At 41.7% G+C, this 51,214-nt stretch overlaps 1 protein-coding gene, 1 long non-coding RNA gene and 1 pseudogene across 4 annotated transcripts; all 3 read left to right on the top strand.

Moving 5' to 3' along the window:
• Positions 1–4,048: 4,048 nt before the first annotated feature.
• LOC147377589 (uncharacterized) lies at positions 4,049–5,334 on the top strand. Its single transcript, XR_015139477.1, has 3 exons — positions 4,049–4,125; positions 4,529–4,576; positions 5,075–5,334. It is a non-coding gene; the product is annotated as an uncharacterized LOC147377589 (long non-coding RNA).
• Positions 5,335–15,196: 9,862 nt separating this feature from the next.
• On the top strand, positions 15,197–43,537 carry PTP4A2 (protein tyrosine phosphatase 4A2). 2 transcript variants are annotated; one of them, XM_086333792.1, is made up of 7 exons: positions 15,197–15,577; positions 31,662–32,358; positions 34,551–34,643; positions 38,522–38,652; positions 39,977–40,051; positions 40,386–40,477; positions 41,026–43,537. In XM_086333792.1, the coding sequence occupies exons 2-6, from the start codon at positions 32,263–32,265 to the stop codon at positions 40,429–40,431; spliced, it is 441 nt and encodes a 146-aa protein (XP_086189918.1). In that variant the 5' UTR covers positions 15,197–15,577; positions 31,662–32,262; the 3' UTR covers positions 40,432–40,477; positions 41,026–43,537. The 2 variants fall into 2 exon arrangements, with proteins under 2 accessions (XP_086189918.1, XP_086189909.1); XM_086333783.1 differs by lacking the exon at positions 40,386–40,477.
• LOC147377588 (tubulin alpha-1C chain pseudogene) lies at positions 24,966–26,546 on the top strand (annotated as a pseudogene). The gene has a single exon (XR_015139463.1). The product of XR_015139463.1 is annotated as a tubulin alpha-1C chain pseudogene (transcript).
• Positions 43,538–51,214: the final 7,677 nt, after the last annotated feature.

Genomic DNA, 51,214 nt, shown 5'->3' with positions numbered 1-51,214 from the left:
AAACAATGGGAATGGAGGAGAAAGGAGGCGATCGATGAGATGCTAAGGGTATGGTGATTTGTGGGCAGGGCAGGAAGATGGCAAAGACAATGTTTGAGCCTCTGGCTTGGGTAAAGGGTAAAAGGTGGTGTCATTCGTCAAGATGGGGAACCCAGGAGGAGGAGCAGGTTAGGGAGGAAGTAAAAAGTTGGGTTTAGGGTGTGTTGAGCCTGCTGTGCCTGGGGTCATGCAAATAGAGCTGCTTGGTGGCATTTGGTAGAAGATCTAGGCTGGAGATATGATCTGGGAAGGTGTTAGTTGCTCAGTCGTGTCCGACTCTTTGGGACCCCATGGACTGTAGCCTGCCAGGCTTCTCTGTCCATGGACTTTTCCAGGCAAGAATACTGGAGTGGGTTGCCATTTCCTTCTCCAGGGTATCTTCCTGACCCACGGATCGAACCCTGGTCTTCCACATTGCAGGCAGATTCTTTACCATGTGAGCCACCAGGGAAGTGACCAGCGAAGAGGTGGAAGTTAAAGACCTGGGAACAGATTAAACCTGGGAAGGGGCTTGAAGATAAGGAAGGGAAGACAGCTAAGAGCAGAGTCATGAGGACAGGGAGAGCAGCCAGTACCCAGAGTGCTGGTCTCAGGGGGAGGAGAACCAGGGGGCTGTGGTCTGACAGAAGCCCCAGGAGGGAGAGTTTAAAGAAGGGGGTCGTCAGAGTGTTTGAATGTTTGCAGAGGGCAAGAAGGAATGGCCTGGAGACAGTGTTTGGGATTTGGCAACTAAGAAGCCACTGATGACTGTGATGGCCGTGGAGTGGTTGGGCCGAAGGCAAGGTGCAGGGGCTGAGAAATGATCGGGCAGGGAGGATGGGAGGCAGGGTGTCAACTCTCCCTGGGACTGGGGCGTGGCAGCAAGGAAGAGAGTTTGTCCCACAGCGAAGAGTTTGTGTAAAACAAGATTTCATGGGAAGGCCTGGCGGCAGGCTAGAGACCCAGGTGTAGCTCATGTCTTATTCTGAGAGCAGAAGGGAATGGAAAGGTCTCAGATGCCCCGTGCTGTCTTGTTTATGGAGCCTGAATGAAAGCCCCTCCTAGGGGCCAGCAGAGGGAAGTTGCCCTGAGAGGAGGCCCTGGTTTTGAGGTTGGGTTTTGCTGGGTTTCCCCCATTCTGCATCTAGTTTCCTTGATCCACTGATTATCTCGGGCCGGTTTTGCTGAATGACTCAGGAGTTTAAGCAAGCTTTGCTTACTCGGTTTCACAGTTCTGGGGGAGGGGCAGTCGGATGCTTTCCTGATAACTGGGAAACAGTCATTAGATACTGAAAGGAGGACAATTAGGCCTCAGCTTCAGGGGCACAGAGAGAGAGGGAGGGAGAAGAGGGCAGGGGAGAGGAAAAGAAAAAAAAAGGGGAAGGCTCTCTAAGCAGGAAAGAATTTCAGTGCCTGGACCTGGAAGCAAACAGCTGATTTTGGGCTCCATTGCCTCTCTGCCTCCTGCTGTGTCTTAATAAAAATAACAATATGCAACAGGTAGTGAGCGCTTTCGCCCTCACCAGACTCTGTTCTAAGGGCCTAGGGGCTTTATCTCTGAAGTCTATTACTCTGATGATTCTGTTTGACACGAGGAAGTTGAGAGTTAGGGAGGTGAAGTCACTTGCCTGGGGCACCCAGCCAGTAACTGGAAGTTCTGCGACATGACTGCCAAAAACCTGTGTTCTCTACCCCGTGTGACTCCGCACTTCTGAGGTTGTGGCTAGGTGACCCACAAGGTGGTGGGCTTGGCCAGGGGCCTCCGCGATGAAGCTCTCAGCAAATGCCTGGAAACAAGCTTCTCTCCGGCTCGGGTTTCTACTGGGAAGGAAGGGACAGGATCCTCTCAGCTTCTTCTGAGGCTCCTTGTCACCTGAGACACCCTTCCAGAGCTCCCTCCCCCGAGCGTCTAAGCCCAGGAATAAAGGGCCTATTCACTGGGCCTCTCCTAGCTGGTCTGGAAGTGGCCAGGCAGCAGCCTGCGGTCAGTCCCCCTCCTCCAGCCTGGCCCCTCCTCTGGACTCGACACCTGGTATCTCTTTCTTGTGTCCCTGAGCCCAGGGCACCTGAGGCCCACACGCGGTATCGCTTTTTTGTCTAAACTGTCCCCCAAGAAGACACAGTTTTGTGTGCTGCCTGCCCTCGTCAGTGCTCTGTTCCAAGGGTTCCTGTGGAATCCAGGCTCCGGTAAACACCCAAAGAGGAGGAAGTGGGCCAAGCCATGAGCCTGCGATTGCATCAGGACTGACGCACTCCCTGCCTTTTCCCCCACCTCGGTCTCCAGAGGAGCCCTTGGGGCTCAGCCCAGGCCCTTTCCACCTTCATTCAGCCCAGGAGAGAGGCTCAGGCCAAGGTGAAGAAGGGGTTGCTGGGGAGGGATGCAGCTTAAACTGCCCTCTCCTTAGCTTGGGAGAGAAACAGCCAACACATATGAAAGATAGAGGCGATGCAAAGGTGAAGTGGTCAGAGGACAGGGTCCAAAGAGGCTGGGAAAGTAACGTCTACGGAGTTTCTACTGAGTGCCACATAATAATGACAACAGTAATATCTGACTTAGGGACACATCAGGCACTAGATCAGGGGATTCTGTAATAAGTAACTAGCACGTTTTGTCTGGGGCTGCTATATGGTTCACCTGTCTCATCCCATCTAATTCTCACATCACTGTGTGTTGTATGATTATCATTATACATTCTTTTTTTTTTTTAATAGGAGGATAATTGCTTTTCTATGTTGTGTTGGTTTCTGCTATACAACAACGTGAATCAGCTAGAAGTATAAATACGTCCCCTCCCTCTTGAGCCTCCCTGAAACCCACCCCATCCCATCCCTCTAGGTCATCGCAAAGCACCCAGCTGAGCTCCCTGTGTTATACAGCAACTTCCCACTAATTATCTGTTTTACACATGGTAGTGTCAGAGAAGGCAGTGGTACCCCACTCCAGTGTTCTTGCCTGGAGAATCCCAGGGATGGGGGAGCCTGGTGGGCTGCCGTCTCTGGGGTCGCACAGAGTCGAACACGACTGACGCGACTCAGCAGCAGCAGCAGCAGCAGCAGTGTATATCTATGTCTGTGCTACTCTCTCAATTTGTCCCATGTTCTCCTCCCCCACTGTGTTCACAGGTCCGTTCTCTATGTCTGCGTCTCGATTCCTGCCCTGCAAGTAAGTTCATTGGCACCATTTTTCTAGATTCCATATATATGTGTTAATATACAATATTTTTCTCTTTTTGACTTACTTCACTCTGTATTTCAGAGTCTAGATTCATAGGATGATTCTTTTACATGTGAGGGAAGTGAGACTCAGAGGGTTTAAAGTCCAGAATTACGTCACAGTTGGGCACTGGAGCAACAGGCTTTGGATCCGGTTCTGTCTGTTCTTTGAATCATCATTCTATAGTAATTAATGTAATTTTTGTCAGCAGGAGTAGGGCAGTTAATGTTAGCTTTGGTTTATAGATGGTGAAACTGAGGCTCAGATAAGTGAGTTGACATGTCTGAGATCCACAGTGCAAATCTCAACTCTTGTCACCCTTAATTTCGGGCCCTCATGCTGAGTTCTTTGGGCCCAAGAAGAAGGAACTCTTGCTAGAGTGTTTCCAAGAGTCCTTGTCAATGCAGTGTGAGCTTGTTTCTCCCCTCCCTACAAGGTCACCTCTCTGGGCAGGGATAGAATCGACACCTGCCTTGGTGAAGTCACTTGTCACGCTGGCTTGTGGTCATCTGCTGACCCAACTTTCCCTCTGGACTGTCAGCTCTCTGAGGGCCAATTCTGGCTATTCAGTCATCTCTCTGCACTGCTAGTGCCTGGCCCAGAGGAGGGTTTGTTGGCATGAATAAATGGATTCAGTTGAGGAGCTGAGATTTGAACCTAGGTCTTTTGGGCTCTGGCAGAGCCATTCCCACGCTCTCAACCCACTGCAGGCCCCCCTCAGCAGTGAGGCCTAGTTACACAAGCCGAAAAGCAAACAGCCAAGGCAGGAGGTCAGCTGATTTAGAATCCTTTCCCTCTCCTCCCCTTTCCTTTTTCCAGAAGTCAAGGAGAAACATGAAAAACTCCAATGTGCCCTGAACCAGTCTCAACCCCCCAAGTCAAGGAATGTAAAGGTGAGGAGTTGCCATGGTAACAGCAGAGCCAGGTGTGCTGGTGAATACTCAGTTCCTGCAGGGAAGTCATGCCCGGTGCTTGTCTGAGGATTTTATGATTTCTGGTTATAGGGGAGCCGCATTTCATTTGTTTCTCTTAATGGGACCTTACAGGAGACTTTTGCTTTTCATTGCTTCCATTTGCTTCTAAGTGGAAAGGGAGAGGAAAAAAAAAAATCCCCTCCCCACCTGCACAGAGAAATGCCAAAAAACACCAGCAGTGCCATTAGAGGCTCTGCCACTGCTGGTCATAAAACCCCATCGTCACTTAAATCGCTCTATTTTAAAGGTTTGTGAAAACTGCACCAAATTGATTTTTCCCATATCACTTCTATCTGTTATTTCTGTGGTTTCTCTTCTTCAGTGCTGCATTTCCTGGGAGCAAGAGAGCAAGTCTACATGGAAACTTGAGGTACTCTGATGTGGTTTGGGAACCAAAAAATAATTGTTTAAGAGGTTACCAAATTGTTTTTTTTCCCCCCTTTTACTTACTGACGTACTTATTATTATTATTTTTTAACCTTGGGTCTGTTGCAATGGGCTTTGGCTCACAGAGTGCAAACTTAACTTAGCTTCAGGTCATGATCATTGTTGAGCAGAGATCTTATAAACACAATGATGGAAAGAGCCTTAAAAGTCACCTGGCTCAGAGGTCCCAGAAGTTTAAAAAGTGGGGAAGGGGATCCAGATATGGTTGCTAGCTTTTAGTTTGGCCAAACAACAACATTAAAGAAAAACAACTATCATTTACTACAACCACTACTTCATGAAAGGAAGGATATTTTATTTTATTTTTTTTAGCAACTGAACTTTAATATCTTTCCCCAAAATTCCCAATTTATAAATTACTCTGCATTTGTGTATATATTTACACAAATATACATCATAAATTCCCTCATCTTAAATTCAGCCTTTCACAGGAGCAGGGTTCTGGGAATCTGAGACAACTGCTAGTCCGAGCTGGTACTCTAAGGAGCCCCTTGGTCTTAACACCGGCTGCTGTGTGCGCATCACAAGGGTCCACCCTGTAGCACCACAGATGCACAGCAAAGGTGCCAGGTCCGTTGCAGTCCAGAGAAGGATATTTTAATACCAAAAAAGGTAGGAAGAGTATACTGTCAGAATGAAAGCCTGTTCCTTAAACTGAATAAATTTCGCATATGAAATGTACCTTTTTTGTTTTTGAAATTTACCTTTTTATCCTTACTTTTCTGCTGTCTCCATCCACAAGCACCAGTCTTCGCATAGACATTTGAGAAACCACTGGTTTGGTTTACTGTTTCTACCAGTAGTTCTTGGAGATGGTGTCGGGCTCTGCTTAGTTACTTCTAGTGGCTGGAGTGCTCATTACTTCCCTTTTTGATAATTGAACCTGTTTCTTCTTTTTCCTCTCCCCTCTCTTGCCTGCCCTTCTTCAGGTTGGTTATTGTCTCTCTTATATTCTCCCTTATCTCTCCTGCAGTTACCACTTTTGTAGCATTTATCCTACACTATTGTACTCCCTGGGTGATACATTCATGGACAACTAGACCGTTGGTTTCTTGGGGGCAGGGTGTACATCAGTTTGCTATTGGATCCTCTGGCTCATCACTGGTAGAAGCTCATTACTAATTGTTGACTGAAGAAATGAACTTCTACCTACCAGACTAATGATATCATGAAATAATTGTAATAATAATCATGAAAATAACACATTAGTTGGGACTTCCCTGATGGTCCAGGGGTTAAGACCTGATCCTCCCAATGCAGGGGGGCCAGTTCGATCCCTGGTCAAGGAACTGGATCCCACATGCCACAACTAAGAGTTTGCATGATGCAACTAAAGACCCAGTGCAGCCAAGTAAATAAATGGTGGGTATGTGTTTGCATGCTCATCTGTGTCTGATTCTGTGACCACATGGATTGTAGCCCGCCAGGCTCCTCTGTCCATTGAATTTTCCAGGCAAGAACACTGGAGTGGGTTGCCATTTCCTATTCCAGGAAATAAATATTTTAAATAAATATTTTTTAAAAGTGTACTATAGCCTAAGCACTTTGTGTAATTTACATCAGGGTCAGCCTTTTATCTTAGGGTATTTGGAATAAGATGAAAATGATAATCTATGCAGCATGGTGCTTTAAAAGGAACAGTTTCTCTGGGAATTTATCCTACAGAATTCCTCTAAAAGGAATCCAAGATGTATGTGCAGAAATGTCCATTCCAGTACTGCTTGTGTTAGCAAAAAATGGAAACAATCCAAGTATCTATCATTAAGGAACCTGTTAAATTATAGTTTAGCCATACTACATAGGCAGCCTTTAAAAGAATAATGTAGATCTAAATGCAACTGACATGGGAAAGTGTCCAAGGCATATTGCTAAGAGAAACAATCCCATTTCTATTAAACATGCACACATGTGCGTGCATATAGGAATACATCAAAAAATATGAATGTACAGAGAAAGATAGGGAAGAACAATATAATACAAACTGTTAATGGTTTTCTTTCTTTAGGTATGATTACAGGGGACTTTTACTTTGTTAAGCATTCATCTCTATAATTAAAAATTTTTTTATAAGAAGCATATATTATTTTTTAACAGCCTTATTATTATTATTGACCATACCACTAAGCTTTTAGGATCTTAGTTTCCTGATCAGAGATTGAACCCGGGCCCTGGCCATGAATGCACTGCCTCCTAACCACTGGACTGCCAGGCAAGTCCCTTAGCAGCCTTAAAGTAGAATTTACATATTATAAAAGGTGCATATAATTTTTAAGGCTGGGGCTGGGAGTTAGAACAAAGCTAGAAAGGAAAGGCTTCTGACACTGAGGCTAATCTAATCTTCAGTTCTTTTGTTTGTCCTGTTCCCTTCCCCACAGTGGGTCTTCCCACCCTCCTCAGGCCCTCTGGTGGCTCAGTGGTAAAGAATCCGCCTACAATGCAGGAGACTTGGGTTCAGTCCCAATCCCTGGGTCGGGAAGATTCCCTGGCAACCCACTCCAGTATTCTCACCTGGGAAATTTCATGGATAGAGGAGCCCAATGGGCTCCAGACCATGGGGTAACAAAGAGTCTGAAACGACCTACCGACTAAACAACAACCCCCCTCAGGCCCTCAATATCTTTAAATGGCCTGGGAAATTTGTTTTCTTTATCTGGGCCTATGAGAGGCTACACTAGATGACTTCTGAAGTTCTTTCCAACATTAACTCTGGTAAGTTTGTAGCCCTTCTGCTCTTTCTCTCTCCTACCAAAATTGATTTTTAGGGAGGGGCTGATAATCCCAGTCTCATTATTTAATACATGCAAATGGCTGGTAAGACCCAGTTTTCCCCTCTTGTGATATTTGCATTGTAATAAAAGATAAGCTATAGTTTTGGCTTTCAGCCAAGAAGAAACCTTCAATTGTGTAGTTTATATGTACGCAAGTTGAGGACACAGTAGGTGATATGTTGATGGAAGCAGGGCAGAAAGCCACTGTGAGGGCAAAAAGTCAAGATTCTGGCCATGGCACCTGACGGAACCAAGACCTGCACCATCGAGGAAGGAGTCCTCTGTTTCACAATGTGACTTTGGGGGCTGTGGTGGTTTAGTCACTAAGTCGTGTCCCACTGTTGCAACCCCATGAACTGTAGCTAGCCAGGCTCCTCTGCCCATGGGATTCCCCAGGCAAGAATACTGGAGTGGGTTGCCATTTCCTTCTCCATATGTGACCTTGATTGCCCCATTTAACCTGGTACTTTGAAGTCTTAGTGTGTCAGAGACTTAATATATGGTCAGAGAGCATATATTAAACATTTATACACAGGCTTCCCTGATAGCTCAGTTGATAAAGAATACAGCTGCAGTGCAGGAGACCCCGGTTCAATTCCTCGATTGGGAAGATTCCCTGGAGAAAGGATAGGCTACCCACTTCAGTATTCTTGGGCTTCCCTTGTGGCTCAGCTGGTAAAGAATCCGCCTGCAATGTGGGAGACCCGGATTCAATCCCTGGGTTGGAAAGATCTCCTGGAGAAGGGAAAGGCTACCCACTCCAGTATTCTGGCCTGGAGAATTCCATGGACTGTATAGTCCATGGGGTCACAAAGAGTAGGACACGACTGAGCGACTTTCACTTTCACAGACAATCTAAGTCACTCTGAAAGAAGTTGCCATAAGAAAAGTTTACACCGTTAAACCAACATCCCTCATGGAGGTAGATCATAACCACAATTGATATCATTTGAGAAGCAGATGGTGCAGAGGTGTAGATGGTGTTGAGGGTATGGGGCTCAGGACAGATACTCTTCGGTTCAAATCCCTCTGGGTGTGACTTTGGTCAAGTGGCCTCTCTGTTATTCACCTTGGATAACAATTTCCACCTTCTAGTACTGTTGTGAAATTGAACTCCTAATACCTATAAGCCTTCCCCGGTGGCTCAGTGGTAAAGAATCCGCCTGCCAATGCAGATGCCGCAGGAGACCCCGGTTGGATCCCTGGGTGGGGAAGATCCCCTAGAGTAGGCAAACCCACTCCAGTATTCTTGCCTGAGAAATCCCATGGAGGTGCCTGGTGGGCTCGCAAAGAGTCGGACACGACTTAGCGATTGAGGACGCAATACCTATAAAGTGAAGTCACTCAGTTGTGTCCGACTCTGTGCAACCCCATGGACTATAGTCTACCAGGCTCCTCCGTCCATAGGATTTTCCAGGTAAGAGTACTGGAGTGGGTTGCCATTTCCTTCTCCAGGGGATCTTCCAGACCCAGGGATCTAACCCGGGTCTTCCGTGGTGCAGGCAGACGCTTTACCCTCTGAGCCACCAGGGAAGCCCATAAGAGCTTACTACAATGGTGCCTCGCACAGAGTAAGTCTCAGTAAGTGTTAGCTGTGAGCATCATTACTTCCCAATCACTGCGTTCGCTGTGTAGGGAAATTTGCTACACTACTTCCAACAGCACTTTTTCACTTCTTAATAAATTCTTTGGTATTTTCCAACTGCCCAACAGGGAAACTCAAGGTTATCAGGGAACGCTGTGAACTGAATCGAGCAGTCAGGGCAGCGCCAAACTTAAAGTGCTGGCTCGGAGTCCTCCCCTGACTCTCAGCACCACTTTCCCGGGGCCTCAGTTGCCCTAAGATAAAATAAGGAGGTTGAGCCATGTTTCTAAACTTTCCCCTCTTCCTCGCTGCCAGTTCCTGAAGTCCTTTTCTTTCTGGATTTCTGACTGAAATCCAGTAACACCTGACGGCGGTTGAGAGGGGGATCCTGACAGCTGATGGGCCGGATCCAGGAGGAGGCTGGGCCCTTGCAGAGCACCCAGGCTCAGCCTTGATTCAGCGGCAGCTTTCCCGCTCCTACCTGCACCGGGGGAGGGAATTTCTGACCCGCGAACCCATCCCGGGAGCCAGCCTGGACGTCTCCCGGAATTCACAGCTTCTCTCCCTCCACACCCGGCTCCCCCTAGCAGCACGCGCCGAGGCTCTTCGGTTAGGAGCGCCCGAAGGCCGACTGCAGTCCGAGGGCGGACCGCCAGGGTCTGCGCTACTCGCCGAGGCTTCCCGCAGAAGCTGATTGACAAGGGCAGGGGCGGGGTAGTAGGTGCCCGCAGCCCGCAGTAACCCGGGCCCTGCCCCCTGGGCCTCCGCCCCTGTAAAGAGGGCTGTAAAATTCCGGAAGAGAGATTAGAGGCAGGGGATGGGTGGGGCGGTGAATCAGTACATTCTTTCCTCCTCCTGCCTCCCCCTCCCCCGTTATCACTTTGGAGAGGGTTGAGTCCTCTCTTGGCCTTCTCCTGACCGGTCCACTGGCAGGGTCCAGACGCGCTAAGCAGTGCTGGGCAGGGACCTCCCAAGCTCAGCTGAATTTTCTGGAGCCCGGACCGCTCATTTTGCAGCTCGTGACCCCGTTTGGTTTCGGGTTGGGGAATTGGTCGTTGCTTCCCATTGGGTCCTTTCCATAGAGAAGTCCACCGGCCTGTCTGTGCATTTGTCAGTAGCTCGCATGTATTATTAGGTAAGCCCCGGCTCTGTCTTTTCTCCCTAAAACTTCGCAGTGTAGGCATACTTTATCTCCTGATAGCTAGGCAGAGAGGTTCGGTAACCTGCCCAAAGTCACACAGTGGCAGAGTCAAGAATAATCCCAGCTCCGTTGATTCCCTAGATTTCCTACCAAACCCTGCAGCTTTCTTAACTTGAAGATTTTGAAAGGCAGCATCCATTAGGGGATAGGGAAGAAACATGTATGGACTACCTCCTACCATGCTGGGTACTTTAAATATGTCTTTAAAGACTGAAAGCCATACAGTCCATGGAATTCTTCAGGCCAGAATACTGGAGTGGGTAGCTATTCCTTCTCCAGGGGATCTTCCCAACTCAGGGATCAAACCCAGGTCTCCCACATTGGAGGCAGATTCTTTACCAGCTGAACTATCAGGGAAGACTTTAAGGATTTATTTTCACAGCAACCCCCTGAGATAGATATGATCATCAATGCCCTATTACACAGCAGGCAACTTTAAGTTTTGTGGTTTTTTGTTTTTTTGATATGGATCACTTTAAAAGTCTTTATTGAATTTGTTACAATACTGATTCTGTTTTATGTTTTGGGGTTTTGTCCAGGAGGCATGTGAGATCTTAGCACCTGCACCCCCTGCATTGGAAGGTGGGGTCTTAACCACTGAACCACCAGGGAAGCAACTTTAGAAGTTGGGAATTTGTGGGGCTGAGCTGGGATTCCTGTAGAGTAATAGTATAAAACTACAGTTAATGTCTCTGTAGTGCTTGGCAGTTTACAGAGCACTTTCAAGATCGTCATTTCAGAGCTATCCCATTTCACAGATGAGGACAGAGGTTCATTCCTGAAGTTAAGTCATCTGTCCAAGATCACAAAACTGCAGAGCCTGCAGTTTTGAAATAAACTCTATAGAGTCAGTAGTAGCAAAGTTCATGCCCTTTACTCATCCCACAGTTCCATGTACCACTCTAACGATTGTAATAATATCTAACGTTTATTGAACACTTACTATGTGTCCAGTATGGTGTTACCTGAATTATATACACTAGTCCTGTAAAGCTCAAAACTATGTCATGAGGTAAGTACTGTTTCCTTTTCCATTTTACAGATGGAGAAATTGAGACTAGGTGAAGTAACTTCCCAAAGTTACAAAGCAATAAAATGGCAATGCAAGGATGCCTGATGAAACAGTCTAGGGTCTCACAGTGGGAACCAGGCACCTGCGTTGTGCACCCACTTCTATGTAAAACCACTTCCCTAAGGGTCTTGGTTTCTTCGCCACACTACCGTTATTTCTTTCTCTAACCCCCGTGTGTGGCAGGCCCACACAGCTCCTGCTCTCAAGGAGCTAATGCTTCATAAAATCATTTGAGAAGACCGCCAAATTTGCCTCACAGGGGCGCTGGAAGGATTAATAAGCTAATGGCACTTGGAATGCTTGAGCAAAGGTGCTGGATGAACTCAGAGCACTTATTATGTGTAAAACTCACTGCCAAGGGTGGTTCACACCGTAATAAGGGGCCTGCAGCCCAGTTCGTGATCTGTTTGACGTGTGCAACTTTCCTTGGGAAACCGTTTGCATAAGGTCATTCATGCATAAGGACAGCATTTCCCTGCTGTCCTGGGAGTGTGGGGAGTTGGTGGTGCCCTGGTCTCAGGCCTTTTGCTCCCAGAGGAGGGTGTCGCCAACATCTTAGAAGGGATTCCGGCTTAATTTGACACACACGTTATTGACTGGAGTCGGAGGCTAACCTCATGCTTGTGTAGGCTTCAGAAGCAGACACGGGCTGAATCCTGCTTCTGTCACTTTGTCTCTCTGAGCCTCCAGTCTCTTTTTATTATTTGGCTGCGCCACGTACCTTGCAGGACCTTTGTTCAATCTGACCGGGGATTGAAGCCCTTGGTAGTGAAAGCGTGGAGTCCTAACCACTGTACTGCCAGGGAATTCCGTCCAATTCCTTTGAAAATGAGGAATTCCTTTCCACTTCCTCACAGGGTTATTTTGAAGAGTAAACTTGATAATATATTTTAAAACACCTTGTGCAGGTTCAGAATAGAGTAGATGCTTAATAAATAGTACCTGTTATGATGGCTATTAATATCTTTATGTTGTTATTACATTATTAACTGACATTTTAGGGCTGGACTGAGAGCTAGACGGGGGAAGAGTCATTCGTTTACTCAACAGTCTGCTACACTGCCTCAAGTAACACAGTCTAAATATGGGAGAACATGAAACTAGGCATTTATAATACACGTGATACAGGCTATGATAGGGGATTGCATAAGGTGTTTTGGGACTTCAGCAGAAGAATCAATAACCAGGAGACTCAACAAAAGTTTTGCAGAGCAGGTAGTTCTCTGTTTCAAACCTGTGCTTTGAGGAAGTAGAAAATGCTGTCTGCTGGAGCCAAGTAGAATGTGAGAGCTGAGCCTGTGTTCTTCACCCAAAGGGCCTGGATTCTGATCTGCAGCCCCTCTTGCTTCAAGGCCTCTCAACTCCCACACAGCCCACCAGCCGGCTTTGCCCTGGAATACCTATCTCCTCCTTCCCTGGTCGCTCAGACTAAAACCCAGGAGACCTGGGTTTGATACCTGGGTCGGGAAGATCCCCTGGAGAAGGAAATGGCAACCCACTCCAGTATTTTTGCCTGGAAAATCCTATGGATGGAGGAGCCTGGTAGGCTACAGTCCAGTGAGGTCAGGTCGCAAAGAGTCAGACACGACTGAGTGACTTCAGTTTCACTTTTCCTGGGCTACCTACTGGTGGTGAACATCCTGGGATCTGTGCTGTGGTGAGGTGGCTGAGTCATAACACCTTTCCTTTTACTGCTAAACTGTAATGAATGCCTTCTTGTCAAGAGCAAAGCCCCAGGTTGACCTTGTGGGGAAGGTGTACTGACCATTGCTTCTCCCCACAGGGCCAAGTGAATATGTGTGTTGGGGTGAGGAGGTTGGGGAGAGGCAGCCCAAGGGGCAGGAGTACCTTCTAGATAGGTGTCTGACTGACTCACAAGCTGGAATCAAGATTTCCAGGAGAAATATGGGCTTCCCTGGTTGCTCAGTGGTAAAGAGTCTGCCTGCAATGTGGGAGACACAGGTTCAATCCCTGGGTTGGGAAGTTCCCCTGGAGAAGGAAATAGCAACCCACTCCAGTATTCTTGCCTGGGAAATCCTATGGACAGAGGAGCCTGGTGGGCTACAGACCATGGGGTCACAAAGAGCTGGACATGACTGAGTGACTAACACTTGCTTCTTATGGGAGAAATATCAACAACCTCAGATATGCAGATGATACCACTCTAATGGCAGAAAGCAAAGAGGAACTAAAGAGCCTCTTGATGAGGGTGAAAGAGGACAGTGAAAAAGCTGGCTTAAAACTCAATATTCCAAAAACTAAGATCATGGCATCCAGTCCCATCACTTCATGGCAAATAGATGGGGAAAAAAGTGAAAAACAGTGACATTTTCTTGGTCTCCAAAATCACTGAGGACAGTGACTGTAGCCACAAAATTAAAAGATGCTTGCTCTTTAGAAGAAAAGCTATGACAAACCGGCACAGCATTTTAAAAAGCAGAGACATCACTTTGCCAACAAAGGTCCATATAGTCAATGGTATTGTTTTTCCAGTACAGATGTGAGAATTGGACCATAAAGAAGGCTGAGCACCAAAGAATGCTTTCAAATTACGGTGCTGGAGAAGAGTCTTGAGAGTCCCTTTGACTGCAAGGTGATCAAACCAGCCAATCCTAAAGGAAATCAACCCTGAATATTCATTGGAAGGACAGGTGGTGAAGCTGAAGCTCCAATACTTTGGCCACCTGATGTGAAGAGGGGACTCATTGTAAAAGACCCTGATGCTAGGAAAGACTGAAGACAAAAAGAGAAGGGGACCACAGAGGATGAGATAATTGGAGGGCATCACTGACTCAATGGACATGAGTTTGAGCAGACTCAGGGAGATGGTGAAGGACGGGGAAGCCTGGCATATTGCAGTTCATGGGGTTGCAAAGAGTAGGCCACTACTTAGCATCTGAATGACAATTCTGAGAAGATGAGGCTTCCCAGGGTGAAGGAGGAAGACAGAGCCCCTTGCCCCTTTTCCCCAGCTCTCAAGGGTAAGCCTCCAGTGCTGCTTTCCTGCTGCCATCTGGCAATGGCCCAGACCAATCTCCCAAGTCACTGGTGACCACATCTTCCAAACCAAAACTCCTAATTCATGGTCCGACAAAGAATTTCTGCCCCCCTTCTAAATGCAAGAGAGAATACTGAGAGCTCTAGAATAATCCGTGTCTTTAAATTCAGGGCCTTCTCTTTATCACGCATTTTTCATACGTAATGAAAAGAGCCCCACGAGGTAGCTGATAATCATTTTTATTTAATAGTTGAAAATACGAAGATAGGAAGTAACTTGCCCAAGATGCTATCTCCCGGAAGTTTGAATTTTGATCTCCTCGGATTCCTAGGTTTGCGCGCGCGCGTGTATGTGTCGCGGGCGGGGAGCGAGGGTAGGGGCACGCAAAAATATCCTGAGCAATTGCAGACGCACACGCCATTTATTTGGGGCCTCGAGAAAGGGCAGCCAAGAACTGAGCTGCCCCGGTTCTCACTTCTGGGTTGGAAATCCCCGAGCAAAGGGCTCGGTCTCCGCCTCGTCCCATCAGGGTCTGGCGTCAGGCCTCAGGGCCCTGTCGCGGGAAAACACCCTTCGACCTTGAGGGTCACCCTGCGGCCTCCGGCCCTTGCTCAGCCCAGGTGCGGATGGGCGGGCCACGGCGTGGGCTAATGACTCCCCCGATCAGGTTCTGCACCCCCCCGCCTTCCCTGTCACATGGACGCGCCTTCCGCAGCCAGAAGTGCTGATCGGAACGAACCACGAGGAGGAGCGGGGGAGGCACCCAGGGCAGTGGGTCAGCGCCCCGCGGGGCAGGTGGGCGGGCCCCACCGCCTCGAGCCGGCCCGCCAGCCAGTCAGCGGGCGCGGAAGGCGGGCCGGCGGGCGCGCGCGCCGCGCCCCGCAGCGCCCCCTGAGGGGCGGCGGCGAGAGCTGGTTCCGGCTGCGCGCGCAGCGGTGGTGGTGGCGGCGGCGCGATCGGCCGGGGCTGTAACCGTCGTCCGTCCGGTAGCGGCTGGAGCGGCAGCGGCGGCCGGTCACGGCGCGAGGCGAGGCCACAGGGCAGCGGCGGCAGCGAGGACAGCGGCAGCAGCCGGAGACGCAGCGGCGGCCGTAGCAGCAGCAGCAGCAGCAAGACGGACTCGTGGACACGCGCCGTCGCCGCCGCCGGGCCGGGCCGGGTGTCGCGCGCCGAGGCTGGGGGGGAGTCGTCGCCGCCACCGCTACCGCCGCCGCCGCCGCCGCCGAGGTGACTGAGGAGAGAGGCGCCTCCTCGCTCCCGCCGCCGCCAGACTTCAATGCCCAGTCCCCAGCTCGCCAGCGTGAGTTGCGCGGCTCCCGGGCGGCCCCCCGCGCCGCCTCCCGGGGGCCTCGGGGCAGGGGAGGGCGGGAGGCGCCGCAGCCATTAGTGCAGGCCCGAGACACGTCCCCGGAAGGAGGGCCGGGCCGGGGCCGGGGGCGGGGGGAGCGCGGCCGGGAAGCGTGGAGAGCGAGGGTGGGGGTGGGGGGGATCGCGCGTGTGGGAGGGGAGAGGAGCGAGTGCTGTGTGCAAGAATGTGGAGTGTGTGTGGGGGGGGAATGTGCGTGCGTGAAGGCGAGAGTGAGTTGGGGAACAGGGCTGAGTGTGCATGTGGGGAGAGCGTGGCGGGGGAGAAAGTGCAGATGGGGGAGTTGGGGGGCTATGTGTATGTGTGTGCGCGCGCGCGCTCGCTTGCAGAGGAGAGTGAGGGGAAGTGTGAGTTGGGGGCGGTAGCGGGTACAGTGTCAGGAGGGTGGGAGGTGAGTGTAGGGGAGAGGGAGCTGGGAGCCATGTGGGAACGAGTGAGTGAGGGGAGAATGCTTGTGCGTGGGAGAGTGGGGTAAATGGGGAGCGTGAGTAAGTGGGGGAGGGAGAGTTTGCGTGCTAGGGGTAGAGTGATGGGCGGGACAACGTGAGAGCAGCGTGAGAGCGAGCTGGGGAGAAGGTGAAGGGCAGGCGGATGAGGGAGCGTGGAAGTGTCTGCCTGTGATTGTCCAGTCTGTGAGCAGGCATCCTTGGGGGCCATCCTTGATCGTTTTCTAGGGCCGTAGTGAACCTGGGTGTCCTGGGTTAAGGAGTTCTTTCCAGGAGCATCTTGTTCCTGGGTCCTTGGGTTCAAGTATGAGCAAAGGGTACAGAAGTCTATTCCAGTGGCAATCATTTTCTGGCCCTGTGCCTCCCCCCGCCACCCCCCCCCCCCAATATTTCAGAACATGGACATCAATTTCCAAATTTGTCGAGCACATGATTGGTTGGCATCCCACCCTAGTCTGGGTTCTGAAAGCTAACTAAAACAAGTTTGAGTATTGCCTGGGATCCTAAACTCTTGCCTTTTGAATGTTCAGATAGACACTTGTAAAGTACTGCTAGTTTTTCAGGTGAGAGGTGTTTTATTGTTAGGTAAATATATAAGAAATGTGTTTTAGATTTTAGCTCTTTGCTACCCTTCTGGAGAGAAGCTTTTAAGAAATAGTAATGGTGTAGCATGTTGATGATGAAGCTCAATCATAGGGTAGTTTATTATTTTCTAGAATTTTTCAAGAAATGTATAAAATAGCAGTTCTAGCATCATTGTATGCATTCAGCAAATGGTTTTCTGTGTGGAGTCACCAAGTTGTAGCTGCTGCTGGATTAAATCTGGTAGTTACTGGCTGCCTTGCTCTGTGTTACAGAGTCGTTCAGACAGGAAGTCAGTGAGGTTATTATGCCTTATTCCACATGCAAAAGGAAATTAAGGCTTCATCATCACTTGCCAGCATAATCATTGTGTTGGTGAAGATGATGAAAAGTTGCTTGCTGGTATTCATTTTAAAAGTAGTTTCATGTTGTATTGTGAATGGATTAATCATTGCCATGGGCTTTTCCAGATTCTTGTGTTGTAGAAGGAAGAAGGGGTTCTTGATGAAGAGTGCCTTATACGGATTTTATACTGAAATGATGAGAAGTCTCTTAGAAGTTGGAAGTCTTTTCAGTTCATGCAAAGAGTAGTGTGGTCCTTTTGGTATTAAATGTGATAGAACTACAAGCAAAAGCATTCGTGTGTAATTAGAAGTCAGAAATTATAAATTTCTTACAGTGTCCTTGATCATTAGCATGCTCTCTACTTTGAGAAACAGTGAGTAGTATTGTTATCATTCGGTGGGTGACTGGATTAATTAGTATTAAGTGCCTACTGTGTACCAGGTGCTTTTTATACTCTTGTTTAGTTCTCACAGCTACTATTAAAAGGTGGTAGGTGTTCTCATTTGCATTCATTTGACACATATGGTTTCTATTTGCCAGACTTTAGGGGTACAGTGATGAGCCCTCATTGACTTACAGTGATGAAATGAGGCAGTATGGAGACTCAAAGAGGTTAATTAACTTGTCCCAGGTCAGAACGTAAAAGAATGGGAGCTAGATTAAAAACCCAGGTCAGTCTGACTCCACAGTCTTTGATTTCTCCACTATACCATTAATTTCCCTCACGCTAGGTTGTCTGTCTTTGAAGTTTCTCGTCCACACAGTGACCTAGCAGCTTGTACAGGTAAGAGGTGTTGAGGTTAATGCACAAGACTGACTGGCTGGAGGCGAGTAGATCTTTAAGGACATGCTAACTTGAGGCTCTCTGGGGCCTAAGTTAGGATAGGCTTTTATGTGGGTGGAGATTCTGCCTTGGAACTCACTTGGGGCCTTAGGGTGTATGCTTTGAGACAGAGTTTTTATGAGGCACCTGGGATATGTCTGGGAGAGAAAAGTCTGATTAAAGAAACCCAATAGACTTTTGTGTTTTTTATTTTTGGGGAAAGAAAAAGAGTGTATTAATTGGGTCTAAGAGTCACAGAAGTTGTCTTTTGTAAAAATCTTCAGCTTTGTGATATATTTACTTCAGGAGACTGTGAGATTGTGAAGAAAATATATATGAAAATACTTCATTATTTATAAATTGGACTACAGATTCAAAGTGTTATAATCACTAAGACTTTACTACTGAGGTAACAGTTTGTTATATTTAGTAGCTGGAAAAGGCTGCTAGCATTGTAGACCACCTTACAAATGAAAAATTGTTTAGAACTGCTGAACCGGGTATATTCTGACTCAGAACAGCAAAAGTCAAACCACTCCCTCAATGAGTCAGGCAACTAATATTTAATTTGAGCGAACCAAATTTATAGACAGAAACCATTTACAACATCATTGAACTTTGGTGGCACTAGGGAAGAGTAAATGTTTGAATGCTTTTGCACATACTTTTAAAAAAATCTGAAAGCTTCATATTTATGTTTTACTTGAAAAGACCCTTGTATGAACAAGGAAAAACATTTATTTTTATTCACTTTGTCTTTAAAGACAGTATTTCTATATGAAGTAGTTCCAGAACACTTTATAGTTTTGAGACACAAAGTTGAAATTTAATGGAGATTTATTTTAGAGGGTTTGACTGTACTTTTGTTGTTGTCGGAATATGGGATTGGTAACCAGTGAAGCCTCTGGAAAAAGCATTTACAAATAAGATGCAGAGGAACAATATATACATTTTTAGCTGTTGCTCTTGAGTGAAACTTTAGAGGGAAGCCCAAGTTAGGTTGATTTCTTCAAGTGCTGTCGCTTCAGCTCTGCTACTTAGAGAAGTTAGTGATCTTTAAAAATTTTAAGCAACTGGAAATCAGGACCGGTAGTTCTGACATACCAGACTTAGTTATGTTTATTGAATTAGGGTGGTGGCTTGAGATTTTGAAGTCTTGGAATACTTGTGAAGTCCAGCATGCTTTAGGTTTCAACATAATCGTCTCAAGAATCTTCTTTGTGCTGAAACACAAATGATATCATTTTAAATTCATAATAACCCTGGGAGTAAGTAATGGCAGCCTTCCAGTTTTGTAGATGAGAAAATTGGTTTAGAGATCAATTGTTGAATCCTAGTTAAAGAGTATCAGTAAATAGATGGCGGCAGTGGATTAAAAAAAATTTTTCCCCTTGGGGCTTAAAGTACTTAAGTCTCTTTCTAACTCTCCCCCCACCCTCCTCAGTTAACTCTAGTCATTTACATGAGTTGTGTAGGAATTAGTAGACTTTAAGGAAATTACCTTTTTCTTTGCTTGAAATTTAGTATTTAGTTCTTTTTTTTTTTTTTTTAATTAAGGATACTTCAGTTACTTTTTTTGCTCTTTGGGGCATGTTTGAGATTTTTCTCAAGATACTAGTTGGATTATGTAGAAACTAATGATTATTCTCTTAAGTTTATAAAGCAAGAGTCCTTGATGTTACAGTTCAGGTAATTTTGTATCTTGGGTTTGTTAAATAAACAGATGCCACCAACTAAAATTACTTGGGAAATGGTGATTTGAATCTGTTACTTTGGAATATTATCCATTTTCAGTTTCAGAACTAGTGTATATATATAGAGGTGTCTGGTTGCTTTCTCTGGTTAGCCTTCGTTTTATTGACTGAAACACGTTCTCTGGCTCCTTTGACCTCGGCTTGAAGCCTTACAGGACTGCTTGATACAAGGCTCAAGTGGATACTGTATCAGAAATCTCTCCCTCCTTGGAGTAGTAGAGGTTTAAGCTAAACCAGAAACTGTCTCTATGACGCCTTCACAGGAGAAGCTGCACAGCACCGCAGGCTCTGTCCACTGCCAGTCGTTCCCCTCTGGGGCTCCTGGAGCCTGTGTGAGGATGGAGCCCATCTCTTGCACACGCTGAGGTGGTTTTTCCTGCCCTGTTTGTTTAGTCAGTGTAGATTTACAGTGCATAAACTCTCTGCCAAAAAAATGGCTGAGGGGTTGACAGATTATAGCAACAGCTTTATGTGACTTGAATACAGATACGTTTTGCTTGCCTGCGCTGATTTTTTACCCGTAGATTCTGTAACACAGCATCCACTCCATTTTAAGTGGCATAGAAACTAAATTTCATCATTTAAATATAAAATTACATTACATAACATTCCTTTTTAAACTGTAGAGAATTTTAAGATTAAGCTTTTCTGTGACCCTTTCCTTGCTAGTTGAGCCTGTTTTAAAAAAATATTTTGACCATTAGAACAGTCTTTACCTTTTAGAAAATTAGTGTATTTAATTTTCTTCATAGTATTTCTGGGTTGAAATTTCATTCTTCTCAGAAAATGTTAATTCTTTTGGCATAAAATGCACACATGATATATTTGCTTTAGCAGATCAGATAAATTACTTTATATTTTTATTTCTGCAGTGGTCAAAAATGTTGGCTCTTAACTAATGTATTGTTTGACGAGAATTCAAATTCACAGTCAAGGCTGCTTTCTTCCAGTTGTCTTTAAGTTTTGAGATTTGAGCGTAACTCTTTTTGCAGTCTTTCACTGAAAACATTCACCGTGTTGTACCACCGTAGTCTTTGTAGATTGGATTTATATACACATACTGATATTTACTGTTTTTAATAGAAAATTGGTGAGTTTCCTTCTTTCCATTATCAGTGAAAGCCTATCATGAGGGAACAGAGTGACTGGTTGGTTAGTGCAGAAGGATATGAGTCATCAGCAGGATTTGTCAGCAAATTGAGAAGGATATGATGGAAAAACAATAGATTCTAGTGGCATTCTTCATTCCACACATGTGGTTACAAACAGGTTTCCTCTTGGTAATTGGTTTAAATCATTCAAATAATTTAGATCTTTCTGGATGAAGAGCACATCAAATTTAAGCCATAGCCTTAACTCTGAACTGTTTTTCTAGTGAGATGAGATATTCATTTAGAGATCATCAACAAGTAGAATTTAGTTAAATTTGTATCTGTTTACTAAGAAAAGAATTCAACTGTCAGGTAGATTTTAGTAAGCTGAGAGGCTATTTTTGTGAAGCTTGCTGGTAATTACGGAGCAGCTTAGTAGATCAGGAGATGCCCACCAATACGGCAATATTTGTTTTCTCTCAGTGAGCAAAGAGTTACTACTACTCTGCTTTTAAAATCCCTGAGAGCTTTTATTGCGTTTGAATCAGTGTGAAATTCTCAGCATGGTCAAGGCCTCCTGAGAGTTATTTAACCCAAGACTTAGTTCCTTTCTCAAGTCGTGCTACCATGGCCTGTCACTATTTCTGCCAGTCTTGTCATAAAAGTTTTATCTTTCCTAAGTCTTAATCCCACTCCATTCTACTCATGCTTATTTTGTGTCTTCAAAGTATGTAGCATTAATAATGAAATTGTAATACCCACCATCAAATATTTTTCACCCACATGTATTCTCTAGGATCCTGATTAATATGGTATGCACACAGAGCCCCACAAATGCTTTTGTTGTAAGAGTAAATGACTGCGTTTTAGTATCATTCCGAACTGGTGTATTCTCTCTCACTTCAGTAAGCATTTGGAGGAAGAGGACATGAAAGATGAAATTTTGCATTCTTTAAGTGAGAAGAGAGGGAAGGTGAATCCATGTTGAACTAAGCTGGTGAGCAAAGAATAATAATCCCTTGGCATTATAGAGGTGTTTCACCCTTTTTACTTCACATTTACATGTAATGTGAAACAGCTGCCTTCACTGTATGGTTTCTGAAGATTTTTGAACGTTGCATTTTATGAAAATAAACATCAAGTCATTATTGGGCAATTAGTGGATAGACAGTATGTTTTAAAAGGCCACCAGCAGATCCAAATTGAATGATTTGGGTTCTTGTCTGTTTATCTTGTACTATACTCAGTGCACAGAGAGATGGCTGAGAAGTATAATGTGATTTATAAGAAGTTTAGGAGAGGAAGTGAAGTGTAACTGACTTAGGGGAAACTTGGACCAAAATGCCCTAACAGCAGAAAAGTTTCTGGGGCTCAAACAAAACTTATGCTGACAAGATGTAATTTGGAATGTTTTTATTCCATATCCTGTACATAGAGAGCTTCCTTCCCCGCTTCTAGTGGTGGATACTTGAAGAGGACCTTTAAATATGCTCAATAGGTTAGACAGAATGGGGAAATGAAAGAGTTAAGCTGACCCATAAACTGCTAAGCTCTGAAACATATATTTTAAATAATGCTAACAATAGCCTGGAAGTTTTTGCTTTGCATGCTGCTCCTGTGCTGTAGGTTATTTTGAAAGGTGATTCAAATAACCTTTTCCCAAGTATCTATTTTGCAACCTCAGGGAACTTGCAGCTGTTATAGTCGTTCTAACTGTCCTGATATAGCTCAGAAAACATTTCAAAGTGGTGTTGACAGGGTGAATTCAGGTGCCCTTTTGGATTTTTACTTCTGAGTTTGCTTTATTACAATTGAAGTTCAGACTCTCAAATACATTTCTTTATTAATGAAGTAATTCAGTGGTTCTTGGGTTAATGTATATATAGTGATAAACTAAAGTAAAATGATTAGGACTTAAATTGTTCTCCAGGAAAATTATTTAGCCTTTTGAGATTAAAGAAATAAAGATGGAAGGAAAGAAGAAAACAAATATTAATATTTAATTTTATGGGAATGCAGCTGAATTTGAAATATTTCCCTATTCCATATAGGAAAGTACTACAGTTTTTTAGAAAAAGAAGGTGCTTAAATTTTGTAATAAAGAGGCTTGGGAGTCTTGTACATAAACTGAAGTCTTTAAACATAAAGCCCATGGAGAGTATAGTCGTGATACCTTTGCCTGGAAATGGAAGAGAATGAATAGAATCAATTTAATAGAGCTATTTAACTTAATCTTTAAAAGAGTCACTGAAAAAAATAAGCTTATGTCCAATACTAGAATGATGTTTTAGGATGTTAATGTTTTTGCTGGTATTCAAATAATTTTTTTTTTAAAGTGAAAATTGGCCATAGTGCTGTTATCTCCATTTAAATTTTATTTCTGGAAGGAAAAATATTTAACGTGTTTGGGCAAAGAGATTCAGCTAGAGAATTGCTAATCTTTAGAGGAACAATGAAGTCCAAAGTTGAAAAGTAAATATTTTCAAGTGTGGCATGAAAATAATTTAATGCAATTTTGGTATTACAGTTGTTTGTAGAGGTAGGAATTACCAGAAAAGGACAACTGCTTCTAATCACCAGAGAACATACAAATTTAAAAACCACTCCCTTTTCATTTGAGTGGAAACAGCCCACAGGACTCAAGAAAAGAACTGGCGCTGTCCTCAGAAGCGGGTGTGATTGCTAGTTAATTGCTTTCCTTTCCTTTCTGAGTGGCAGGCCATGTATGTCCTGCTGGTTCTGAAATGTTAAGATATTTTCCCACCAACAAGGTCATAATTTCTTTTTATAGAACTGATTATTGATTTGTGTACTGGAACTTGATTCTCAAGTTCCCTCCTTAAATGAGGAAGTAGAGAAGTGGGAATAACCAAGGGAGTGACTACAAAACTTTTTTTTTTTTTAATCAGTAAGAAGCATGTTGCTATTTTTAGCTTGTTTACAGATATTTTGGATCCTAATTGGTGTAGAATTTAATGATACCTCTTTATCAATTCCCCAGGACTGTAGTCAGTAAGGGAAGAGAACTAACATTAATTTGAATCGCCTTAAGTTTAGGTTGCCAAATGGCATCTGCTTTTCGTTTGATAAATGCAACAATAGAGGAAAGAACAAATATTAGTAGTACAGAGAGTAGAACTTTGTTTCTGCGGGGCTCTGATGAGTTGGGTAGGTTATGAAAGATGAGTAAAAAGTTCCAGTTTGAGACCAGTTACCCAGAAGATGAGGTTTTTTTTCCTACTTGACGTTTAGTTGGTACAGTATGTGTTTCAGGTGTATAATGTAGTGATTGGACGTTTAAATATATTATGAAATGATCACCTCTGTGAGTCTAGTAACCATCTGTCACCATAAAAAGTTATTATAGTATTATCGACTATATCCCTTATGCTGTATATGACTGACTTAATTTATAACTGGAAGTTTGTGCCTCTAAATCTCCTTCACCTACTTCTCCCAGGCTGTATATGACTGACTTAATTTATAACTGGAAGTTTGTGCCTCTAAATCCCCTTCACCTACTTCTCCCAGGCCCCTGCCCAGAAAATGAGAGTTTAATTAGCAGAGTTGAGTCTTCTTTAGTTTACAAGTCTTAAGATACTTTTTATCTCAAAAGGTCAAAATGCCGTAGATTCAGGAGTTCTTTACAGAGGCATTTCTCTGCTTTTCTTCCTTGATGGTTTTGAAGATTTTATGGTCTGTTGTCTGAATAGTCAGCTATCTGAGAGTTCTTAAGTTACTCAAGGCCTTGACTTTTCCCCCCAAGATCCCATGTCTAATCTTTGGACAAGTCTTTTGGAGTTCTGCTTTAAGGTATATCTTGAAACTGATTCATATTCTCTCTCCTGCTGCTGTTTTGGCTCAGGCTACCATTATCTAGCTCCTGGATTGTAGCATCAAGTTCCTCCCAGATCTCACTGCTTTTCACCCTTACTGCTCTTACATTCTGCCTCCAGGTAGCATCTAGAATGATCCTTTTAAATATAAGTTGTCACTCTTGCTTGAAACCTCTTATTTTCTCTGAATAAAAGTCACATACCTCTGTTGGCCTACAAGGCCCTCTCCGTTTCTCTGACCCTCTTCGTTCCCCTGCCTGGCCTGTCCCAGTAGCACTAGTCCCCTTGCTGTTCCTCGAGCACTGCAAGCGTGGCTCCACCTCATAACCTTTGCAGGAGCTAATCCCTCTGCCTAGAGTGCTCCCTCAAATGTCTTTTTGGCTCATAGGTCTAGGATAAAATGTCACTTTTTTCATTGAGGCGTTTTCTGCTAGCCTTATTTAAAAGTGGAATCCCACTACTTCTCCCCTGGACTCCTTAGTAGTCTGTCAGTGGGAGATCTTCGCGGCCGTCCCCTCCCCTGTTCCAGCCCCGCAGAACCGTACAAGTCTCCGTTATGCGTGAGTGCATCTCCATCCACGTTGGCCAGGCTGGTGTCCAGATCGGCAATGCCTGCTGGGAGCTCTACTGCCTGGAACACGGCATTCAGCCCGATGGCCAGATGCCAAGTGACAAGACTATTGGGGGAGGAGACGACTCCTTCAACACCTTCTTCAGTGAGATGGGTGCTGGCAAGCATGTGCCCAGGGGCAGTGTTTGTAGACCTGGAACCCACAGTCATTGACGAGGTGCGCACTGGCACCTACCGCCAGCTCTTCCACCCTGAGCAACTTATCTCAGGCAAAGAAGATGCCGCCAATAACTATGCCCGAGATCACTACACCATTGGCAAGGAGATCATTGACCTCGTCTTGGATCGAGTTCGGAAACTGGCTGACCAGTGCACAGGTCTTCAGGGCTTCTTGGTTTTCCACAGCTTTGGTGGGGGAACTGGTTCTGGGTTCACCTCCCTGCTGATGGAACGCCTCTCTGTCGATTATGGCAAGAAGTCCAAGCTGGAGTTCTCCATTTACCCAGCCCCCCAGGTTTCCACAGCTGTCGTTGAGCCCTACAACTCCATCCTCACCACCCACACCACCCTGGAGCACTCTGATTGTGCCTTCATGGTAGACAATGAGGCCATCTATGACATCTGCCGTAGAAACCTCGACATTGAGCGCCCAACCTACACAAATCTTAACCGCCTCATGAGCCAGATAGTGTCCTCCATCACTGCTTCCCTGAGGTTTGATGGCGCCCTGAATGTGGATCTGACAGAGTTCCAGACCAACCTGGTGCCCTATCCCCGCATCCACTTCCCTCTGGCCACATACGCCCCTGTCATCTCTGCTGAGAAAGCCTACCATGAACAGCTTTCTGTAGCAGAGATCACCAATGCTTGCTTTGAGCCAGCCAACCAGATGGTGAAATGTGACCCTCGCCATGGGAAATACATGGCCTGCTGCCTGTTGTACCGTGGTGACGTGGTTCCCAAAGATGTCAATACTGCCATTGCCACCATCAAGACCAAGCGTACCATCCAGTTTGTGGACTGGTGCCCCACTGGCTTCAAGGTTGGCATTAACTACCAGCCTCCCACTGTGGTACCTGGCGGAGACCTGGCCAAAGTACAGCGAGCTGTGTGCATGCTGAGCAACACCACAGCTGTTGCTGAGGCCTGGGCGCTCCTGGACCACAAGTTTGACCTGATGTATGCCAAGCGTGCCTTTGTTCACTGGTACGTGGGTGAGGGCATGGAGGAAGGAGAGTTTTCTGAGGCCCGTGAGGACATGGCTGCCCTTGAGAAGGATTATGAGGAGGTTGGAGCCGACAGTGCAGAGGGAGATGATGAGGGTGACGAGTATTAGCATGTCTGCTGCAGTTTCATCTTGGGACTGTATTATTTGTGTTCCGTGGAGCTGCACACTGTGGCCCTGTCTTATCAATAAAGGTGATATTTCCACTTCCAAAAAAAAAATAAATAAAAGTGGAATCCCCTCTCCCTTCTGACATTGCAGGCTCACTTGCTTTGCATTTTTCTTCATAGCAAAGGCACGTTTTATTTGTCTTTTTCTGTCTACTAAAATATAAGGTCCATCTTGGCAGGAATTTTTGTTTTGCTTACTGCTCTTGCTGTACCTATAAGAATATATGATACACATTGTGTCCAATAAATACTTGAATTTATGAATTCTTAACTAGCTAAATTGCAGGAAAAATGTCTGATCTTTAGTGAGAATGAATTTCTTTTGATAGATTATTCATACTTATTTTAAGGCCAATGCAGATGTCTTCAATGAAGTGAAATGAATTTGTTTTAGGAAAAAATTGTTGCAAGGTTTTAGTCTTGTATGGGGCTTCCCTGGTTGCTCACACAGTAGAGAATCTGCCCGCAATGCAGGAGACCTGGGTTTGATCCCTAGGTTGGAAAGATCCCCTGGAGAAAGGAATGCTACCTACTCCAGTATTCTTGAATGGAGAATTATATACCATAAAACTTACCTGGAGTCTTATACACTGTATTATGCTTTCATGTTGTCTGCTGTAGAAACAAGCTGACTCAAATTTGCATGACTTCCTGTAGAATTTCTGGTAAGAAGAGTAAACAGTAAATGTATATTTGTTCTTTAGACCTTTGTTTTTAGATTTTATTTTCTAAGATCTAGAGTTCTTTATTGTATATTTACTTATAACCTGCAGTTTTAATTTGGTGAACACTGGCATAACCTATCAAATGGTTATTGTATCATTTACTTTAATTTAAGAATAGAGGTGATTCTCAGTGGAAAGCTTGGTGTGAGTGGTTTGACAGGATTTTTAAAAGGTAAATGCCCAGTAAGTTTGTTGTTTTTTCACTGAATCATGTCCGACTCTTCTGTGACTCGATGGACTGTAGCCTTCCAGGCCTCTCTGTCCATGGGATTTTCCAGGCAAGAATACTGTTGTGGGTTGCCATTTCCTTCTCTAGGGGATCTTCCTGACCCAGGGATTCAACCTGTGTCTCTTGCATTGGCAGGTGGGTTCTTTACCACTGAGCCACTAAGGAAGCCCCTCAGTAAGTTTGGGTTACATTAAGTGGGGCTGATTTTGTAAAGTTTCTCATGCACTTGAATTCTCTATATTTGAACTTAGAATTAACAGTTGCCAAAGCAGGATCTGAATTTTACTCAGTAGTATCTTTGACAAAGAAGAAAGCTGTCTTTCTGGAAATATGTGGGTACAGACTTGGTGGGGACAGAGGGACTAGCCCCCTTTTGAGGCTCTTTGTAATCCAGTGACCATAGCAGTTAAGGTTGTAGTGGAATTGTAAATCATTGTAGAGTTCTTTATCACCCTAGAATTAAAAAGTAAAAGGACTTGCCTGGTGGTCCAGTGGTTAAGATTCCACAGGTTTGACCCTGATTCACATGCCCTGCATGGCGCAGCTAACAGGAAAAAAAAAAGATAAGATATTAAAATTAAGGTAAAAACCCAGAAACTGTTCAGAAGGCATATATTGTAAATCATGCTCCTTCAGCTTCAGTCGCCTCCACCCTGAGGCAATCACTGTTAGCCTCCTCTCTTTGTTACTTTCCAGATAGTCTGTAGGAATGAAAATACATTCAGTACTCACAAATATTTCTTTATATATTGTTCATATTGTAAGCACCTTACTCTTTTCACTTGTTATTGTCTCTTAGCCATCTTTCCATACCAGTTTACGTTGATCTTTTGTTTTTTTTAACCTCTCTGTGGTTTTTTATTTTAACATTGTGCCATAATTAGATGATAAATTGTATTATTTCATGCATTTTGACTTTGGAGTCTCATCTGGGTAGATGTTGCCGCTGCCAGCTGCCAAGTCGCTTCAGTCGTGTCCGACTCTGTGCAACCCCATGGACTACAGCCTACCAGGCTTCTCTGTCCATGGGATTCTCCAGGCAAGAACACTGGAGTGGGTTGCCATTTCCTTGAGTATTGACACTGGATATTTAAACTTGTGACATACGCTCTTCAGAGTTTTAAGTGGTCTCTGTTGTGTTACTGATTTAGTCTTACTGGCAGTGCACAATTCTAGCTTGGTAGGCCTCTGCTTACTTGCTCTTTAGCCCCCTCTTTCTACATTCTTCTTTCTCTTGCCCCCTTCTCTCCCTCTATAATTTAAATGGGTTTCTCTGTCACAGACCATCCTTTCCAATTCTTCAGTGAAGTTACATTCTTTTCTTCAAAATGGAAATACTGGTTGGGAAATGGAAATATCCCAAATTCAACATTTTAAAAGTTAGAGTTGATAACAGATAAAGGGTGAAGGAACTATTTGGATGTGTATTTGAATTTGATCACTGTCAAGTAAACAAGCCTCTTCTACCATTTGGTAAATTAAAACAACAAAATCAATTTTTACTTAAGTAGGTAGAGCAGAATCAATGTTAGAAAACTTGAGAAAGTTTTCCAGTAAAGTCTGCAGGTGCTGAGTTTATGCTAAAATTTACAGCTTTGTAACTTCTGAGTACTTTCCAGCTGTGGTGGGTTGTTTATGATTTTTTTTTTTTAAACAGACTGTTTGCTTTTCATTCTTAAGGGTGTCACAGAAACTAACATTAGTTTATCTGAATTGACAGGTGCAAGAGCTTTTAACAGTTGATGTGTAGTTGAACTTGTGGGGGAGGGGAAGCAACAGAAACTTGGCTTTTATCATGTATCTGTTAACTTTGATAGACCATATTGTTTCATTTGGCAGAAATTCCTTTGCTGGGGATCTCAGTATGGTATTAAGAATTTAAAATCTGGGAATTCCCTGATGGACCAGTGATTAGGACTCAGCGCTTTCACTACTACAGTCTGGGTTTGATTCCTGGTTAGGTTACTGAGACTAAACTTGTGCGGCCAAAAAAGAAAAAAAAAGAATTGAAACTAATAATAAATTATCCTTATCCCTGGAAGTGGTCCTTTCAAAATGAGCTTGGAGGAATAAGATGGGATAAAGGTTGTTCTGTTTGCTGAGCAGACAAACACTGACTCGGTAGAAAGCTTAATGCTAGAGCTGTAACCTTTTAAGCCTGGCCATCACTACAATGCTGGTCTTTCAGTGTCTTTCTCAGCTGACACACACATTCGCTATGATAACATTAAATGAAGGGATTCTAACAGGTTAGAATTTCACTGTGTTTCACTCTGAGCTGCTCACAAACCATTGTTCTTTGAGTAGTTACTTAATAATCTTTTCTCCCCTTATTAAAAGGTCAAAGAATTGCAGATGAACATCCAAGTAAATATCTGAAGAGCAGTTACATTGTCATGAATAAGACTATGACTTAAAAAATAAGTGGTTACCTTCATTAGTCAAAATTGAAGGAAAAATAAGACTTGGCTTCTTGTCCTTGATCTGCTACTAATTAGCAGTATGGTCTTAGTTAAATCTTTTTAATCTCTCTGAATCCCAAACAGCATCTTTTTTCTTTCTTTTTTTTTTTTTTAAGGTCAGTGTATTTGATCTCTTTAAGTTTTGCTAGCTTTAAAATTCCTTGACTGTGCAAGGAATCCTCTGTGAAATGTATAATCTAAAGTGGCTGTGTTTTAGGGTTACCAAATGGAATTATGAATGAGAGTGATGGTGTGTATTATGTTTTTCTTAGTTTGAAGGCAGAAGTTTTGTTTTCACGAGTAGTGGATAACTCAGTTTGCTGGGGTATTGAAGTTTTTAAGATTCCTTTTTTGAGTATCTTATATCTTTCATATTTTAGGAATGTTTTAGTTTCGTGCTTGTTTCTGTGGTAATATGATCAGAAGTATATAATTTACAAAATAAAATGTTATAGAATATTATAAAAAGGAGACTGGAAGATAGAAGGTTAGGCTTGAAAGCTTGAGGCTTAGGTTCATTCTTATCTGTTTAAATTTCTCCCTTCAAGTGCCTCTGTCATCATCTTTCATCTGGTCACAGTGATCTTTATTAGAGTTCTAAGTAAGCATTTACTGGTGGCTTAGGGAAGAGGCAGGTAAAAGAACTTAGACCTTGTTCCTGTTTCCAGAGGAGTTTATGATTATGTTGATACACTGACTGAGCCAGCTATACAGATGACTGTTTTGAAAATTCTGTCACTTCTCTTCTTGCCTTGTTTTTAGTAGGAATTAATATTCGGACAGAAGACTGCTGTGTGAATCAACCTTTAGATGCCTTTGTACTCTTGAGTCAGTGATATGTGAAATAGTAAAAATATAAATAGAACTAGAAATGAGAAAATAGAGGAGTTGTTCATTGGTTGAGTCAGCTGGCATTGTGGTACCTTTGGAAAAATATAGGACTTAACAGAAGACTTGAGTTTGAATTTGGGCTCAACTAATTCATTCACCTTAGGCAAGTCAATTCACTTTTCTGAACCTCTTACGTCATTCTTCATAGGTAGTTAAAAACTACTCAGAGTTGTGAGGAAAAGAAGATAATTTCTTGAAAGTACTTTTTGAACTGATATCATATTGGGGCCAGTGCATATATTTTGTATAGAAAGAATTAAATCCTCATATGGAATTTTGGTAAATATCCTTTATCCATTTATAGATACAGTTTTAATCAGAAATCGTTAACATCACAGCAGAAAAACAAGATCATTGTGAACTTTTTAATGAAAGAGGTTTAATGAAAGAGAGGTTTTAAGTTAAAATCTTTTAATTATTTAGAAATGATTTTTTAAAAACTCAATCATAATCATTTTAAAATGACTTGAGTTAGAAATCTTATTAGTACAGAACTTTATTGAACCTCATTTTGTAAAAAGAAAAGCATACTTTTTTGTGTATGTGTGTACCACATGGCAAGCATGATCCTAGTTCCCTGACCAGGAATTGAACCTGTGTCCCTTGCAGTGAAAGGGGAGTGAAAGTGTGGAGTCTTAACCATTGGACCGCCAGGGAAGTCCTTGGCATACTTAACTTTTGAATCCTCTGATTTTTAAAAAAGCCTTGGTATATACACTTTTATCCTTTTATTGATAGATGGCAATAGTTTCAAAGCAGCACCATTTCAGATGTCTTGAGCTCATAAAAAATATATTCTTGACTTTGGGCATTGTGTTTACTATGCTGTCAACCTCCAGTTCATTTTACTTATGCTTTTCTCCTCCAGGTTTTTCGTTGGAATATACGTTGCACATTTATGGCGATTCTGAGCGTGAGGGCAGACTTCTGCCAGGCTCAGCACAGCGTTTCCGCTGACAAGTGAGCTTGGAGGTTCATGTGCCATAATTAACATTGCCTTGAAGACTCTGGACACCGAGATTGGCCTCAGAAATAGTTGGCTTCTTTTTTTTTTTTTTTTTTTAATTGCAAGCATATTTCTTTTAATGACTCCAGTAAAATTAAGCATCAAGTAAACAAAAGTGGAAAGCGACCTATACTTTTAACTTGTCTCACTAGTGCCTAAATGTAGTAAAGGCTGCTTAAGTTTTGTATGTAGCTGGAATTTTTTTGTAGTCTGAAGGTATCCATCAACAGACATTGAGGCCCAAGTTGAATTTGGATTCAAGTGGATTCTAAATACTTCTGCTTATCTTGAAGAGAGAAGTTTCTGAAAGAATAAACAAGTTGAATAGAGAGAACACTGATTTAGGCATTTTAGTGGTCTTTTTAATGTTTTCTGCTGTGAAACATTTCAAGATTTATTGATTTTTTTTTTCATTTTCCCCATCACACTCACACACGCACGCTCACACTTTTTATTTGCCATAATGAACCGTCCAGCCCCTGTGGAGATCTCTTATGAGAACATGCGTTTTTTGATAACCCACAACCCTACCAATGCTACCCTCAACAAGTTCACAGAGGTAAGATTGTAGCATGGTCTACCTTTTGGTATATAATCCACCTTTGATTTATAGGTAAAGTCACGTTAAAAATTAACACCGTTGTAAAGAAATCTTTTACCACAAAGCCATTTATTTCTGTGGTTGAAGTATGGATGGTCTTTGTTTGAATTGAGCTGAATTAGTTAAAACAGATTTTTAAAAGAACATTTATGGAATTTGGGGATATCTTAGAGATATATCTAGTACTGTGTTTTTTTACTGTATCCTTTCAACATTGTTAACAGTTCTTTTGTTACACATTCAATAATAAAGGTAATTAACATTTATTGAATACTTAGTATGTACCCAGCACTACAATAAGCAGTTCTATACACTGTATCATTTATTCCTTACAATAACTCTGTGAGGTATAGGTACCATTGTTTCCCTCTTATAGATGAAGAAACTGAGGTTCAGAGTGATTTAGTAATTTAGCAATTTGTCTGAATGCACCCAAGTATGTGGTGGAATTATCTCTGACACTAAAACCCATTTCTGCCTCAAATGTTCTGACCACTTTTGATGAAAAGCTACTGTCAAACAACTTAGGAATAGTAACCATCGTATACATGTGTCCAGAAATTTGGGGGAGGGAAAGGTATTAGAGGCAGCATTTTTATGTCAGATCCTGCATTTTTTTCTGTTGGTAGTAGTAGAGAAACTTTTTGTACTTTATTCAACAGACATTTGAATGTAAGCTTTTAAATCATTCTCAGATTGTTCAATTCCAGTGTGATTTCTGTTGATATGTTTATAAAGTAGACTTGGAGAGCTAGATGAATGGCCAAGGATCCTAAATCTACCTCTGTCACTTTACAGATGGCAAAACTGAGTTCAGAAGAGGTCTTTTGACTTGCTGAAGGTCACGAATATTTACCATAAAAAATTTGTACTGGAACCTTTCAATGAACAGCTACTGTAGAGTTCATTTTAATGGGATTTTATTTGTGTTTTGAAATTTTTTAAAATTCCTGACTCAATATATAGCACAACTTCCCTGAGTCTGTTTTATAAAGAGGCCTTTCTGTGAAAAATAAAGTCTTTTACCAATTAAAATAACTTTTCTCTTTAGATAACCAGATGATTGACACTTGTAGGATATCACTGTTCCTGCTTATTTATATTTTAATTCTCTGAGCTTCTTAATCTTGTGTACACAGTGTCCAAGTTGATTCCAAGCCTGTATGCCCTCAGGTTGTTCAGTCACCTTTAAGCCTGGCTGAATTACATGATACTATTTTCAGCCTGTGGATTCCTTGGTCATAGACTCCTGCAACTATAAAAAGATATTGGTGGCATTACTGTAGGGAAACTTTTACATTGTTTTTTGGCCACACTGTGCAACATGTGGGATCTTAGTTCTCTGACCAGGGATCAAACCTGTGTCCCCTGCATTGGAAGGAGGAGTCTTAATCACTGGACCACCAGGGAAGGCCCTATAGGAAAACTTTTAAAGAAGCAAGAATTCTGGATATAATTATTTGTGTTCTTGACTTTGTAATATAAACCACTTTCTAAATTTAATTTCAAAATTACTATTTCTTTAAATTACAAAAAGCAAAAAGCACTTACTACATAAAAAATCAGAAGATACAAATAAGCAAAAGACAATTTAAAAATACTTAACTATTGCTGCCTGCTATCTAGACATTTTTCTCTGTATTTATGTGTATATTTATAAATATACATATAGATAGGATTACACTGTGTATTTAAAACAAAATTTCCCCCAACCTCCTTAATATAGCTGTGACAGTATTCTGTATGAATGCGCTATACTTTCTTAAACCGTTTGCCTGTTTTTGGACTATTAATATTTCTAGCTTTTTACTGTCTCAAACAGCATGTGCTGAACATGCTAGTACCTAAATCTTTGTGTATATCTTTAATTATCTCATTAGTATAAATTTCCATAAGTAGAATTTCTAGGCCAAAGTTTATGTGTGTTTTTAAAGTTTTTGTGTTATGCTACTAAATTGCCCTGTACAAAAGTGAGTCTTATTGATGTTTCCGCTGTGAATACAAGAGTGTCCATTGTCTATGTTGTTATAAGAAGAATGATTTTGATCTTTGTTTAAGAATGAAGTCTCATTTCAATTTATATGCATATGTTTTTAAAGCTTTAATTGCAGATTCTAAAAACATTTCTTTATATTTGTTTTCCTTTAAAGGAACTTAAGAAGTATGGAGTGACAACTTTGGTTCGAGTTTGTGATGCTACATATGATAAAGCACCAGTTGAAAAAGAAGGAATCCACGTTCTAGTGAGTGTGTAGTGTTCTAATTTTTCACTACAAACAAGTTGTACCTTTCAAACATAGATATTTTTAAAACTTGGCGCCCGTAGTTTGTTTTTTAAACTTACAGGAGATACAACAATCATAGCAATCTAGTAAAATTCCTTTGGGTTGGCAATTTTGTTCATTTGTACCCTTAAAATCTACAGATGCAGAGTATTTTCAACAAATAAAAGGCAAAATTTAGCGTACACTTATTTTAAGAATCGGAAATTTCATTTTTCTCTAGGCAATTAACGTGATATTTAGCTTTTGTTTCTAGGCTACTGGTTTGAATCTAACTTTTCCATTAGACATTCTTAAATCACGTGGAAATATTCTCTCTCACTTTGCAAGTACAGATTGGTTACTTAATATTTTATATTGTAGGAGTCCAGTTTATATCGGACACAGGATAACTTGTAGGAGACAAAAAGGTGGGAGAAAGGAAAAGAAGGGAAAGGGAGAAGCCATCTAGCTTGAGAATAATTAACATACTCTATGATATTTTGGGGTAGGTTTCTAACAAGCTTTTGTATGATTTGATTTCTTTCATAGTTCAGTTTGAATATAGTGATTGGAATTATTTTAAATTAAGTTTCTCCTTGCCCCCTAAATATTCTATTAGTGGAAATAGGAACCTCACATTAGGTGAAATTTTATACTTTATTCTCTAAAAAGTTGTCTATATTAGAGTAGCACATATTTGATTGACCCTGTAGTCTTGGTGTCTTAGAGCTGTTTGACATAGTTGTGGGAAGGCATTGTAGTGCAAAGACAACTAGAGATTTTTGAAATGATTGGATAGGAAGAAAGTACTAAGCAAGGTAATGGTACAAGGTTATGTTCCTGTTTTTTGATTGCATTGGTTACTAGTTGAGAAGGCAGTTGATGCAAAGAAAATGAATGTCCTGTTGGTAAGGCAGTTGTCTCATACCTGATCCGTAAAGTTTCCTCACCTCCACTTTGGTGAAAACATAAAATCTAAAAAACCAAACATTATGGTTTATTAAGAAAATGTATTTTAATAGTATGACATGGTAATAATACTTTGCTTGCATTCCTATTTCCGAATGGCTTTAAGGTCCTCTGGCTGGATCACTGGGAATAAGTATAAACATGGGTAAATGTAGCCCTATGTTTAAAAAAAACAAAAACAGAATTTTAACTTCTGAAATTAAACCAAAATACAAGTTCTTTTCCTGTATTGTAAGTATGTTCTTTAGTGGGTAGATGAGAAATCAGTTTGTTTTGACAGTTGGCAGGGTGAGAAAATGAACTGCAGAGTGACCGTAGTCTGTTTGAATCAGTAATGTTGGTAAACACCTTTATAAAATAGAACTAAAGAACTTGAAGTAGTTTGTAGAAGATAATGGTAGATCTGAGATTTATTCCAAGCCTTTAAATCTAGCCTTTTGTTTTGAAGAGCTGTGATCAGGTAAAATTAAAGGTCTAACTAAAGCTTGAAAAAAAAGGGACATTTAGAATTAAGCTTGGAATTTCTTTTTTTTCCTAGGCAGAAATTTTAATTTAAGTGTAATCAATAATTTACCTTTGCTAGGTGAAGATATCCAACTTGAGACCTTTCAACACTTTGACCAGTGTTCTTGTAAATCAGAGGCTTATTAGAAAAGACTGATGGTTTCAACCATCAGTTTGAAGTTCAGTTCAGTCGCTCAGTCATGTCCGACTCTTTGCGACCCCATGAATTGCAGATGCCAGGCCTCCCTGTCCATCACCAACTCCCAGAGTTCACCCAGACTCACGTCCATCGAGTCAGCGATGCCATCCAGCCATCTCATCCTCTGTCGTCCCCTTCTCCTCCTGCCCCCAATCCCTCCCAGCATCAGAGTTTTTTCCAATGAGTCAACTCTTCGCATGAGGTGGCCAAAGTACTGGAGTTTCAAGCTTTAGCATCATTCCTTCCAAAGAAATCCCAGGGCTGATCTCCTTCAGAATGGACTGGTTGGATCTCCTTGTAGTCCAAGGGACTCTCAAGAGTCTTCTCAAACACCACAGTTCAAAGGCATCAATTCTTCAGCACTCAGCCTTCTTCACAGTCCAACTCTCACATCCATACATGACCACAGGAAAACCCATAGCCTTGACTAGATGAACCTTTGTTGGCAAAGTAATGTCTCTGCTTTTGAACATGCTATCTAGGTTGGTCATAACTTTCCTTCCAAGCAGTAAGCGTCTTTTAATTTCATGGCTGCAGTCACCGTCTGCAGTGATTTTTGGAGCCTCCCAAAATAAAGTCTGACACTGTTTCCACTGTTTCCCCATCTATTTCCCATGAAGTGATGGGACCGGATGCCATGATCTTCGTTTTCTGAATGTTGAGCTTTAAGCCAACTTTTTCACTCTCCACTTTCACTTTCATCAAGAGGCTTTTTGGTTCCTCTTCACTTTCTGCCATAAGGGTGGTGTCATCTGCATATCTGAGGTTATTGATATTTCTCCCGGCAATCTTGATTCCAGCTTGTGCTTCTTCCAATCCACCGTTTCTCATGATGTACTCTGCATATAAGTTAAATAAGCAGGGTGACAATATACAGCCTTGACGTACTCCTTTACTACTTTAGTGGATTTTTGATAGAAACTGCTCGTATGAGTCAGTAAAGGCATGTTTCATACTGTTTCTTAACCAGATGCATTTCAGAGTTTTAGAGGAAGTAAGCTCTTAACTAAGATACTGGTTTTACTGGTATTTACAGTTAAACTCTAGCAACATTTATGATAACAACACTGACAGCTCTTTAATTATGGGGTATAGTTGACAAACGTAATGTGCTGTCGTGGCTAATGGCTACATGAAGTGCTCTAGTGGTGCCCAGAGTAAGGGCAGGATCAGTTTAGTGTTCTGTCACTTTTCTCTTTTTCCTTCTCTAGTATCTTAAAGTGTCCTTATGCAGTCTCACTAGAATAGTATTAAAAAATATTTCCAGTGTCTTTGCATTTCTGTCCTTGAAGCTAGATGGGAGAGAGGGTATGTAACTCGTGAATCTCCCTTCTCTCCTTTCTTCAAAGGTGACTTATGTTGATTTCTCAGAACCTTGTGTTTTGGTAACAAGGAAGATAAACTCCTGCCTGTATTGTGAACTCACATGGGGTTGGTCTTAATTGAAAAACAACCGAGATCAATGAATATTAAAGGAGAAAGGAATACTTGAGAAAATGGTATTTTTTTCTCAGGATTGTATCATGTGGCACTGTGCTTATAAAATGGGATATGTATAATTTAGGCAGAGCTTTAAAAATATTTGCTGCTTGACTTTTACCAAATACATATGTAAGCACAAAGATCGTAGTCTGTTTCTGTTATGGTCTGCTGTTGGAAATTACTTATCAGAGAGTTTTGCTCTAAAGAAAAGATACTTGTAACTTAGAGCTACTTAGAGGGTAATCTTCAAAATTACTTTTGTTTGTAGAGAACAATGAGATACTAGTTGGTACACTTCTTTGCCAGACTGGACTTAAATCTTATTGACAGGTGTCGTGTCCTCTCTTACTTTGTCTCAGTTTTAATTTTAATTTTCTCTATTATGTCTAATTATTGCTCTATTCAGATAAGATGTTTGAAGAATGCTAGCCTCTTGTCACTATGATAAGAGTTATTTCCAAAGATAAAGTTCGATGCTTTTGATGCTGGCTGTGCTTCATTGAGAAGGCTGAGTTGTTTGGCATGCTTGAATTTTGATCTTGATCATTTTTCAGAAGTGATCAGAATTGTGTGATTAAGAACAGGTACATGTTAGTACAGTTAGTGCAGGTAGGCCTCTCGTGTGTATGGTGTAGCTGTTGTGCATTAGGATGTTCATCCTAGAGAAAGTATCAATTTAATTTCAAAGATCTTTTCCTCCTAGGATTGGCCTTTTGACGATGGAGCGCCACCCCCTAATCAGATAGTAGATGATTGGCTAAACCTACTAAAAACCAAATTTCGTGAAGAACCAGGTTGCTGTGTTGCAGTGCATTGTGTTGCAGGATTGGGAAGGTAAGCTCTTCTCCTTTTGTCTGTGAATTCATTATCAAAACTTTTACTTTGGTAGAGATGTGTATTTGTTACACTAAATACTAAATTGCCTGAAAGGAAATGAGAGTAAAAGCTGGTGTCATGATTTCTCAAAGTAACTTAGGTTTCATTGTTTGTCTGAGTCTGATACTATACTAGATTTAGTGGGTGATGGTTCTCAAGTTGTTTTGAAACTGTTTTAATGTAATTTTCTTATCTTTGAGCCAAAAATACAGCTTTAATTCAATATGTTAGTTTTTTCTCCCCATTTCCAGTAATCAAAGGTTTAGGTCTTTTAAATTGACAACAATGGTAAAATATCTTTAGATTTGAAGAATTTGTACATGGTTCATTTTGGTCTGAGATGAATAGGAAATTAATAGATAAAGAGCAGATGGTTGAACCTTAAACTCTTCTAAGGAAATGTATGGAGAATGAAAATTGACTTTGATTTTAAAAACTTTTCCCTTGAGCATTTCATGAAATGGTGTTGCAACACTCAACAACAGTAGATTGTCAATTTATGATCTGCACTTTGACTCAAAACATTAATGAAGGCTGCTGTTGCCTCATGGTGGTGGTGACTCAGGCTGTTACCTCTGCTCAACCCTTTTGTTGTTTTCCTTTTTGCAGTTTAGTACAGTTTCTTCTTCAGTGTCAAGAAGTTTCAGTTCTTTTCCTGACGTGGGGACATTTTTTAAACTAATAGCTGTCTTAGTTAGGTAGCCAGTCCAAAGTTAGTGCTCTGTAATGGACTTTTTAAAAACATTGTTTCGTTTGTTATATTAAAAAAGAAAAAAAAAATACATATATGTGTTGATATAGAAAGCAAATCCTAATTACCAGTTCTCTGACAGTCCCCTAGCTCATAGAAACGATTTTGTTGAGGAAATCTAGCACTGTTTTCATATTTGGTAAAGAAATGATAATAAATTGATTTGTAATGAAAATTCTGAGACACTCAGGTTAATACATCTGGTCATTTACTATGATAATGCTTAAAGATCAGTGGATTTTTGGTGATATAAAATGATGGGAAATTTAAGATACAACGTGATAATATTTTAAAGAGTAAAGATCTCTAAATAAAGGATTAAATTTTTGTGCTTTTTACTAAAAATAGAAAATAACCTAGAATCTATAATTTAGATATTTTACTATGTAGGAAAATATCTGATATTTTAGTATATAGGAATAAGGAAAGCTCAGGCTTTAAATGGTTTTGATAATATGTAACCCTGGGTTTTAAAGAATCCTTTAATTCCAAAGACCTGTGGTTAACTTACAAGTGAGTGTTTCTCCGCAGGGCACCTGTGCTAGTTGCACTTGCTTTGATTGAATGTGGAATGAAGTACGAGGATGCAGTTCAGTTTATAAGACAGTGAGTATGAAGTTTTATTTTCCGAAATACATAAAGCAAAATCATACAAGAGGGAGCAATTATAAAAAGTATCCAATTATAGTACAGAGTAATTTGCTGTCTTTGGCTTAGAATGTTGTTTGAAGATACCAAAAATAGCAAGCGATAAAAAGACTCACAGTAACACTCTGGCTCCCAGATTTAAATATTTTCTCATTTAGATGGCAAATTTGGACATTGTAGAATATGTCCAGTATATGACTTGAATATCTAGAAATCTTTAAAATGAATAGCTAGGTAATGGAGTTTCAGTGATCTAGTGCTTCTTTTAATAGATGTCCAAAATGCCTTACAGATGTAACTCTGTGACAAAGAGGAAAGGAAGAAACCAGAGGGAGTAATCACCTAGGACTCTGAAGTGACCTGTTCAGTCACAGAATCAGGATGGTAGCGCCCAAACAGAATCTTGACATCAGTCTGGAATAACAGGCTGTTTTGTTCTTTCTTTGGCAATTATTGTCTTGCCCTTTCTCTTTTTAGCCTTTTCTTACCAAAAAAATTAAAAAATGACACTTTGTGACAAAGGGTATGAAATGTATGGTAGCACCTCTTGGAAGGTAACGTGTTTCAAGGAATGTCATCTGTGTCTGCTGCTTTATATAAATATTTGCTCATTTATCCTAAATACTTGCTGCCAATTCTAATATGAAGAATATATTAATTGGGAAGAATATAGTCAGATGTCTTTGGATAAACCATTCTGATACTTATTAACAATTAATAGACTCTAATGAGAGCAAAGAAAATTTGTCTATTTTTCATTTAGGAAGGCACAGAAATTTCATTGTTCATTTCAGCCCTTTCTCATAGGAAGTGATGTATGGGAAATATGCTGGTTTTCAGCTGTGTAGAGTTAGAAAGGCCATAGGCCATAAATATGCATGTCAGGCAGCTCTTTTTTTACATGATAAAGTTTGCCATTCTTGTATTTTCAGAAAAAGAAGGGGAGCATTCAATTCCAAACAGCTGCTTTACCTGGAGAAATACCGACCTAAGATGCGATTACGCTTCAGAGATACCAACGGGCATTGCTGTATTCAGTAAAAAGAAGTGTATACGAAGGCTGACTTGATTGTAGCATTTAGAGGGAACTCTTGGTACCTGGAAATGTGAATCTGGAATCTTAACTGTGTCATCAAAGTAGTGATGGATTCAGTACTCCTCAACCACTCTCCTAATGATTGGAAAAAAGCAAACACAAATCCCTCTATAACGTGAATAAAATGTTTAAGAAAAGAAAAAGAGAAAGAAAATAGGGATTAATTTAGTGAAGGATGATTTTGCTTCTAGTGTTGGAGTTTGAATTTCTGCCAGGATTGAATTTATTTCAAAATCTCCTGTCTTTTTTAACTTTCTCAAAATAGGTCTCTAAGGAAAACCAGCAGAACATGAGCCTCTGCAGAACCATCTGTTTGGGGAGCACAGTCTTCCATTATGCTTGGCACACAGATATCCCTGTTGTGGGATTTCTTTCTTTCTTGGGGGAGGGGGGTGGGGGGAGATTGGTATATTTTTCCCTTCTTCTCACTTTCTCCTATCCCTGTTTTTTTTCCCCTGATACAAGTTGTAGGTGGAATAGGAGAAGCCCATGTTGCTATAGATGTGTGTGCAGTCTGGCAGCCTTAAGCCCACCTGGGCACTTTTAGGAAAAAACAAACAAAAAACACCAAAAAAAAAAAAAAAAAAAAAAGAGGCAGTGACATATATATTGTATGATCCAGGTGGTTCTTAGTCTTTACTGATGATGGGGTATTCATGTTAGTTTCTTTTCTTGAAAACCCTATTCAGCATTAGGCAAAGTAGCCAGGAATTTTTTGTTTTGGTAAATTTGTAGGGAAATGGCATTTTAAGAGGAGTCTCTCTTCTCAGAGAGCTTAGCTGAGAGTCGAATTCATCTCTTTTCCAACCAATGAAGCTAAGTGGATGTCCCAGAGATGTTTGTTTCAGAAGGGGAGTACTCCAGGCCATCACTAAAGATGTGTCCAGGCAGAGCCTTAGTACACTTTCTACACCTTGTAGAACTGTGGGCTGTAGCATTACTCTGATTTTCTGTCTGATGATGTCAGAGAATGCTGGTAGTGTAAAGTTTTTTATTTTAGGACTTATTTGTACTCTGAATTTTCAGGAACAGTCAAAGGAGTAGCAGCAAAGACACAATATTTTAGACCTGAGAAATGCCTGAAATGGGTATTTTCCAAACTGCTCCCTATATGTACAGTTCAGTTTAACCACTGATTGCCTTGTTATTTTCTTACTAGGTTCTTTATGAGACTTAAAAAAAAATTTTTTTTTGCTGGTTCAAAACCAACAATGCCTAGTGAGTATGTGTCCACAGGCCATAACAGGGTTAGAAGAGAGACATAGAGCAGCAAAGGGACTGTGGCTAGTGCAGTGGTGTAGTGTCATTTCTGCAGATTCTTTGCTGGGTTTAATGTACTGATCTAGAAAAGCTGTTTTTCTGCTCCTTTGCTGTTGTGACCAGGCTGCATTGACAGAGCAAGTTGGATGATACCATCAGGGGCTCTTGCACTCTCCATTTGAATATTGCATAATTAATAGTGCTCTGCTTCTAAGGATTTGAATGGAGTCTTAGGGTCATCTTGTCCTGTTGGAATTTGCTATGCAGAGCCTTAAACTTCCCATTTTGTTAGGATCAGCTAGGCCAGTAGGAATGGACCAGGACCTTGTCTCACACTGATGATACCTCAGATGTTGGCTGGCTATGTGAACTGCCTATTTCCTGTGCCGAGCTGTTTTTGATTTTTAAATAAATGAAAATCTGTAGATTCTCTCCTCCCCTGTCCCAAAAAACAAAGCAAAATAATGCTTTTTGAAATTGTCTCTAGGATTTTAAAGTGAAAAAATGATGGTACTATCCAAAGTTCTTTATTTCAGAATCTGACAGTGGATTCCTTTAACATAGGCTCAAGATCAAAACAGCATACCCTCTAAGCTCAGACAGACTGTTGACTCCAAGGGTTTTGATCAATACCATAACAAACCTTTTTCCTTTGACATACTCTGGGTTTTGTTGTTTGGAGGGAGAGAAGAAGGGAGGGGGAGAGGAAGGGGGAAGAGAGAGAGAGAGAGTGTGTGTGTGAGTGAGCGAGCGAGCGAGCGAGCGAGTGTGCAGTATCCACCAGTAACAGTGCCTGCCTGGGTTAGGAAAGTGACATTCCTGGTTCTGTATGAGGAGAAGGGTATGTACAATAACATGCAACATCAGCCCTCATATTGTTGTAAATTACAGAATAATGTTAATTGTTCTCAAAACTGGATTTTCTTCAAAATTAAAAAATTTTTTTCTTTCGGATTTAATGAAGTATTGCTAGCTGAAGCCAGTTTGACATGGTGAGAGAGATGTCAGACTGATGAAAGGTGTGCAGCCTGATTTAAAACCAAACCCTGAGCCCTTTTAAAGAACAATAAAACATATTTTACATGCTCTTTGTCTGTGCATTTGTTCTCTGTCTTCAGGTTGAATTTCATTTATGTCTGCTTAGAAATCTTGGTATTATCAAGGCTTCTTTTGGGTCCTGCTTATAATTACTATAAGGAGGTGAAATAACCAGATGTTGGCAAGTTTGAAGATTTCATGCCTCCTGGGTGTTCAGTAAGGGCAGACTTAACAGTAGTTGGGATACATGAGGTTCACTTGCTGGTTCAGTTCTTGGAGGTAGCACTGTAGGAATTCAGCATCTCTTCTCATCTCAAAGGATTTGTTTATTCCATAGAGTTTTGATGAAGCACTGAAACTTTTTACTGGAAAGCTTCAAGAACAGTGAGAAAGGAGGAACTTAATGTATCATTCGATTTGGGGGTGGGAAATCTCCCTTAAACTATGGGTGGACATCTCTCCATCCATCTGGATAACAAATTCATGGGTGAGGTACTGAGAATGAAAAAATAAGACACTGATCCCACTTTGGAGGACCTCTGTCCAGAAAAGGAGCCAGATATGTAGACAGTGGTTACAGAGCTATGTGACTTAACAGTTCACTGATCTTTCACTTCATGTCTTTCATTATGCAGCTTAGACTCTGTGGTCCAGTGTTAGAATCACTTAGCTACATAGTCAATTGCCTTGCCCCATCTCTTGCTTCATTATACTTGCCTGGCTGAACTCCCATTTTTGGTTAAGATCAATATGGCACCTCTGCAAGTTTAGTCAGCTGAACCTGCTGGCACAGTTTCTGTGTTTTAAAGTCACAATCTCAAGTAGACCTTAGTATCATCTGATGATCCTATTTGCATTTCACTGTCCCATTTACTCTCTTGGTACTCTTGAAACTAAAATTTTTCTAACTCTCACTCTCAACCTATGACTTTTTTTTTTTTTAACTTAGAAAATAGAAACAAATTCCACAGGCTCCTACCGTCACATCCTTGTCGGGAGTACTTTTGAGTAGTTTCTTAATAGTAGAGCCTTGAAGGGATTATACAAATAGCATGTTAAAGTGCTGTGACTATAGCACCTGTAGAAAGAGTGATAATTTACTAGTAAGTATTTGAGCACCTGCCACATACTTATACTATTCTAAGCACTTAAGATATGGTGGCAAATAAATGCCCTTACAGGGTTTAAATTCTAGTGAAGATAGATAATAAATACAAAGATAAGTAATACACTTTCAGATAGTGGTTAGTAACTGAAGATATCAAGAAAGTAAAAGGGGTTATTGATGGGGTTATGTATGGAGTTAGATGGAAGGGTCAGGGAAGGTCTCTGATGAAGGTAAGGGAGCCAACTATGTGCAAATGCTGTGTGAAGGCAATGGAAGTACTTTCCAAGCAGTGTAACAGCATGTTTCAACTTGAAACACAACTTGTATGTTCAGGAGGTAGCAATGGGTGGTATGGCTGAAGTCCAGCAAGGAGTAATGGTGAAATTTAGGAATAGACCAAATTGTGTGGATTTGAGGAGGCTGGAAAGATTGGGGTCATATTGTAGAGGGTATTGCATATTACAGCAAGAAATTTGAAAGTCTATTTTTTACTCGGGAGGAAACATCAGATTCACCTATGTGGTTTATTAAAAATGTCCATGTTCAGGCATCACTAAGGTCATTCAGAGACATTACTTTGCCAACAAAGGTCTGTCTAGTCAAGGCTATGGTTTTTTCCAGTGGTCTCACAGTGGTTTCCTCACATGTATGGATGTGAGAGTTGGACTATAAAGAAAGGTGAGCACCAAAGAATTGATGCTTTTGAACTGTGGTGTTGGAGAAGACACTTGAGAGTCCCTTGGCCTGCAAGGAGATCCAACCAGTCCGTTTTAAAGGAGATCAGCCTTGGGTGTTCTTTGGAAGGAATGATGCTAAAGCTGAAACTCCAGTACTTTGGCCACCTCATGCGAAGAGTTGACTCATTGGAAAAGACTGACGCTGGGAGGGATTGGGGGCAGGAGGAAAAGGGGATGACAGAGGATGAGATGGCTGGATGGCATCACTGACTTGATGGACATGAGTTTGAGTGAACTCTGGGAGTTGGTGATGGACAGGGAGGCCTGGCATGCTGCAATTCATGGGGTCGCAAAGAGATACGACTGAGCAACTGAACTGAACTGAAGGTCATTCTGAATCAGTCTTGAGTTGGTAATATCTTTGGGTAATGAGGAGCCTTTGAAGGTTGGTAAACATAACAATTACATAGATCTGTGCTCAAAAAGCTTATTCAAGAAGTCTTTATATTAGGGTTTCCCTAGTAGCTCAGAGGTAAAGAATCCACCTGCCAATGACGGAAACAAGGGTTTGATCCCTAGTCTGGGAAGATCCCACGTACTGTGGAGCAACTAAGCTTGTGTGCCAAAACTCTTGAGCCTATGCTCTGGAGCCAAAGAGCAACTACTGAGCCCATGTGCCACAACTGAAGCCTGTGCACCCTAGATTCCATGCTCCGCAACGAGAAGGCACCAAAATGAGAAGCCTGTGCACAGCATCTAGACACTAAACCCCACTCACTGCAACTAGAGAAAAACCCACACAGCATCAAAGACCCAGCACAGCCGTAAAATTATATTAAAAAGTCCTAAAAGTAGAGGCCATACCTTTTATGAAACTCAGTTGCTGCAATACTATGCGTGCAATAAATAACAGCTGAATGAATGACAATGTTTTGGAGAGAGTAGAAGCTGAGAGACCATTTATGGGTGGTAGGCTTTCTGCTTCATTGACTACTAAAGCCTTTGACTGGATCACAACAAACCCGAAAATTCTTAAGAGGTGGGAATATCAGGCCACCTTACCTGCCTGCTGAGAAACCTGTGTGTAGGTCAAGAAGCAACAGTTAGAACCGGACAGGGAACAATGGACTGGTTCAAAATTGGAAAAGGAGTATGGCAAGGCTGTACGTTGTCACCCTACTTATTTAACTTACATGCAGAGTACATCATGAGAAATGCTGGGCTGGATGAAACACAAGCTGGAATCAAGATTGCCAGGAGAAATGCCAATAACCTCAGATACACAGATGACACCACCCTTATGGCAGAAAGCGAAGAGGAACTAAAGAGCCTCTTGAAAGTGAGAGAGGAGAGTGGAAAAGCTGGCTTAAAACTCAACATTCAGAAAGATAAGATCATGGCATCCAGCCCCATCACTTCATGGCAAATAGATGGGGAAACGATGGAAATAGTGACAGACTATTTTCTTAGTCTCTGAGATCACTGCAGATGGTGACTTCAGGCATGAAATTAAAAGATGCTCCTTGGAAGAAAAGCTATGATAAACCTAGACAGCATATTAAAAAGCAGAGATATTACTTTGCTGACAAAAGTCCATCTAGTCAAAGCTGTGATTTTCCCAGTAGTTGTGTATGGATGTGAGAGTTGGACCGTAAAGAAAGCTGAGCACTGAAGAACTGATGCTTTTGAATTGTGTTGGGGAAGACTCTTGAGAGTCCCTTGGACTGCAAGGAGATCCAACCAGTCCATCCTAAAGGAAGTCAATCCTAAAAGTTGATTGGAACGACTGGTGTTGAAACTAAGGCTCCAATACTTTGGCTACCTGATGCAAAGAGCTGACTCGTTGGAAGGAACCCTGATCCTGGGAAAGATTGAAGGCAGGAGGAGAAGGGGATGACAGAGGACGAGATTGTTGGATGGTATTACTGACTGAATGGAGATGAGTTTGCGCAAACTCCAGGAAATGGTGAATGACAAGGGAAGCCTGACATGCTGCAATCTATGGGGTCGCAAAGAGTAGGACATGACTGAGTGACTGAACAACAACAAGGTTGATGATGGCTTATAGTAGGCCAGGAGATGTGTTTTTAGTGTTGGGGCCTCTGTCTCCTCTGCTGCTTTGGGCTTGAGGCAGTCAGGAAGACAGAAACAAGAGGATGACACTAGCCAGTATCTGCTGAGTATAACTGGCTTCAGAATTTCATAAGCATTATCATTTAACCTTCTTAGGCTTCCAGTCTTGCTAACTGCTTGATTGTACTGCTATAGTAGAATGGGATGTTTATGATCGCATTGCTCTGGGTTTTCTTACTCAGTGAATCCCTATTAATTGAGCTGCATCTTTATATTAAGTGTGGGGAGTGAGGCAGAGAGGAGTGCAAGTGTCTGTGTGAACAGCAGTTCTCTCTAGTCAGTGGATTTAACTTGTGCAAATTGTGTGTAATGGGCCCTACCAGCAACAGACCAGGACATTTGAGCAGAGTGGTTTATAATTTATAATTGGCTTTCTATTACTGTTGGCTGATTCTCCTGCACAGAGAGTATTACTCCAGGATTGGTATTTGATTTAAGAAATTTTCAAATTGATTTTATCTTCAGTGCATTAATGCGTGGCCTAAATTCTTGCAGAAGCATTAGATAACCAGCCTGGACATGCTTTAGCAATCGTAACTGGATCTGAGCTGGCCATGCTACAGCTTTTATTCAGCATAGATAAATCACTTTTCTGAAAATACTTCTCTACCTAAGCCCTGTGACATTTTTTTTTTTAGGACACTGCAAGTTTAGGCCCCTTGAAATTGGAATATATTACCCAAATCATGCTAAGACACACAAACAGAAATTTGTTAACACAAGTAGATTTAATCTCTATCTTCCTGTTGGAACAGAATACATAAATATACAAGGAATGATGTGGAAATCAGCCCAATTTTCAAGGGTGTGCAATTGCAATGCCTTTTGAAATCCGGAAATATGAAATGTGATTCCAGTAATGAAAATGCTATAAATGTAACCGAGTACATGAAAACCTGGAGGATGTTCCGCGATTTCATGAGGATCAGCATAGGTAAATGTTTTTAGTGAAACATTTTTTTTTCACCTGTGAAGTGCAGAATAGATCACAGCTGCACAAAAATACCAATTAATCATCTTCTAATGCTTTTATGTAAATGATTATATTTGACTTTCGCTTAGAGTTGCCATTAACACCTGGAACCCTAAGACTGATAACAGGTAAAATTTTAATGAATACATAAATTAGAGATTTGAATCATGTTTAGATTAATTTATAACACCTTTATTCATCACAAGTCCTCTTGAAATCTAAAAATCAAAAGATGAGACAGAAAATAGAGAAGAAGAGATAGCCTTTGAGCTTATTAATTTTTTAGAGGTGGGAAAGGATGACTAGGAAATGCTAAACCCTCACGTGTTTTTTCTGCCTTTTGCAATAATTTGCCCAGATGCTAGGCCTGTGTGTCCTGTGGAGGACTTATTTTCTCATTCCCTGAGACAACACTGATCTTTTTTTCTTTCCTTTTTTTTTAATGAAGATTTTTCTTCTTATGCACACTCCTTGCTTTAGAAAAAAAAATTTTTTTTCCAGAATCAAAGTCAAAATCGGCTTACTGTAGAAACTTTGGGAAATACAGAGGATGTGGAATTAAAAAAAAAAATCCTAATTGTCCTGCCATCCAGGGACAACCTTTATTATGGGTATTTCTTTCATTTTACCTCCTTACCTCCATGTATTAATATGTGTATTTATGTAATTATGTGTCTTCCATTTTTAGTTATATAGCCAAAGTAGTATTTACAATTTATTGAAAGTTTACCGTCTGCCCGGCACTGCACTCAGTGTTTGAAATGTGTTATGTTTTGAATGGTAGATCACTTTACTTTCATTCTACAGAGGAGGACATGGAAGCTCAGAAAGGGTCCGTACCTTGCCCAGTATCACACTTGAAATGTCTCACTCGGAAACCCTGATCATATCTCTGTGGTACACTCCCCTTGCTTTCAATAAGTGAAGCTGTTATTAACTGAAACCAAGTTGCCCCCTGAGGACAACTGTTTTCTCTGCAACCTCAAAAAACAGAAGTTACTCATTCTCCCATGACCTGTGTACTACAAAGGTCACAGGGAGATGAGGGGTCGGCCACATCTAGATTATTGTTCTGCCCTTGGGCAATACCAGTTGAGACAGTCAACCACTGCCGCTCATTGCTGCTCTCCTCTGTCGCCCTCCCCATCACTCAGAGCAAGGAATTCCTTGGGCCTTGAAAGCCCACCCCTCATCATTCTCTCATCCTTGGCTGATTGAGTGCCTCTTCCAGCCCCTCAGCATCAGAGGCCTTTACTACCTTAAATCCATACCTCATTTCCTTGGTAATGAGACCACTCTGCTTCTGATGTAGTGAGGAGGTTGAACAATATCTGGGCAAAAACAATTGTATGTATATGTGTATGTGTGTATATGTACCCACATATATATCTATGTATACACATGCACATATATGTTTACTGTACATTTTACTGATGAAAAGAATGTGTGATGGGTTTCTCTGGTGGCTCAGCTGGTAAAGAATCCACCTGCAGTGTGGGAGACCTGGGTTCAATCCCTAGGTTGGGAAGATCCCTTGGAGAAGGTAATGACTACCCCCTCCAGTATTCTGGCCTGGAGAATTCCATGGACTCTATGTGTGTGTGTGTGTATATATATATACATATGCACATATATGTTTACTGTACATTTTACTGATATAAAGGATGTATAACATACAGTTTTTTTAGAAAGTTAGATTTGTTCTATCAGGTTCAGAGTATGTTGGGAATTATAGAATCCCTCTTGTACACTGAATGTCTTGTGATCGTTTGTTGTGCTTTATTCTGAAAGCCTAGATGGCATATTAAAAAGCAGAGACATTACTTTGCCAACAAAGGCCCATCTAGTCAAGGCTGTGGTTTTTCCATTAGTCACATATGCATGTGAGAGTTGGACTATAAAGAAAGCTGAGCACCAAAGAATTGATGCTTTTGAACTGTGGTGTTGGAGAAGACTCTTGAGAGTCCCTTGGACTGTAAGGAGATTCAACCAGTCCATCTTAAAGGAGATCAATCCTGAGTGTTCATTGGAAGGACTGATGTTGAAGCTGAAACTCCCAATATTTTGGCCACCTGATGCGAAGAGCTGACTCATCGGAAAAGACCCTGATGCTGGGAAAGATTGAAGGTGGGAGGAAAAGGGGATGACAGAGGATGAGATGGTTGGATGGCATCACCGACTCAATGGAGATGAGTTTGGGTAAACAGGAGTTGATGATGGACAGGGAGGCCTGGCGTGCTGCAGTCCATGGGGTCGCAAAGAGTCGGACACAACTGAGTGACTGAACTGAACTGATTCTGAAATCATGTCTCAAACCGGAATGCTTTTGAGGACAGATACTTCTGTAGAGGTCCTTTGACCTGAATAGTTCAGGGTTTGAATTAAGTTTTATTTCAGTGTCTATTCTGAATCCTAGCCCGTATGAAACAATGTGACTTTGGTACTGGACTTTGCTGATGTGCTTGAGTGTGTGCTAGTTGTTTTTGTTTTTGTTTTTCTTTAAGTAATAGCCATATGGTGAATTTTCTACTTTGTTATGATTGCCTTTTATTGGTGGGCATGCAATAAGTGTTTCTTGGAAATGGCCAATTTTTATTAAGATGTTTCTGGAAGAAAATTAAAAGAAACATGCAATTTTAAAATAATAAATCTTTACTGTAAATTCCATACAGTCAATTAATTATCACAGAATGCTTTTGTTGATTTTTCCACAACTCTTATATCCTAGCCAACCTATGGTAACAAACCCAGCATAAATGATCGTTGTTATTTTCCTTTTTGTTACAGACATGGAAGTAGAACAATGAAGACTTATGTTAGAACTTTACTCATTCAT

This window comes from Bos grunniens, chromosome 2 (assembly GCF_055505025.1).
Source record: "Bos grunniens cultivar Pamir isolate PY7600 chromosome 2, Bosgru_T2T1.0, whole genome shotgun sequence".
Classification (NCBI taxonomy): Eukaryota; Metazoa; Chordata; class Mammalia; order Artiodactyla; family Bovidae; genus Bos; species Bos grunniens.
This window is presented reverse-complemented; position numbering and strand designations above follow the sequence as displayed.

Coding starts and splice junctions, on each gene's coding strand:
- PTP4A2 (XM_086333783.1), top strand. CDS start 32,263: ATGAACCGTCCAGCCCCTGTGGAGATCTCTTATGAGAACATGCGTTTT. Junction 38,653..39,976: donor TGTGTTGCAGGATTGGGAAG/GTAAGCTCTTCT, acceptor GTTTCTCCGCAG/GGCACCTGTGCTAGTTGCAC. Junction 40,052..41,025: donor GCAGTTCAGTTTATAAGACA/GTGAGTATGAAG, acceptor TTGTATTTTCAG/AAAAAGAAGGGGAGCATTCA.